Source organism: Stenella coeruleoalba (assembly GCF_951394435.1).
Source record: "Stenella coeruleoalba genome assembly, chromosome: 7".
Taxonomy (NCBI): Eukaryota; Metazoa; Chordata; class Mammalia; order Artiodactyla; family Delphinidae; genus Stenella; species Stenella coeruleoalba.
In genome coordinates this window covers 9,310,206-9,382,294 of record NC_137153.1, presented here as the reverse complement: position 1 = coordinate 9,382,294, position 72,089 = coordinate 9,310,206, and the positions used below count along the sequence as shown (strand labels likewise).

Here is a 72,089-nt window from a genome sequence, read left to right as displayed (position 1 = left end):
GTAAAAAAAAGGTCTCCAGCCAGTACTTCTGTCCTTGGAGAAAGTTTCCCCAGGTCCTTGCCTGCCTCGCATCCACCCTAATATTAGTCAATGAATCTACTTCAAGAGTGGAGTCTCAGTTCCCCACAGCCTCCCAGCCTTCCCGGATAGAAGCCCCTCTGATTTTCCAAGCCAGACGCTCTGGGGGCTTGTCCTCCTGGAGCTGGTCAGACCCGTTGCTCCTCAGGGGAACGTTGCGGTTGTGATACCCTCCTGCTTGTGGATCACTTACTTGGGGCTGTGGGTTCTGACTGGACTGCATCTCTGCCCCTCCATCCCGTCTCCGTGTGGCCCTTCTTCATATCCTCAGTCATAGAAAACCTGTCCTGCTGGTTTTCAGGTTGTCCTCAGAGAGTTGTTCTACGGGTACTTGTGGTTTTGGTGTGCCCATTGGGGGAGTGGGGCTCAGGGTCTTCCAACTCTGCTCTTCTGATCTAGACTCTAGTCTCTAATAAGTTATTTTTAAAGTCTATAAACAACTTTGAAAAGTAGTTATTCTTTTTTTTTTTAATTTATTTTATTTATTTATTTTTGGCTGCTTTGGGTCTTTGCTGCTGTGTGCGGGCTTTCTCTAGTTGCAGCGAGTGGGGGCTACTCTTCATTGCGGTGCGCAGGCTTCTCATTGCGGTGGCTTCTCTTGTTGCAGAGCACGGGCTCTAGGCGCGCAGGCTCAGTAGTTGTGGCTTGAGGACTGTAGAGCACAGGCTCAGTAGTTGTGGTGCACAGGCTTAGTTGCTCCGCGGCACGTGGGATCTTCCCGGAGCAGGGATGGAACCTGTGATCCCTGCATTGGCAGGCGGATTCTCAACCACTGCGCCACCAGGGAAGCCCTGAAAAGTAGTTACTCTTACCAGCTTTGTTTTAAGATGAGAAAACTGAGGCTCAGAAGAACTCACAAGCCGTGGTGTGAACCTAGATCTGTCTGGCTCCAAATCTCCTTTTCCTTTGATTACAAAACACTGACTCACATACAGGGTATTATTTTGTTATTGAATTCCTGCAAAGAGAAAGACATTATTCCAATTTGGGGGCTGAAGAAGCAAGTTAGAGACATTTGAGGTCTTCACAGAGTTAGGAAATTGCCAAGAAAAGATGTGAACTTATTTTGGAAAGGTTTTATAAACTATGTTTTATTTCTTTATACCTTGCTGGATAAGGTTTGCTATTATTTTATTTAGGATTTTGTTTAGGATTTTTCTTTCAGATATTTTGTTTAGGAGTTTTATTTCTATATAAACTAATGACACAGACCTGAAAATTTCCTTTCCTATGTTTGATTTTTTTTTGATTGAAAAGTTTATTTTAGACTCAAAATAAATTGGGGAACATTCTTTCTTTTTTATTTATCTTCTATTTATGAACTGTTTGATGGGATTGGAATAATATGTTCCTTGAATGATGCTTTTTATTTTTTTAATTGGAGAAGAGGATTGGGGTAAATTTTAAATGTTCGTTTATCGGTCTGTTAAAATTTTCTTTTCTTAATAAATTTATTTATTTTATTTATTTTTGGCTGCATTGGGTCTTTGTTGCTGTGCGTGGGCTTTCTCTAGCTGTGGCGAGTCGGGGCTACTCTTCATTGCAGTACATGGGCTTCTCATTGCAGTGGCTTCTCTTGTTGTGGAGCATGGGCTGTACATGCGCGGGCTTCAGTAGTTGTGGCACGTGGGCTCAGTAGTTGTGGCGCCCAGGCTCTAGAGTGCAGGCTCAGTAGTTGTGGCTCACGGGCTTTGTTGCTCCATGGCATGTGGGATCTTCCTGGACCAGGGCTTGAACCCGTGTCCCCTGCATTGGCAGGTGGATTCTTAACCACTGCACCACCAGGGAAGCCCTAAAGTTTTCTATTTCTTATTTAGCTTGGCATATCATACGACAATTTCCACTTTATCTAAATGTTCAAATTTCTTATGATATACCTGTTGATAGTACTTTTTCTAATTTGTAAAATTACCCTAAAGTTTTCTATTTCTTATTTAGCTTGGCATATCGTACGAAAATTTCCACTTTATCTAAATATTCAAATTTCTTATGATATACCTGTTGATAGTACTTTTTCTAATTTGTAAAATTGCTGCCATTTTTGTAGTTCTGATCCCCCTTTTATTCCTAAAATTATTTATTTTTGTTAGCTCTTTTTTTTCCTGAGAAATGATGACAAACTGTGTTGATTTTATTATTTTCAAATAATTAGTTTTGGCTTTATCAATCCTTCTTTTTTACATGGCACTAAAATGTTAATCTTGATAATTTCTTTCTGTCACTTTTTTTTTTTTTTTTTGTGGTACGCGGGGCCTCTCACTGTTGTGGACTCTCCCATTGCGGAGCACAGGCTCCGGAAGTGCAGGCCCAGCGGCCATGGCTCACGGGCCCAGCCGCTCCGCGGCAAGTGGGATCCTCCCAGACCGGGGCATGAACCCGTGTCCCCTGCATTGGCAGGCAGACTCTCAACCACCGTGCCACCAGGGAAGCCCTATCACTTTCTTTAAAAATGTTCTCCTTTTAACTTCTTTAGCTAAGTGTCATGCTTAGCTCAGTAACTTTTATTCTAACTTCTTTTCTAATATAAGCACTTAATGATATAAATTTCTGTCTATTCACAATTTTAGAGGCATTCAGTACATTTTTATGAATATTTTTGGTGTTATTTAAATTCAAGTATTAAAAAAATTTCCCATTAATTCTTTTTGCCCTGCAAAATTAATTAGAAGTGCTCTTATTAACTTGCACATGTAAGACATTTTGTTTTATTTTTCATATTTATCTTCCATTATTGAGTATGTGGTTAGGGAACATAGTGTCTAAGACACTATGAATTTTGTAGACTTACTTTGTTATTTAAGATATTTCAAACATGTTCCTTATTTACTTGAGCAGAATGTATTCTATATTAGGAGTCATAGCAATCAGAGGAAGGTTTTTTAAAAATTTTTATTGGAATATAGTTGATTTACAATGTCGTGTTAGTGTCAGGTGTACAGCAAAGTGAATGAGTTATACATATACATGTATCCACTCTTTTTTAGATTCTTTTCCCGTATCGGTCATTACAGAGTATTGAGTAGAGTTCCCTGTGCTGTACAGCAGGTCCATATTAGTTATCTATTTTATATAGAGTAAGAGAAAGGTTTTTAATTAATATCCTCATTGTTCAAATTTTCCCTGACCTCCTTGATACCTGTAACATGAAAAATAGGAAGAAATATGCTTAGGTCAGTGGTGTAGTATTTCTCTGTCCCATTAAAACCTTGAGGGAGGTTCGTTGGACTTGTTCTCTGCATTTTGTTACTGAACAGAAACTCTCCACTGTGAGGTTTTATGCTCCATCGGACCGGCAGGTTATTTTTGAGCACATACGACGTTTTCATTTCTAGTCCACACTGATCAGGACTTTTGAGTTGATGAAGAAGAATTCTCAGTGGATCTCAAGGCTCCAGTTAATTGTCCCAAGATGTCAGGTGTCCTTGCTGTAATTCTTGTAGACTTTACAAGGTGGAGAGCAGAAGGAGGTGGAGGAAGGTACGTGTAGTGTGCGGGGTGGCTGGGAGAGTCCTGGGAGAGGCTGGTAGGGGCGTGTGCAGACTGCAGCTGGCCCGAGGCAGGTGTGTGCACACACTTGACCTTTGCCTTCAGTGTCCTATAAATGCACTTTCACAGAGGGTGTGGCCGAGGAAATGGGAAGAAGCAGAGAAGCTGTGATACCCTGCTTGCTCTTCGTCTTCTCTCAGCCTCTCCAGGAATCGAAACCTAAGGCAGGAGACTTGGCTGGTGTAGAGAGGGCACTGCCAGGGCCTCGGTCGGAGCAGCAGTGCGCTCTGTTCCAGGTCTTCCCAGGGCCTCCCAGGACACCTGACCCCATCCTGCAGCAGCTGCCGGCTGTTGGGTGTGAGGAGGGAACCACAGATCACAGGTAGGAGGGGGTTTGGTGCCTCATTTACCGATGAGGCGGTGAGAAAAGTGAGCGCATGTGTTTGGGGATTGTTTAAGGAAAGAAGTGACTGCTAATAGCTGAGATAAACTTGAAAGTTAGTCTCGGGGTGGCAGAATGCTGCTGCTTTCAGTCCCAAGACTAAGTCACTTATTTGAAAATAAATTAAGTCCACATGTCCCCTTTGGATTGAATTCATATTTTTTAAACATAGTAAGACTTGGTACCAGCTTGATTATTTTAAAAAACGTGATACACAATTTTGCATTAAGTTTATAGCTTAATGTAACTGACAGACATGGGAAAGACACACGTGTTTGTGTGAGTGTGTGTGTACGTGTGTGTATATGTGTGTGTATCTGTGCGTGTGTGTGTTTGTATCAATGAGGAGCTTGGCAGGACTGATAGAGAAATAATGGCATTAACAAGTGAGAAGTCTACCTTAAATGGTGGTTTGTAAACTTGGATTTAAAAATACTGTCAGCATAGTTTTCTTGACTGTATTTCTATGTTTAATAGCTAAGAATTGCCTTTTACTTTAGGGTAGGGGGTGACTTGTGACTCAGCTAAATTGGGTTTCTCTGCACAGCGAAGTGTACTTGCAACATTTCAGTGAAACTGGAAATCAAGGGCAAAGTCAGTTCTTGTCTGTAGTTGTTCTCCAAGTCCAACAGTGCGGCTCCCTGGAGCAGCTGCGTACCTGCCTGTGACCTCAGCAGCGCTGTTAGCCTCCTGGGAAAGACGGGGCGTGCCATCAGACAGACTCACTGCTTCAGCTTACTCGCAAGCTTTTACAAAACCTCTCCGATCCTCTGATGACTCGTCTCTAAAATGAGAGATAATAACTCCAACAATATGAAATTATTAAGAGGGCTATGGGAGAATGTCTGGAAAAGACTTTTCAAAGAAACTCCTTTTATATTAAAAATACTGATCTATTGTGTGGTAGAATGTAACATTTATATGCATTTTTACTAAAAAAGGTAAAGTTAGAGGTTTCCCCAGATCCTGTGCTGTTGGGTATTTCAGGGAAAGCATGTGAGAAAAAAAATGTCATTTGTGCTCATCATTAAGACAAGCATGATTGTCTAGGAGGATGTGCTTGCAGCTGTTTCTTGGTACAATTGGCCGGTGGGCTTAATCAAATAATGTTGACACGTATTCTGTCTGGGGACCAGGGAAGACCCTGATGCTCTCTGAGCAGCACACCTGGGGCGAGTCCAGGGTGGGGCTACATTCCTCAGAACTGCTGCTGCCCTGTTTCTCCCGAATGCTCCTACCCGGTCTTTATCTGACAAACCCCTTCGAGCTCAAGCTGAAGCATCCTGTCCCCTGAGAAGCCTTATTCACTTCTCCCCGGGCACAGCCCCCTGGTGTTCTGCTCTAAATACTTGGTTTACCAGCTGCAGTGCAGCCCTCATCATGTCATTTCTTAGTCTGCGAACTTGTCTCTCACTTTCTCTAGACTGGGTTCTTCTAGACGCTAGCGGCCTTGAGAATATTGCCTAGAATAATATCTAATATTATATTAAATGCCCAATAAAAGATGATTGAGTGGATTAATGAATGAATGAATGAACATTCGTCAGAGTGAAATTATATCTATGGGCAATTGCATTTGCTGAAAAAAGCCAGAAACAGGAAGGGTTGGAAATGCGGCAGAGTGGTCAACACTTTTACTTCTTCTCACAGTATATTTATGCTTTCATGCTTTGTGGGGGAAATATATTTTTACTGCTATTTTAAAGAAAAGGAAACTGTAGCCCAGAGAGAGCAAATGATTGCCCACTTACTGCATTGGCAGTATCACAGTGATGCATTTTGATGATGTTAAAAAACAAAATTCAACTGAGTAGATCTGAAGGTCTAATTGGCTGTATTCAAAGACTCATGAGTCAGGTACCATCCCATCCAGCAAGTAGAAAGGAGCTCCAAGGAGCTGTGCAAAATGGAAGGTTTTTATAGACGTAAAGGGGCGAGATAAGAGAAGAGCAGATGACCTTATCTTTCTTTGGGCGATGGAAGGGATCTATCAGATGGATTGCCTCACCACTGCTGACCAGGAAATTCCAGACTGACTGGTTTTAGACGACGATTGAGGTACAATAAGTCCCCTACGTATGAACGAGTTCCGTTCCGAGAGCACGTTCGTAAGTCCAATCTGTTGATAAGTCCAACAAAGTTAGCCTAGGTACCCGACTAACACAGTCGGCTGTATAGTACTGTACTGTAATAGGTTTATAATACTTTTCACACAAATAATACATAAAAAACAAACAAAAAATAAAGAAAACATTTTAAATCTTACAGTATAGTACCTTGAAAAGTACAGTAGTCCAGTACAACAGCTGGCATCCAGGGGCTGGCATCGAGGGAACAGGCAAGAAGAGTTACTGACTGGAGGGGGGAGAGGAGGTGGGAGATGGCAGAGCTGAAGGATCGTCAGCAATAGGGGACGGAGGGCCAGCTGCAGTGTCACTCAACGCCTGACGCTGATGGCACAGGCTCTGGTTCCTTGCTGGATTCAATTCTATCCACCCTCTTAAAAAAATGATCCAGTGATGTCTGGGTAGTACTGTACCAGCTACATCACTGCTGCTTTTACGCTTGCTTCCAGACATCCTGGGCTTGAAACAAAGATACTGTACTACTGTGTTCTATACAGTCCTGTACAGTAAAGTACGTGAAAGCACAACCACTTGTACGGGATGCATGCACGTGACAATGTATGCCAGACACGTGAACTAACTTACGTGATTGGATATGCAAGCGCACGTTCGCATCTTTGAAAGTTTGCAGCTTGAAGGTTCGTATGTAAGGGACTTACTGTATATTTGAAACGAGAAGACATGAATGTTCAGTTTAACGGTAATTTGAAAATTTTGTTCTGGGAATTTTACGCATTGCAAGAGATAAAAATATGATAGTAGCATTGGATACGTGAGCAGAGCGAGCAGGGAGCAGGGTAGAGTGATGTAAACCTGGATTCCATCCCAGCCCTGCTACTTAGCACGTAGGTGGCCGTAATCAAATTTCTTTATCTGTCAACTGGGCATCATTCCAGTACCTACTTCAAAGGATTGCTGTGAGGATTGAATTAATGAATATGTGCAGCGGGCTTAGAGCAGTGCTTGGCATATAGGAAACAATACGTGTTAGATCTTATTTTCTTAATTGTCATTATTTACGGACAAAATGACTGGCCCCTGAAAAAGACAAAAGAATCAGCAGAAAAGTAAGTATTCAGATGCAGAATAGATTTAATGAAATGTATAGCTTTCCCATACACTAAAGTGATGAAGAAAATAAAGTGTGATGTAATCTCCCCAATAGTAGAAAATGGGAATTAACAAGATACTGCAGTTCACTTGTTAATCTGGCAAAGATTACAACCAACGGTTATGTTGATAAGATCGTACTTAGATGGATCCTTTACCAATATTCTTTACTATAGTATTTATACTATAAATTTATACTTAGAACTATATTTCCATCCAAGCTTTTAAAAATATCGTGGCCCTGTGTCTCCCAGACTTGGTATCCTGTACTTGGGCTTTAACTAGTTACACATTCCCCTGGTAATTCTGAAGGACCTTCCCAAGGACTTTGCCGCTATGGTAGAGGAACACAATGACAGAATTCAAAAGAATTCTGCTTCCTTCCTCCCAACAATTTCTAAGCTGGCTGACATGAGAAAAGAATACCAGCTGCCTCTCTCAGAAATTGGTAAGGTTGAGAACGTCCACAAACAGACTGTGTAGTCAATAGCGGAAAATAAATGTCAATATTTTGAGATATTCAATAAAATTAAACTTTAGAATATAAGGAGAAAACTCTTGCAAAAAGAACGCTTAGGAAGCGAACATAATCCTTCAGATCTATGCTGTGCAAAAGTTATACTGAAATACATTATTTGGATTTAGCTAAGCCACCATGGATTTGATTTGACACTAAATGCTTAAAGTATTTTTACATTTTCTAGTGTCATTATAAGCTAACAGACCATGCAATTGTCTAAATTTAGTCCAGACTCTCCCCTTTCCTCTTGATGCTATTTGTCTTTTGGTCAATATTGATGCTCTTCACTAGTTAAGCTTTCAAATCTGAATAACTTTGGAAATATAAGAAAAGGACTATTGGCATATTTATGGGGTTCATCAGTATGTTAGTACTTTCTTGAGTACTATGGGGGGGTGCAACAAGGAAGTTGAGGCATTGCCCGTGCCTTTGAGGAAAGGACAGAGTAAAGGAAAAGAACATGACAAAAATATAAGGAAAATGCACTAATCTGTGCCAGATGAAGTAAAGGCTTTGGAAGCAGAGAATACACTCACCGCCCCAGGATGAAAAAAGAAGAGGAGAGACGCCTAAGAGGAAAGGGAGAAGGGGTGGAATTCTCTCCCTCACCTCCAGAAGAAGCAAGGAGGAAAAAATGGAGCAGTAAGGGCTGCTTGGGTTTATTCATATTTCTGGATACATTATTACACTGGAATGTGGAAGGCTTATGAGGAAGAGAGAGAAAAGGGTCGGTTCATTCAATCGTGGAATACGAAATTAGCTAGCAATGAGTCAACTTCATAGGAAAGAATTGATGTGCTTCCAGGAAATTGCCTACATTTGGGACTTAGAGGGGTGAATACATTTATCTTTTTTTGTTTTTCTCTGGGCCAATGTGTGTAGGCATAATAATGCCTCCTCCCCACGAAGGGGTCTGGGTCCTGATCCTGGGACCCTGTGAGCATGTGATGTAGCCAAAAGATAGTCTCTGTGATGCTGTTAGAGAACAAGTTGAGAGGAAGGAGGGGATGCAGGAGGGGTACAGACACAGGGAGACCACGTGAGCCGTGGCAGTAGCTTCTCCTCCCAAGTTCACCTCTCAGGCCTGGGGGGCTCAACCAGAGCCCGTGGAGAGGGAGGTAGGAGTTTCCTCCCTTCTGCTGGGATATGAAGGGGAGAGATAGCCTAAGTGGGCAGCGATGCCAATTTTAACTCTGTTATGGGAAATCTTGCAGTTTTTGTAGCTCCATAGCATTTTTTTTTAATTATTGAAATACAGTGATTTACAATGTTGTGTTAGCACCTTAAAAGCAATTAACTGATAATGAAATACGTTTTAAAGGACAGGCGGATGGTGCCTGAGATCCTCAGATCACTAGGGTCCAATGAAGTGCGTTTTCCGTTTTGTAAATGGTGTTCATCCCTTTTCTGGGTGATAGACACAGAGTTACGCCCCTGGACCAGTCGATGAGGACAAATAACAACACCTCTAACAGATGCCAGAATGAGTTTAGTTTAAGAAGAATGCTTTCCCAGTGATGGTCTGGCAGTATAATTCTTAAATTTTCATCTTAAATATTTTCCTTTCTAAAAATCTTTAATCATTTGCTTAGTAATAATGGTATAAACAAGTCTGATTTGTTTTAAATAATTCGTGTTGAACAGGAGAACAATTTTCAATTCACTTCTTCTTTGATTTTCCACTTCTTTTCTTACTAGACTTTTCAGGTCAAGAATGTGTGGACTCGGAGGTGGTCTGTCGTCTGATGCCTGGGGCAGACGGCAGGACGGCAGTCTCCCCGTTTGTCTGGCTGTCCAACGTAACCAATCAAGATCTGTTTGACATCATTGTGGTAAAAGATGTACGTGAGTGTATGGGTGCAGCTTTCTTTTATCTTGTTTATTCATTTAAGAGAAATAATTTTTATACGATGATAGTAGTAGGAAAGTGTCCACTCTACCAAAGCCATGTTACTCGTATTCCAGAATAAGAATTCCAGCTTTTCACTGAAGTGGAAGAACAAATCTTTTTTTAAAATACCTGAGTGGTTTTAAAATAGAAAATTAAATTAGGTAAGGAAATGTTACATTCTCAGTTAATCATCATGTACGGATTATGCCTTACTGTGGGGATCATTACGCCAGAGGCCCTGGCTGCTCACCTGTGGACCAGAGACCAGCACCACTAGCATCATTAGCATTACCTGCTGGAGATGCCATCCTATAACCACGGAGTTCCGACGCACATCAACATCGGGCACCCCTGTGATAGGCAGTTTGTGTTTGTCCTTATTTTTGTGATCCTTGCACGTAAAGAAGAAGGTGTGTGATATACAGAGTAGAAACAACAAATATATAACGCACACTTTAATTTTTAAGATGAATACATGAGCCACTGTTTCCTGTCACGTGTGATTGGGGGTAATGAGTCTGCCGGCCAGTCCTGCCTGGGGCCCTGGTGACTTATCCACAGCATGTGGAGGAGCAATACATTCCTATTTTAACTTTGGATGGAAAGTTCTAGGAAATATTTCCTCGATCTTTCTCTTTTAATTGAAGTATAGTTGATTTACAATGTTGTGTTAATTACTGCTGTGCAGCAAAGTGATTCAGTTATACATAGATATGCATTCTTTTTTTATATATTCTTATCCATTATGATTTATCATAGGCTACTGAATAGAGTTCTCTGGGCTATATAGTAGGACCTTGTTGTTTATCCATTCTATATATAAAAACTTATATCTACAATCCCAAACTCCCAATCTATCCCTCCTCCACCCCCCTCCCCCTTGGCAACCATAAGTCTGTTCTCTATGTCCGTGCTTCTGTTTCTGTTTCACAGATAGGTTCATTTTTGTCGTACTTTAGATTCCACACATAAGTGATATCATATGGTATTTGTCTTTCTCTGTCTGACTTACTTAGTGTGATAATCTCCAAGTCCATCCATGTTGCTGCAAATGGCATTATTTCATTGTTTTTTATGGCTGAGTAATATTCCACTGTCTATATGTACCACTTCTTCTTTATCCATTCATCGGTCATGGACACTTAGGTTGCTTCCATGTCTTGGCTATTATGACTAGTGCTGCTATGAACATAAGGGTGCATGTACCTTTTCAAATTAGAGTTTTGTCTAGAATGGGATTGCGGGATCATATGGTAGCTCTATTTTTAGTTTTCTGAGGAACCTCCATACTCCTCTCCATAGTGGCTGCACCATCTTCCCACCAACAGTGTAGGAGGGTTTGATGGGCAGTACGTTCTAAATGACTGTGAGGACATCATTGGCCAAAGTCAGTTAATTATATTCTGAATGGCAGTTTAAGAAAAAATAGATGTATATGGAAAGGGGAATGCTATTCCTGTTATATGTAGCTGATACAATGTAAGTTTGTAAAGCCATGAATACTTTTTCAGGAAAAATAGATTCAAAAAATTTTTGTAGCATAATTCTGGGATGATAAAAGTGACTGTGACTTCACATTTCTAGTAAATTAGAGACATTATTTCTATGATTTCAAAGAGTCAATATTTTGAGTATTGATTTTTTTAAACTGATTTTATTTGGTCATTTATATTAAAGTGGAGAAAACCTTAATACACTGTTTGCATGTTTGACAATACTTCATTAAAATATAATGAGTTATTGTTTTAGTGAGCTAGATGTAAAGAACCAGAATGATATTTTATAACAGACTAAGGCATATCTCAAAAGAAAGACACTAACGATCTAAAATCTCTGCATATCCTCAGGCTATGTTACAAACGATTCATGTGGATGCAAAAAATATTCCTCTCCTTTGCTTGAATAAATATGATAAGAGTGGAAGGGGATGCCCTTTGAACAGTTACATATTGAACTTCAACAAACACAGCTCCCAGTCGGCACTGACCAAGGATAACTGGTATGACCTTTTCTGTTTTAACATTCTTTATAGACAGGCGTGTGTGTTTGTGTAATGAATGCTGTTGCATTATGACTTATGAGAATAATTTCAAGATGCAATAATTTGGGTGATTAAGGTGCAATTTATTTCGAACAGTTTAAAAAACACCTTTTCAAATTATGATTGTGGTGAAGCTCACGTATCATAAAATTGACCATTTGAAAGTGAAGAGTTCAGGGACATTTGATGCGTTCATAATGAACAACCACTGCCTCTATCCAGGTATTAAACATTGTCATTGACCCAAGGGGAGTCTGGACCCCTGAAGCAGTGACTCCCCTCCCCTCCCTCAACTCTGGCACCTACTGTTCTGTGTCTATCTGTTCTCCATCTTGTGGATTTAACTAGTCTGGGTGATTAATGAATGGAATCATACAATTATGTGACTTTCTGTGTCTGACTTCTTTCACTAGGATATTTCGAGGTTCGCCCATGTTGGAGTGATAGCAGTACTTGACTCCTTTTTATAGCTGGTTGTTATTGCATTGTTTGTATATATACAATTTGTTTATCCAATGAATGAACATTTGGTTGCTTCAACTTTTGGCTCCTGTGAATAGTGCTGCAGTGAACAAGCATGCACATGTATTTGTTTCAGTGCCTGTTTTCATTTCCTTTGTGTATAAACCTAGGAGTAGAACTGTTGGGTTATGTAGTAACTCCTTGTTCAACGTCTGTGGAACCGCTGAAATGTTCTCCACAGCAACAATTTTACACAACCAACTGTACTGTACAAGGGTTCTACTTTCTCCGCAACCTCACCACACTTGTTATTTTCCTTTTTTATAAAAAGTTATAGCCATTCTAGTGTATGTGAAGTGATCCATATCTCACTGTGGTTTTACTTTACATTTCCCTAAACACTAAACATTTTGAGCTTAATTTTATGTTATGAAAGAGATGTATATAGTCTTTGGAAAAATGTCTATTCAAGTCCTTTGCCCATAACTCTACAAGTCATTGCCCTCCATAACTCTACAATTATGTTGTTTATCTTTTGTTGTTGAGTTGTAGAAGTCCTTTAGATATTCTAATACTAGACTCTTGTCAGATATATGATTTGCAAATATTTTCTCCGACTGTGTAAGTTATCTTTTATTTTCTTGATGATGCCCTTTGATGCACAAAATTTTTAATTTTGAGGAAATCCAACCTACCTAATTCTTCTTTTGTTACTCATCCTTTTGGTGTCATATCCAAGAATTCATTCCCAAATCCAAGGTCATGAAGATTTCTCCCTATGTTTTCTTCTAAGAGCTCTTATATTTAGATTGTTGATCCATTTTGAATAGATTTGGTGTATGGTATGAGATAAGTTTACAACTTCATTCATCTGCATGTGGTTTTACAGTTGCCCCAGAACCATTTGTTGAATTCTTTCTCCACCGAATGGGGTTGGTAACTTGTCAAACCTCAGCTGACAGATATGTGGGTTTATTTTTGAATTCTCAGTCCTATTCCGTTAGTCTGTCTGTCTATTTTCATGCCAGTACCACCCTGTTTTGATAACTATAGCTTGTGAAATGTGTGGGTCTTCCAACTCTCTTTGTGTTCAGTACTGTTTTGGCTATTCAAGGTCCTTTGTAATTCCATATGAATTTGAGGATTGTCTTTTCCACTTCTGCAAACAAGACTGTAGGAATTTGGATAAGGATTGCAATGATCTGTAGATCACTTTGAGTACTATTGGCATCTTAACAATATTAAGTCTTTCAATCCATAAACACAGGATATCTTTCCATTTTTAGGTCGTCCTTAATTTCTTTCTGCAATGTTGTAGCTTTCAGTGTACAAGTTGTTGACCTCCTTTGTTAAATTTATTCCTAGGTATTTTATTCTTATGCATGCTATTGCAGTTGGAACTTTTTCCTTAATATTATTTTCAGAAAGTACCTCGCTTTCATGTAGAAACACAAATGGTTTTTGAGTATTGATCTTGTACTCTATGACTTTGCCAAATTTGTTTATTAGCTCTGATAGTTATTTTGTGGATTCTTCAGCATTTTCTACATATGGGATCATGCCATCTGTGAAAAAAGGAGTTTTACTTGTTCCTTTCCAATTTGAACGCCTTCTTTTTCTTCCTCTTACTTAAGGGCTCTGCCTAGTACTTGCAGTAAAATGTTGATTAGCAATGGTGAAAGCAAACATCCTTGTTTTGTTCCTGATCTTCAGTCTTTTCTCATTGAATCTGACCTTAGCTGTGAGCTTTTCATAAATGTTCTTTATCATGATAAGAGAGTTCCCTTATATTCTTAGTTTGCTGAGTATTTTTATGAAAGGACTTTTTTTTCAAATGCTTATTCTGCACTAACTGAGGTGATCTGGTGGCTTTTTTCTTTTATTCTATTAATGTGGTGTGTTACATTGATTAGTTTTCTCATGTTGAATCATCCATGCATTCTTGGGGTAAATCTCACTGAGTCATAGTGTGTAATCTTTTAAATATACTTTTGGACTCAGTTTGTTGGTACTTTGCTGAGGATTTTTGCATCTATGTTCATAAGAGAAGTTGGTCTTTTCCTGTGATGTCTTAGTCTGGTTTTGGTATTAGGGTAAAATGGGCCTCATAGAATGAGTTAGGAAGCATTCCTTCCTCTTCTGTTTTTTTGCAACAGTTTGAAAAAAATTGGTGTTAATTCTTCTTTAAGTGTTTGGTAGAATTCACTACCAGCTGATCTGGACTTTTGTTAGGAGGGTTTTGATAACTGACTCAGTTTATTTAATTACTATAGGCTTTATTAGATTTTCTATTTTTTTGAATCAGTATTGGTAATATGTATATTTCTAGAAATTCATCCACTTAACGTAGATTATCTAATTTTTTGTTGTAATGATATTTGTTGATAATAACCTCATATAATCCTTTCTTTTTCTGTAGCATCTTTCCCTATGTTTATTTCTGATTTTATTTGCATCTCCTTTCTTCTTTGTCAGTCTAGCTAAAGATTTGGTCAATTTTGTTGATCTTTTCTGAGATCCAACTTTTGTTTCACTGATTCTATTTTTCTATTATTTATTTCATTTTCCACCACACTAATCTTTATTATTTCCTTCCTTCTTCTAGCTTAGGTTTTAGATCACACTTGTTTCTCTAGTTCCTTAAGTGTAAAATTAGGTTGCTGATGTGAGATCTTCCATCTTTTTTAATTTGGACATTAACTGGTATAAATTTCCTTCTGAGCAGCTTCATGTATCCCATAAGTTTTGGTATGCTTTGCTTTTGCTGTCATTTGTCTTTGTTTTCTGATTTACCTGTGATTTCTTCTTTGACTCATTGTCTGTGTGCTGTTTAATTTCCATAGAGTTCTCAATTTTCCTATTTTCCTTCTGTTAATGATTTCTAGCTTTATTCCACTGTGCTCTGAAATGTGTCTGAAAAGACTTTGTGTGACTTCTGTAATTTTAAATGTGTTGAAACTTGTTATGTAGCCTAACTTATGGTCTCTTCTGGAGAACGTTTGATACGCTTACGAAGGGTGTAATCTTCTGCTGTTGTTGGGTGTGGGCTTTGAAATACGTCTGGTTTTTTTCCCCTGTAATTCATTTCTAATCTCATAGTGCTGTGGTCAAAAAAGATACTTGATATGATTTCAGTTTTCTTAAATTTACTGAGGCTTCATTTGTGACCCAAGATGTGATCTATCCTGGAGAATGTTCCGTGCGCACTTGAGAAGAAAGTGTAATCTGCTGTTTTTGGATGGAATGTCCTATAAATATGAAGTAAATCTATCTGGTCTATTGTGTCATCGAAAGCTTCTGTTTCCTTATTTATTTTCATTTAGGATCATCTGTCCATTGGTGTAAGTGAGGTGTGAAAGTCCCCCACTATTATTGTGTTACTGTCGATTTCCTCTTTTATAGCTGTTAGCAGTTGCCTTATGTATTGCGGTGCTCCTGTGTTGGGTGCTTATATATTTATAATTGTTATATCTTCTTCTTGGATTGATCCCTTGATCATTATGTAGTGTCCTTCCTTGTCTCTTGTAACATTCTTTCTTTTAAAGTCTATTTTATCTGTTACGAGTATTGCTACTCCAGCTTTCTTTTGATTTCCATTTGCATGGAATATCTTTTTCCATCCCCTCACTTTCAGTCTGTATGTGTCCCTAGGTCTGAAGTGGGTCTCTTGTAGACAGCATATAGATGGGTCTTGTTTTTGTATCCATTCAGCGAGCCTGTGTCTTTTGATTGGAGCATTTAATCCATTCATGTTTAAGGTAATTATCGATATGTATGTTCCTATGACCATTTTCTTCACTGTTTTAGGTTTCTTTTCGTAGGTCCTTTTCTTCTCTTGTGTTTCCCACTTAGAGAAGTTCCTTTAGCATTTGTGGTAGAGCTGATTTGATGGTGCTGAATTCTCTTAGCTTTTGCTTGTCTGTAAAGCTTTTGATTTCTCCCTTGAATCTGAATGAGATCCTTGCCAGGTAGAGTAATCTTGGTTGTAGGTTCTTCCCTTTCATCACTTTAAGTATATCATTCCACTCCCTTCTGGTTTGTAGAGTTTCTGCTGAGAAATCAGCTGTTAACCTTTTGGGAGTTCCCTTGTATGTTATTTGTCATTTTTCCCTTGCTGCTTTCAATAATTTTTCTTTGTCTTTAATTTTTGCCAATTTGATTAATATGTGTCTCGGCGTGTTTCTCCTTGGGTTTATCCTGTATGGGACTCACTGCACTTCCTGGACTTGGGTGGCTATTTCCTTTCCCATGTTAGGGAAGTTTTCGACTATAATCTCTTCAAATATTTTCTTGGGTTCTTTCTTTCTCTCTTCTCCTTCTGGGACCCCTATAATGCGAATGTTGTTGCGTTTAATGTTGTCCCAGAGGTCTCTTAGGCTGCCTTCATTTCTTTTCATTCTTTTTTCTTTCTTCTGTTCTGCAGCAGTGAATTCCACCATCCTGTCTTCCAGGTCACTTATCCGTTCTTCTGCCTCAGTTATTCTGCTCTTGATTCCTTCTAGCGTAGTTTTCATTTCAGTTATTGTATTGTTCATCTCTGTTTGTTCTTTAATTCTTCTAGGTCTTTGTTAAACATTTCTTGCATCTTCTCGATCTTTGCCTCCATTCTTTTTCAAAGGTCCTGGATCATCTTCACTATCATTATTCTGACTTCTTTTTCTGGGAGGTTGCCTATCTCCACTTCATTTAGTTGTTTTTCTGGGGTTTTATCTGGTTCCTTCATCTGGTACATAGCCCTCTGCCTTTTCATCTTGTCTGACTTTCTGTGAATGTGGTTTTTGTTCCACAGGCTGCAGGATTGTAGTTCTTCTTGCTTCTGCTGTCTGCTCTCTGGTGGATGAGGCTATCTAAGAGGCTTGAGCAAGTTTCCTCATATCTTAGATTAATTTTTAAGCGTATTTTCTGCCAAACTGTAGATGGCTACTGATGACCCAGTTTCAGTATCGAATAGCTGCCATTTAGACTCTAGTTATTTTTGGAAAATCTCTCTCTTCAGAATGCAGCGATTCAGTGAGCACTGAGTTTTCCATGTGCCAAGCATACCTCCTATATACCAGCCACTCCTCTAAGGACTAGTCTAGAGGCACGGAGGAGAAAAGAGCCTTTGCTGTCAGGGAGCTGGCGTTCCAGTGAGGGAGATAATACATGAGGTGAAATTTTGTCAGACAAGTGAATGATGAGCAGGCATCGTCTATGTGACTGCTGGAGCCACTGGACTTGTCTAGTAGGATTCCCTGCTAGTGTTGGAGGGTCTCCTGCAGAGACAGGGGGTGGCTGTGGCTCACTGTGGGGACAAGGACAGTGACAGCAGAGGTTCTGGGAAGTACTCCTTGGCGTGAGCCCTCCCAGAGTCCCCTTTAACTACTATTTTAGAGCTGTCACTTTCTCTCTTAAATTCTGTCAATGTTTTGCCTCATATATTTGGGGGAATCTGTTATTTGGGGTCTATATGTTTATTGTATCTTCTAGATAAGTGTTGTATCTTCTAGATGAATCAACCCTTTTATCCACATATAATGTCTTTTTTGTCTCTTGTAACAGTTTGTACTTAAAGTCTGTTTTTTTCTGATATTATTACAGGCACCCCAGCTCTCTTCTATTTACTATTTGCATGGAGTATCTTTCTCTGTTCTTTCACTTTTCAACATCTTTGTATGCTTGTATCCAAAATTACTCTCTTATAGACAGTAAATTGTTGGATTATGTTTTTTCTTTTTTGGTACGTGGGCCTCTCACTGCTGCGGCCTCTCCCGTTGCAGAGCACAAGCTCCGGATGCGCAGGCTCAGCGGCCATGGCTCACGGGCCCAGCCGCTCCGCGTCATGTGGGATCTTCCCGGACCGGGGCACGAACCCGTGTCCCCCGCATCGGCAGGCGGACTCTTCAACCACTGTGCCACCAGGGAAGCCCTGATTATGTATTTTTTAATTCATTCTGCCAATGTTTTGATTGGAGAATTTACTCCACTTACATTTAACGTAATTACTGATAAGGAAGGACTTACTTTGCCATTTTGATTTTTTTTTTAATAAGTCTTATGCTCTTTTTTGTTTCTCAGGGATAGTTTTTGGCAGTTTTATCTGTCAATGGGTATACTTTCTAGTTTCTCTTTACGCTTCATACATTTTTTTTGAGCACTATACATTTTGAATACAATAATGTGGTAATTCTGGAATTGTCCCCCTTCTCAGGGTTTATGTTTCAAGGGGTCCGCTGTGGCGTTGTTTGGTTTAGTGACTTTTCTAAACTATTTTTATAAAAATCTGTGTATATTTTTCACCATGTATGGCCTCTGAAGTCCTTGTTTCTTTACTTTTTTAATTAAAAAAATATTTATTTATTTTGGCTGTGCTGGGTCTTAGTTGCGGCATGCAGACTTCTTAGTTGTGGCATGCAGACTTCTTAGTTGTGGCATGCGGACTTCTTAGTTGTGGCATGCGTGTGGGATCTAGTTCCCCGACCAGGGATCGAACCCTGGCCCACTTCATGGGGAGCGAGGAGTCTTACCCACTGGACCACCAGGGAAGTCCCTGAAGTCCTTGTTTCCTTAGATTGTATTCAGCTAGTGTTTGGACAGAGATTTCTTTGAACACAAGGGGGAGTGGGAGAGACAGAGAGAGGAAGAAGAGAAAGAAGAAGGAGGAAGAGCAGGAGAAGGAGAAATGGGAAGAAAATGAGAAGAAGTAGGAGAAGGAGAAGGAGAAGAAGGAGAAGGAGAAGAAGAAAAGGAAAGAAAAATCTTCCTTCCGTTCTTTGCAGGTTGGCTCTGTGCTGGGATCTCCTTCAACACTGAAGCCGTTTATGACTCACCCTTCCCCCACGTCCTGCTTGCCCTTATCCTGGAGACCAGCAGTAATGAAGGCTTTGGGTCTTCTCAGGTCTTTTCTAAGCATGTGTCCTGCCCTAGGCATCTGCATGGCTGTCTGAATTCCCTGACGTATGTGGGTTCGCCTAGATTTTCCTCAGAGGTTTTCGTTACTCAGTTGCTTTGTCTTGTCACCTACAAACTGGCACTTGCCATCTACCTCTGCAAGGATCAAATTATGTGCTGCTGCAGCTGCTGACCTTCAGCACGCCCTGAGAGGAGTTCAGGGTGGAGAGCAGAAATGAGGCGCTCTGGGCTCTGGGGAAAACAGGCAGAACAGGTCTTCAGATAGGTATTTTGAGGAGAAGATTTTATGAGCCCAATTCTTGCATGTCCTCGTATCTAGCAAAGCACTAAAATCCTTCATGGTGAACTCTGCTCCTCGTGACCAGCAGTAACCTTCGTGAGACTAGCGGAAACCTTCTGCAAAAAATATGTGCCTGATTGCATGTACTCCCCCTTCACCAAAATCACATCTATACTGACTTTTCCGCCGCCTCTTCAGAGTTGTTTCTCAGAGCTCTCTGAAACGCTGTCTCCCGGGCTCTAGTCCTCATTTTGCCCCAGATAAAACTTAACTCCCAACTCTCACGCTGTGCATTTGTTTCAGTCGACAGTCTCGACTGTCATCTTTCACCCTCGGCAGCTGCCTCGCTATCTCCCACCCTGACTGAGCTCTGAGCTCGGCCAAACAAAGACAAGCCCCTCACCTCAGTCCTTCCTGCAGCTCCCAGACAGGTTAGAACAGACAGATGAACAAGGCTGGCTCTGTTCCCTGGGGAATCGGGGACTGGGAAACAAGGCTGATGCTAAGCTGGAAGGAGGGTGGGGAAAGGGTGAATAAAAATGTCTCAGCGCTTTCCTACTTTTCTAACCTGTTCTTGACTCTGAGTTAAACCTTGACTTATTTTCCACCCTTCTGGCAGCTTTTGCTTGAGTTTTTGATGTTTCTGTGCAGGGATGGGCCCTCCTTCTGCCTGCTCTGCCGTCTTTGGTGACGTCACTCACATTTGGCACTGTTTTAACATGTAAAATAACAACTTTGGTCATAATAATGGGCTACTGTATAAGAGCACTAAAAGTCATGCTTTTTTAGCCAACGATTAGCCTCTTTACTAGTTTGGTCGCTTTAGGGCTACACGGAACAGAGTAAGGCTCTGGATGGAAAGCACAGGGGTATGTCCTGAGGTATCTGCACGTCTGGCTTTATTTTGTCTCTGGAAGGGCCAGCAATTCAGTGGTAATTTATCTTTTCCTTGGCGGTAGATTGAGAACCCATCAAAACAAAATGTATTCCTGTAATGTTACTCTCTTTTTTTCTGTAGGTTAAACATGGGCAGTGCGTTTAAGTTAATCACAGATTTTGTGCCTGTCACTCAGACCATCAGGTAGAGTAAACGCCCCTGCATGTGAAGTTCCTGTAAGCAACTGAACATCTTTAAGTAGGAAAAACCATGATAATAATTGAAACACTTCATCTCGTACAGGATCTCACTAAGTGAATTATGCGATGACAAAGATGACAACGTTGTGTTGGCATTTAAACAACTAAGTGAAGCATTCGACAGAAAACTTGGGGGAAAAGAACGAACCTGACCGTGTCCAATTTTCCTGAGTCCTGTGTGCCTAGGAGACAGAGAAAGCCAGAATGCCACCCTTTGTGTTTCAGCACATGGGTCACTGCCCCTTCCTGCATGACTAAGAGGAGGCTTGCCAACAACCCCTTGTTCCCTGTGACCATCCTCAACACACCCTCCAAATTCTCACGCTTTGTCTCATAAAGGATTAGCTGAACTGCTTTCTCCTGCTGACCAACTGGACACAATACCTGCTAACTTGACGAAATATTAGTCAGGCTTCTCCCATCTGCCCCACAAGTCCCTGAACTTTAATCCACCCTTAGGCTCCTCCTGAAAGCTGCCCGGAGGGGTCCCCAGATCACCTGTCCCTGCCCCAAGCCCAGGTCACTGTAAGGTCAACTGTGCAATCACACCACACACACCCCCATTCCCCCTCACCTGATCATTTCCAGCCTTGTTTACTAACCCCTATAAATTGAAGATCTTTTTCTGCTGACCTTTGAGACCCCCGCACATCCCACGGTCAGAGTGTTTTCCCTTTGCAGTAGGCTTTTCCACTTACTGCAATGGTCTTTTCCAATAAATCTCTTCTTACCTAAGTCCAGATTTGTTTTTGATTCGATTTTCTCGCTGCGCTAAAGACGTACAAGATATTACTTAACTAAAGTATAGATTTCACAATTTATTGAACAGCGTATATAAAGATATCTTAGGGTGGAAAGTTTTTTGTTAGATATCTAAGTTCTCATCAGGAATTCTAACATTTTTCTTCTAAGAGTTTTAGCTTGTGTAATAGCTATGCTAAATGTCTCAAGCAATTACTACTTTGGCTTGAAATGCTAATGATTCTTTTTAAAGGCAGAAATAAAACCCAAGTTAAAATTATACAACATCATACACTGTAGCAGTGAGCTGAACTCTTGAAAGTCGTTTCAGATGTCTAATTATTACATGTTTCTAAATGTCCTGCATTCTTCCCTCAGGCAGACCCCAGGTTCTGAGCACATTTTCCATGTCCCTGAGACCAGTGGGGACACATCTACAGAGACTAGGCTGTGAGCCATTGAGAGCTCTCCACGTGGAATAAAGCACATCGGCCAGCGTCACCAGTACGTCTAGATTTATTGCCTGCGTGTCCACATTAGCCTTGCTCGCCTTCCTTAACCGCTGCTTTCTGTGACCTCATTTGTGTGTCCCCCCTGCGTATCCTGGGAGCTTATCCCTTGGGCTCACCCATCTCTGTCCCTGCTTTTGCTCTTGGCTAGACTGTGGCGTCAAACTGGATTCTCCTCCAAATCTGACTCAGTGAGTACTTTTTCTTTGCTGCTCCTAATTTAGCACATCTTCAGACACAGAAGGGAACAGCCTTGACTAATGGCACAAATCGTAGAGTTACTTCCCAGGTAGGCTTTGATGCTGATGTTAAGGAGTGAAGACAGAGAAGCAGCAAGGACTCTGCTGACGTTGCCTGGGCAAGTGGCTGGCTAGGCACTAACGCCAAGAACAGCAATAGCTAGAGATGTTGCCTTTACCTGAGTGGCTGTCAAATACACAGCACTCACGCACACGCGTGTGCACACACATGCCTATTTTTCCATCTAAGTCTCTTACACAGCTAAGCTTGACAAGTATATATCTGGCGGTATTCTGCTGTTTTATACCTTTATTTTCGTTTAAAGGGGACTGAGATGTTCACTTTGGCTTTACTGCGTTTGTCCAGAGTCTCGAGTGGGGAAGGGGATGGCCATGCACCCCGTTTCCCTCATCTCTCACAGCATGCTGGGACAGCTGTAAGCAGACCCACTCCTTGTAGGGAATTGACGGCTCACATTAAATAACATATGTCAATGCAATAATGTCTTTTATTATTCTGTTACACGCAATCTAACGAATTCCTGATTTAGATACGTGCAAATCCAATCTCATACACTTTTGTCAATAGGTTTTTCTTGAATAACCTATTGATAATCATTATTCTTGGAATAATTTTAAAGAGAGAAAAGAAAATATGATTCTATAGTTTTGTAATAATGCTACTAACAATGCATATTAATCACAGAATCTGTATTTTGACGTGTCTCTGAAGATGAGTGCATCCTCCAAATCCTTTTTATTTAGTAATCGTCAGCATCACCGGCACAGATGGCAAGCAGAGCCTTCTCGTAATGCCCTGAAGCGAAATGCTGAAAGGAAGAAAATGTAATGTATTTGAAATACAATGTCATAGTATTTCTAAAAAGAAGCATAATTCCTCTGAACTATAGAATGAAAGACCATGGGCCGTTAGCATCACAAGAATTATTTATTTTTTTCATCTAAGTATTTAATATGCCCTGAGAACTATTCCCTGGAAGTTACTGAAAAGTAATACCATGGTTATAGTCAATAGAAAGAAGTTTATATAAAGTTGATGGAACCCTAATGTGTTTTTATAAGAAGAATAACTTCCAGTAGAATCAAATCTTCTCCTCAACTTGAAAGAGGTGTCCTCATTTATTGTTGTAAATCAGTGTGGAGTCTGGAAGGCAGATTGGGCAGTATGCCTCAGAGGGCTTAAAAATGTTTATACTCATTAATGCAGAAATTCTACTTCAAGAAATCTGTCCTAAGGAAATAATGATCAATTATTGATGAGCCCAAGATTTATGCTCCAAAATATACACCATAATATTATGTATAATAGTGAAAAAGTAAAAAGCAATAAATAAAAATGTGGGGCAGTTTATGTACTTTAGAACTTTTACAGTGGGATCCATGATTTAATAAAAATATTACTTTAAGTAGTAAAACAGTTTTTAAAAGAAAACATGTACAAAAAATTTTGTTATTGGTTATCTGTGGTGGAGAATTAGGGCCATTTTAATCCTTTTATCATGCTTCCGTAGTTTCTAAGTTTTCAAAAAAAAGATAGTAGTAAATAAAAGGAATTATAAAACTTATCTTTGTTAAAAGTCAACTCTCACATCCATGTTCTCTTACACAAAGTTGTGTAATTATAATTCACTGCCTTAAATGCACATAGTAAAGTTGCATTAATCATATGTGAATATTAGTAGATTTTGAGGTGGCTGTCGTTAATTGCTGTATAGGTATTAGAACTAGTTTATTCATTTAGAAAATGAGTTATGACACGCATTTCTCAATGAGAAATGTTTAGCGCCACTAAAAGTTTAAGGTTTTGAAGGTGGCTGTAAGGAGAGTTTTATCAAAGACGAAGGAGGAAGGTGTCTCTTAAATGCTCCCTTAACCCTTCCTCTTGGAAACCACTTCAGCTCCCTGAGGGCCTACAAGGTCTTCTGGGTTGTGTGATCTCTTCCTCCTTGGGTTGTCAAGTTTCTTCCGTATCTTTCAATAAACTAAAAAGCTATTTTATGCAATTGAAAATTTCAATGGAAACAACGTGGACAAGGTAACAGGACTTAGCTATGTGCAAAATATACATTAAGATACATTCTAGGGCCCTGTGCTTGGGTTAATGCTCTGAGGGTGCCGTCTTGAAGTTCTTTATACTTTTTTGAACGAGGGGTCAAACGTTTTCATTTTCCATGGGGTGCCCCAAGTTACGTAGATGGTCCTACGTACTCTGATAATTCTTTGCTAGGTTTGATCAAAATCCAGGCTCAAGCTTAGGTGTATCAGAATGAAGAAACCACCAGCCTGTTGACTTCTGAGTCATCGCTTCTAGGCATGAGCTTCAAGGGCTCATGGGATGGCAGTGTGCAGAATTTTGCACCCGTGTGATGGGATCTGACTGGCTGCCCCCTCCTATGACAACACAGGAGAGCTGATCTCAGAAAGCTCTTCACCATTAATGGGCTCTTCTGGCGAAATGCTTTCTTGCTGGCGCTAATCATGCTTGGCCAGTTAGCTTGTAGAGCCTCATCACATGATCGTGGGATGATCATCGTGGGTTGCATGACCAACCAATGACTTTTGCTTAAAACACATCAAAGAGGAATAAGTTTTGTCACCGAGGTGAAGGGATTTTTCTCACCTGTTGGTGCACTAAGGCTGCCTGACCTACTCATGTAGATGATCCCAGCCAGAATAGTTAACTTTTTAGATTCCACCGTGAGGTTACTTAAATTACAGCTCTTGTTTCAGTTTCGAAAAGGATCAAATATGGCTGCAAACAAGTCACGAGGAGGAGACTTACTTTGATGTCGTGGAAGAGGGACTTCCCGTATCTCTCTTTGTATCGTTTCCTTATGGTCATCAGGTCTATTTCACTTCTGGCAATGAGAATCCTGATCACGGTTTTATTATGGAAACCAAAGTCCTAAAAGACACAGCCAAGGGGAGAAAAACAATAAGGAAACAGCACCTTAAAGTCAGTCTCTCTAAAATCGATTCATCCTCTTTTCTGTGGCCGCAGGCTCCTGGTCCTGTATCCCTCAAGCCCTGGCATCCCCACCCATGGGCATCGACTCAGACTCCGCCTCCCCTCTGTGACCCACCCCCCCCAGCCCCCCACACTGTACACCCACAGTCAAGTGGTCCATCTACTCTGCTTCTTAAATGCCCTCTAATCTCTATTTCCAGGGTCACAGCCTTGATACTGGCCCTCATCACTTCACCTGATTCTGCAATAATCCTCCCTTTTATTTAAAAAAACGTTTTTTATTGGAGTGTATTTGATTTACAATGTTGTGTTAGCTTCTGCTGTACAGCGAAGTGATTCAGTTATACATGTACATATATATATATATATATCTCCGCTCTTTTTTAGATTCTTTTCCCATATAGCCCATTACAGAGCGTTGAGTAGAGTCCCCTGAGCTATATAGTAGGGCCTTATTAGTTATCCATTTTATACATAGTAGTGTGTATATGTCAGTCCCAATCTCCTAATTTATCCCTCTCCCCTTTCCCCCTGGCGACCATAAGTTTGTTTTCTACATCTGAGACTCTATAATTCTCCCTTTTAAACCTGGTCAGCCTCCCCTCTGTCGCCTGAACACTGCATCTTAAGATGCAAATCTGATCACGTGATCCTTCTAGGTAAAAATTCTTCCTGGGTTGGAAGGTGGGTCCCAACTCTGTTAGATGAACGTCAGCGTTTCTAAGACGGCAATTATATTTTTATTTTATCGTCTGCTTATTGTGGAAAACTGTAAAAGTAAGAATTCCAGGTACTCAAAATATTTGCTGATTTAACCTCCAATACTGAACAATACACAGCCATCCCTTTCTGTGTACTAGGTCCGGAACGAATACCGCTTCACAAAGCAATTTCAACTTGTCTGTTCAAATGGAGTACTGGTGACATCCAGTGGCCAGGAACGAGCAGCTAATTTTTGATGTCTGAATGTTTGGGGTATAGACCTACTAACAAACTTTTCCATAATTTGAAGTGATAAAAATGAATGATCCAACCAACTTCCCATAATTAAGTTGTGTATCATTCTCTTAGAATACACAGGAGAAAAACAGAGATTTTCTTTGGTGAGAGCTGGTGAAAACAGCTTTTGAACAATACTTGACATTGGCAGGAGACCCTTGTATATGAGCACTCTGATTACTGGAATATACACTCCTCTGCTGTACCTGCAAACTGTTCGTGAGTACACATACCTTCCTTTTTGCATTGACACACACAGCAAGGGTAGAATTTTTATTTATTATTAGGATAATTGGCCCTCACTTTGGGCATAATTGGAATCGGAGTAATGTGATTATTTTCCCAAGGTCATTCACAAGTGAAGCTTTACTCTTTTTGTTGGAGAAGGAGATGGTTGATGTCATCCAACATCCTTGCCCAATACAGTTTTAAATACATAGTTAATCAAATCCACCTTTATTCTTGGAAATAGAATCAAAAAGAAGCAGAGGACTGTGAGCTCTGATCTTGATCCTGTGTTCTGAGGACACATGGGTTCTTGTACCTAATAAAAAATACTTGCACATCAATAAAAATAAATAAATAAAATATTCTTGATGATTCACATATTATCCAAGCTTGCTGGCTACCTCTAAGAAGCTGGTGTATGACAATTACTTTGAGGATAAAACACTCCCGTGAAATTATTGTACCACTGAATTGTTTTTAATGATTTTCTTTGAGTTTTCAGGGCTATGACATGTATAGTGATTTGTATGAGACCTTTTCATTTTCTCAATATTTTCGTGCACATTGTGGATGAAATATGCATTGTCTCATGCACATAAGTGTTTGTTTCTTTGAAAATGAATGCACCAAAGATGTGCAGTTGACTATCACCCGAAACTAAAAAACATTCTCACTTAATTACAAAAATAGCGTTAGAGTTTATTGTTGTCTAGATGTCTCATTTTAAGTGTTTTTTAAAATAATACTTTATGTTTAAAAATAACCACTCACCTTTTGTGTTTTTAACGCTCAGGAATGCAGCCATGTCTTTCTGAGAGTTTGTAATGCTTTGACATTTTCTGATTGATGCCGTATGTTGTGTAATTGCCTGAGTATGAGGGGGTGGTCTTCATATGCGGTAAAAGTATTTGGACCTACCAGTTTCTCCAGATGCTAAGAAACGCGAAAGCACATCTCCCTGGGGGGAGAGGCCCCAAGGAATACTTCTTAGGTACCTCTGTTTGATACAGAAAGCAGAGCATTCTCTTTATTTGATGGGTCTCATTTTGGTGTATAATATGTTTCTTCACTGGAGCATATTTTCTCTGAAATTAATATATTTGCATACAAATTCAAATATGGGAATCAATATTTAAATAATTGAAGTAAAACTAGTCCTTTGAGAAAGTAGACATGATTTCTGGAGAAATTTTAAAAATTCGTGGCTCATACTTACATGGATTGCACTGTATAATCTGTAAGCAAAATAGCCGGGTTTGTCTCGAACACAGAGAACTAGGAAAAATCAGAGAGAAAAGAAGAAAGTTTGGGAGTGACAGTACATGTTTTCTTCACAATTTGGGAAACAATGAGAATGCTTTTTTTTTTTTTCCAGTTACAGTCCTGGAAGACTGATACTTTGTGAGTTCTCTGTGGGATCCCTCATTGTACATGGTATTAAAATGTCAACATTTAGAATAGCGGTAAAACCATAACCTTCTTTACAAGGGAAAGGAAGTTAGTATGTACAAGATGAATTTAAAGGTGTGAGATCCCCATTACCTGAGAATTCAAGGTTTCCTAGTGTGAAAGTTGCCAGCTGTTAGGAAGGGTACGGGTTCATGAAAGTTACTAACTTGCCAGTTTAGTGCACTGTATCAGTAGCCGATGCATGTTTCCTCTACAGAGTTAACATTCTGTCTAAATAATTAAATTCAGGGGAAAGTGACTCAATCAAGAGCTTGCTCATGCATCTTTAATTCAGTCAGAGCTAATCAGCCTTCATTGTGCCAAACACATTATTACTCACCAATTGCAACTAGCAGCTCTTGAAAGGATCCATCGTAACATTCATTAATGGCATCTACTATGTCTTGCCCAGAAATAGTTTGAAATTCCTGGAAAACTTCAACAAATCGATATAATTCAAAGGAGATTTTATGAATATTATAAATTAAAAATGCAAACGTGGATTTGATTGCTTATACACAGTTCAGGTAAATAAAGTATGGGGTGGGTGTTGGGTTGCAGTAGGCCATCTTTTAAAATTTTTTAATCGACTTTTGTGTGTTATATATAGTAGAAAAAAAACAAAAAAGTATTTTAAAAAATAAGGGAGACAGGAAGGTACAGCAGTTTGGGGAAAGTTGAACAAAGTAGGACCAGTAAGGCAGCTTCACATAAATCACGACTTCAGTAATAATGGCCTTGGTTCATTACGGACTGTGTTCACCATATTCTTTTTTTTTTTTTTTTTTTTTTTTTTTTGCAGTGTGCGGGCCTCTCACTGCTGTGGCCTCTCCCGTTGTGGAGCACAGGCTCCGGACGCGCAGGCTCAGCGGCCATGGCTCACGGGCCCAGCCGCTCCGCGGCATGTGGGATCTTCCCGGACCGGGGCATGAACCCGTGTCCCCTGCATCGGCAGGCGGACTCTCAACCACTGCGCCACCAGGGAAGCCCTCACCATATTCTTTTTAAGACAACATATGATGCACCTAACAGGAGATAGGTAATATAGGTAAGTTCTCCATCAGAAATAGAGGTGATTTTAAAAAGTTTAGTATTGAAAGGTTATGTGATTCAATTATTGGCAAAATAAAATTCTAGGGGAACTTCATCCTTAGCAATGTTATTAGATGAGGCACGTCTGTATAAACATAACCTGAAAGAGGTACCTTTGAGATAACTGGCTTTCCTCTCTTTATATGTAACACCCCCCTTTCCCAATTACCTACTTGCTTTTTATTCTCTAATCAGGGGATAGCTGTAAAGAACAGAGGGCAGTTACCCAGCCATAGCTGCTGGTAGCTCTTGTTACACAGGATCATTTGCAAAAGCGTTTTGTGCTCCCCTGTCCTCTTCTGGCAGCTCTCCCACAGCACCTGAAACATCACAGGTCGCCAGGTAGCACCGCGGCCCCAGGCTGGTGTGCCCAAGGTCCCGCGGTTGCCCCAGGGCTGGCCCGTTACCATGGCGTCCTGGGCAGCCGTGGCAGGGTCCGTGTACCCTTCTTCCCTGGTTCCCTGTGAAGTAAGCACAGGTTTCCCTCTGTAAGTCCTCTGAATTGACAACTTAGTAGGGTTACCGGGACGCAAATCTTTGAGCCACCAAATACACTGGAGACTCCTAAGAAAGTTCTATCATTAGTCGGAGTTAGTCTACATTTCTTGGGTACTTTATGCAATGCAGGTCTTTTTAAAAATGTGGGCACTTTTCATTTTTTCTTTGTAGCCGAGGTAATCTTTCAAAGGAGTTGACAAGTTTTTCGCTTTTCCAATTCCCTGAGCGGTATCTCTGCCGCCCACCCCTTCAAACAGCACCCACCGCCTGGCCGGCTGGTAGAGACGGGATTTTAACATCGTCAGAAGGAAAAGGCAGAGAGAAAGCGTGAGTTAATGCTCGGTCTCTGACTTGTAACATTTCATATTGGCAACAGTAAAATAACCATGAAATCCAGAATGTGTGCAGTGAGAGTATTTTGTAAATTTGTTTCACTCCAGCCTCTTTATCATATGAAGAAAGCACAGACACGGCCAAGCTGCCCTAAGAGAAGTCCTTTCAAACAGGAGGGAAGGAGAGCTCACTAATGCAGGACCCTCTGGTCCCTGAGAGTTATGAGGACCAGAGGGCAGAAAGAGGTAGAGACGTGTGATGAGACAGTTTATTTAACCTTTCCTTTCCTTTGGGTCCAGATCTGGAGGAAATGCTTTTTTTTTCTTTTTTGACTTTGCTGGAAGAACACAGAGGTCACTGTCTTCTGCTCCTGTTGTCTTTTCGGACTCTGGAAATGAACTCGGTGACAGAGCAAGATAGGGCAGCCGAGGCCCTGAGGACACCTCCCTGCATTCATCTCAGTCCCGAAGCAGCATGAATGGGCCCCAAATCTCTCATCTGCTCCTGATGGAGGAACTTGGCAGCAGAGCCTGACAGGTGGAGTGGTTTATGGCCGCAGCAGGGCAGACCCTTCCAGCAGGCCAGGGCTGTGAGACAGACCGCGCTGGCTGGAGCCCTATGGGGAACACACCTGGGCACTAGTGGGAGTCTTAGGCTCCAGAGGGAGAGCAAGGGTGAGGCCAAACCATCATGAAGGTTACTTGGTTCTGATCAAACTGAGACAGAAAAAGCGATATAAGTTAACCAGCTTAACTGGTCAAGTCTCGTCTTCTCAGTGGGATTTGCCCTGACCAAGCTGTGCAACATCATAACCTACCCGCCATCCCCTCCCCTGCCCTGCCGTATCCTTCATCGCCTAACATGCTGTGAAATGCACCAATTTATTAGATTTCTCCTTAGCTGTCTGCATCCCCCCTATAGAATGAAAGCTTCTTAAGACTGGGGTCTTTATCTCTTTGGATAATTCCCAATTGTCCTTGGCACGTTGTAGGCTTTTGAGAAATATTCACTGAGTCAATACTAAACGAAGGAAGGGAAGTTAAAGAAATACCTTTTAGATGGCAGAATTTAAACACCAGTTAGTAGAAACAGGAAGATTTTCTGGATCATTGAAGTGTTTTTTGTGATTGCCAATCAAACGATGTAGCTAACTAAACACCTACGCATGCAAAGTTTGTGAGAAATATTTAAGAAATTTCTGCAGTTCTGAAATTTTTGTGAGAGATCTGATTTTTGGACATTTAACTTGAAATGGTGCCCATCTGTCTACTTCTTTGTGCAGTTAATTGCCAAAAGCACTTTAAGCAGACTGGTAGATTAAAAAAATGTGTATCAGTTTAATGTGTGATTTAGCTTTTCCCAGCAAGTGGATTTTGTCGTATTAAAAAGCCTAAGACAGTAGACTGGCAGGTGATGTAAATGCCAGAGAAATGGCCTACATGAGAATTGGGGTTAAGGGCAAAATCAAAATGTGAAAGGAAGCAATGAAAGGAATTGAAATCTGGCTGGAAGTATTTGGAGCAAAGTGGCTACAGATGATCCCCAGAGGCCTCAGGGCATGAGTCTGAGGAAGCATTGCCGGAGACTCCCGGCAGCCAAGATGAGGACAGTTCCCATTCTTTCTGTCTGTGGAAACATTTATCATCTGCAGGGTGATTTGCACATATGGATTAATTGATCTCTAAGTGACTAACTTTTCATTATTTGACAGATAATTAGATCTCCTGTAAATCTGGTTTAATAAAAGCACAGGAAGTGCTGTGAGTCAGTTCAGTGATTGGAATTAGTTTTCAAGAAGAACGTGTTCTGGTTGACTGGTTTTCTTATTAGAAATAGCCCTGTTGGAAAATTCTTTATAGATTAAAAGCTCTTTTTTTTCCCAGAAAATATGACAGTAATTTAAACACTTCACGTTTCATGAATACCTTAAAACTTCCAATTCCCTCAATCTCTATTAATTCACAAAAAAGAGGTGTATCTGAATGTTCATGATGTCAAAAAGATGAAAGCCATGGGCGGTGTTTCCCCTGATTCTGGAAGTGAAGCTGCAGAGGGAGGGAGGAGGAAGTGATTTTAATTGCTGAAGAATTTTAGAATATGGGTACTGGGAGGGAATGAAGCAGAATGGGTTCACTTCCTTTAATTTACAGGGTAAATATCTGGAATCTCAAGAAAGCAAAATGATAAACCCAAGGACACACAGCTGACTTAGAGCCAAGAGCAAAAGATACATAGATATATACCTGGTTGTTTTACACAGAGTATCTATCTATCTGTCTGTTATCTATCCGTCATCGATCTACCTGTCTACCTATCTGTCTATCTATCTATGTATCTATCATCTCTCTATGTATATACGTATGTATGTATCTATCATCTACCATCTATCAAACATCTATCTAGAGAGAGAGATAGGGGCAGAGAGAATAAGGATCCCAACTAGAGGGTAGAAGGAGCTTGGTCATGTGACATTGCCAGTTATTTGGCTGGAACTCATCACCTCTTTTTGTAAGATGTCTAGACAGAGTCTCTGAAATGGTGTACACTAGAGACAGTGGTCAGAAGTGATGGACTTCTTCAATTCTCTAGTTAATGTTACATCATTTTCACTCTTGGAAATTTACTGATCCAAAGCCTAAACCAGGAGGTCCAAAATGAAGAGCCATTAATGTAGAAGTCCGACTTCAAAATATTTAAACATCTATGAGAAATTATACATTTTACTAAGCATTACATGGGACTCCTGATCTTGAAATATAAGTTTTTCACTTCCATTTTCAATTTTGAGTTGAGTGCTTTCTTTGAAATATGTATTATCTTATACTCGTAAATTGTGTTTTACATTTTAAGGGGAATATACTATGAAACCTTACAAATACATAATATTTAAGTAAACCTCATTAATTCCCCTTGGCTTCTTATAAAATCTAGGTCTTGCTTCACCATCAATTTTTATATTCTATGTTGAAAGGACGATTTTACTGCTCTGAAGAGCTATTTCAAGGTTAAACACACACACACACACTTAAGTTCCAACTCTAGAAATTGAACTTAAGAATTAATACTTTATCCTGTAAAGTCATAATCCAAATTAGGTGAAACCCAGTGATAAAATAAATTGTGTATTATTTTAAAATATGTGTGTCTATACAAATAATATTATATATACAAATACACATCGTCACATTTATACTCTATCAAAAATAAAGCATTATTGTTTAATTTCAGGAAAAAGGACCTGCAATTGTGCATAAGATAGATAGCTCTATTACATCAAGGGAAAATATCGTTCACTGATTTTTTTCCCCTTGTGATTTATTTTCTCTCAAGTTTAGTTTTCAGAACTGTGTGTTTTTCCCTGAAATATAAGAGCTTTGCTTTATAAAAACACACTGCGATCCTGATTCTTGGCTGTCAGTTACTTTTAGGGGGTTTGTAGCATAACCTTTGACGAGGTGCAGAGATTCTGAGAGGTTATTTGAATACCTGATCATTGGAATTTTACCAGATGGAAATAGAACTGGAGTACAAATAGATGGGGTTGGAGGTGGGAGCAATCACATTTAACAGTGGAGGTGGAGGTATGGTGTCTTGGGGCTGTTTTCCTGTTAGTCTCTCACTCAGCAGACGTGAAACGTCAGGCCAGCCACGGAGCCCATCTGAGTTCCCAGGGACGGGGTGCAGCCATTCGGCTCCCCTGGGGAGCTGACTCTGAGATGGAGACCAGCAGGTACCATGTTATATTTTTTTGCCTTTTTTAAAAAACAATTATTGAAGTATAGTTGATTTACAATGTTGGGTTAGTTTCAGGTGTATAGCAAAGTGATTCAGTTATACATGTACACATATTGAAAAGATACCTGCACCCCTATGTTCATAGCAGCACTGTTTACAATAGCCAGGACATGGAAGCAACCTAAATGTCCATCAGCAGATGAATGGATAAAGATGTGGTCCATATATACAATGGAATACTCCTCAGCCATAAAAAAGAATGAAATAATGCCATTTGCAGCAACATGGATGGACCTAGAGATGATCCTACTGAGTGAAGGAAGTCAGACAGAGAAAGACAAATACCATATAGCGCTTATATGTAGAATCTAAAACATGATACAAATGATCTTATTTACAAAACAGATTCTTGTTATTATGGGATGTGCTGGGGATCAACCATGGATGGGAGAGAAAAGAAGCCAAATTTGGAAGGAGAGGCTGGACTGTGATATAGGCCTAGTGGAATGCGACATAGTCCTAATGAAATATATTTTTTGTCTTCCTAGAAAGCTTATATATTTCTTTAATAAATTGACATAAATTTCTTTTCAGATACTAAGAAAATAAAAACGTGTTTGCTATTAAGATGCAACTCATGGATTTATAATAGGGCTTTTGGTTTTATTAGGGGCAGTACTAATGCCAACACGAATTTCTGACTGGAAACTGTTGTTTTAATTTACATTACGGAGCATCAGTCCTAGAAAACCAAAAGATGAAGACCCTTCTAAATTGAGAGAATGTTTTAATTAATCTTACAACGTTGAAAAGTTAGAAAATATTCAACTGACGTTGCCAAGTGAGATTATTTTTAATATTAATAATGATTATTAAAACCTTTTTTCCTATAATGACTCAACTTCTGTCACAAATTTAAATAAGCTTATTTCTACAACACCTTACACAGAAGTCTCAAGTTGGACGATATCTATTCTCTATTGATGTTCTCATCCCAGAGATTAGGATCTTCAGAATAGGACTTGAGGAATTGATACAGGCAGTTTTATGAACTATGCGGCCGTGCCATGCACATGCAGATTAAACCACAGCAAACCAAATTAAACAAGAAAGCAAATTCTTGATTTTGTTTTTACAAATAGAATTTTTACTTTAATTGAAAGGTCAATAGATTTGCTCAGTACTATGCCATTTTTTTCGGTTGAACAATTTTGAAGAAATCCAACCAGCCCTAGTCACCAATCTCTCCTCTGTCTGGGGCAGCTAATACTTGCTTCCTCTGGAATCTTTCCTTTTGGATTTCTTTATTCCTAATTCAGAACTGACAATAACTTGGGCTCAAAAAAAAAGAGTAAAAAAAATTTTAAATCCTTGTTGCCTGGCAATGAATGGAATTGTTAGTTTGTGTTCTAATCTGGCTGATATATTTATTCATTCTTAAATTATAGAGACTGTTGTGAAGTACAGTATAAAGTTTTTAATCACAATAAACACACATTAAAGAAACCACACCTCCTGTGTTTTATTGGATGTGTTAATCCACCCCGAAGGAGGAAGATAGCAAAATTGCCCAATCAGAAAAGAAGGAAAATGAAGTAGTCACTTAAATTTGCACGCTGCCATTGATATTTTAAAGGAAAAAAATCATTATCAATAGTTATTTTCTCATTTTAACTATTTTCTGTATATAGAGTAGTTCTAGACAGGGTAGAAAGAATTCTTAATTTTTATCTTTCTTGTGTAAAGTAATACAATACTTTAACTTGAGAAATAAAGTTGTTCATTTTTGTAATAAAAACTTTGTAGAATTAAAAAAAAAGAACTCTCTCTAGGTAAAAGTTGGAACCTGCAATTTCAGAAAGAAAAATTAGCATATGGCTGTGGGTCTGTTTTCTGGAGTGGTTGGGAGATTTTCTGTATTTTTTTCCTGAACTGATGTTCCCTTGTTTTCTTTCATTCTATAAGTTCTATAACCTGCCCTGGAACATGGAGTTCCATCCACTGCTCTCCCTGCTAGAAGATGGCTAGTCAACAATCTGAGTGATAACACAGAGGAACCGAAATAGCTTGTCTTGCCTAAATCCAAGCCCCTGTTTCCTGCTGAATCCTCTCCCGTTTCCTGCATCACTTCATCGGGTACTGAGGGTGTGTCTGATTGATTTGGTCAACACAAGCTGAAGGAGAAGACGGAATTACAGAAATAAAGAGATGGTAAGAAGGGAAAACTAGTTTTTATTTTCAGTAATCCAGATTCTCCTCATTTAAAGTCATGCGTGAGGCTCCTGGATCCCTATGTGTATTGTACTCTCATCTGGTGATTCTAACTGTTCACCTGTTGGTGCGGTCCTGGGTCCCTGGGGCCTTAGGCGATGTTCTCATTCTAATTGTAACCGTAGTATTTTAAATCTGTTAACATCCTTGTAATATATAATTATTTATGCATTTATTGATAATTATAATCATTTTACTTATAGCAGATTGTTTTGAGAACAGAGATGGTGTCTTATTCATATTTGTTTGTTTCTATATCCAACCCAAGTTTCTATCATAGTGCCTTCAATTTAGCTGGCATTCAGTACTTGTTATTGTACAGAATTCACTGTTAAACTGGGGTAAACTGGAGTTTTCTGTCCTATTTTTTGAAAACGAAACATACCTATTTTTTTAATCGTGCAAAATGGTGTGAATTTTGGAGTTTCATACCTGGACCAAGTTCACCAGCGTATCTCTGAAGTGTCCCGAGGTCTCTGAGTAAATGTCCTCCTGCAGGTCCTGGTTGTATTCTGGGTACGAGAACGCCCATGTTGGAGGGTTGGTTTATGATAGAACCACGTATCGCTGTGCTTGCCTAGGTCAGCGCTACTTCCCCCGTATGAGTGGAAAGTGAGGAGACATCTAATCTGCTGACATTTCTTTGTCTTTTACCACATTCTACTCACATGAAGCCAATAAACAGTCCACCCAAGTAATTTGACAGCAATGGTAACATAGGCCCAGGTCGGTTTTCTTAAAAAAAAAAAAGTACTATGTCTATTCCAAAACTGAGAAACAACATTGAGAATCATTTTACATTCTGCAATCTTTTTTTTTTTGCGGTACGCGGGCCTCTCATTGCCTGGGCCCCTCCCGTTGCGGAGCACAGGCTCCGGATGCGCAGGCTCAGCGGCCATGGCTCACGGGCCCAGCCGCTCCGTGGCATGTGGGATCTTCCCGGACCGGGGCACGGACCCGTGTCCCCTGCATCGGCAGGCGGACTCTCAACCACTGAGCCACCAGGGAAGCCCGCATTCTACAATCTTTAAAATTCAGAATCCTGCCTTCTCTTTCCTTAGCGCACTGCCCAGCCCAGCTCTCCCCAAGTCTTTGTCCTGTCTTAATATTTTCAGTGAAGGGTTTTACTTCACTCCCCTTGGGAAAGTCTTGTTTTTGTTTGAATGCAATAGAGCTGATTGTCTGTAACATTTTCTTGACAGTTCAATGTCACATAATACACGATGCAATGGAACTTACGGCATTAAGCCTTTTTAAAAATGAAAAGAGTTAACCTTTCTACTTTTAAAATGTGTAAAAACCTGATTCTGAGGTGGATCGCAGTGGTTATGAGGTTTATGTAAATTGAAGTAGTTGCCCATATTTGTAGAATTTGCTGAGCGATCATCGCGCTTTGCTTTGTTCTGTCTTTATACCTGGTCCCTCCTAGGTAAGAGATACGATGCTCCCTGAGCCACTGTGCCAAGTACTTGCTGTCCTAATGTAAACACCCACCTCATAGAAACTAGTAATTATTTTCCTGGAAAGTCCGCTCAACTTGATTGTCTAGGGAATTGTTTCATTTTTAGTACCCTAATCATCGATTCTACCTAGTGAATTAATTAGTCTTGAGTGAGTGGTATTTCACACATGAGTGTCTTAGAAAATTCTTTAAAATACATAAACTGGAATATTTTACATGTTATTTGAAAAATATAAAGTTTATATGAGTGTAAAACATATGTACAAATGTGTATTTCCTTACGCAAATAGTAGGCTTCTCGCATCTGGAAAATTTCTCCGTTTGTTCTTGAAGCTAATATATCAATGAGGCAATTCTCATCAGTGCCTGCTCCCTAGAAGGACAGAGTGAGAGAAATATAAAGGCATCTGTGCTGGAAATAACAGTGCACTCTGTGCAGTAAAGGGATACAGCCTCCCTGGTGTTCTGAGAGGTGGCAGAGGGCAAGGAAATATGTTTGGGTTAAAGACAGGCCCAGTTCAGTCTGCCTCTGCTACTTACTAGCTCTTTGGTCCCAAGAAGATAATATTATCTGAAACTCTGTTTCTTCATAGAGTAAAACAGCATGGGCATTTCTAAATAATGTGGGAAAAGATGTTTAAACAATGCTCATGACACTGATTTTTTTCCTGCTAGAATATCAATTCTTGGGCAAGCTCGAATTTGATCCTGGGTCTCTAATTTTGCACAGATGTTTTAGAGACGTCTCCCTGCCTCTCCCAGGATGTGGACTTCTGCACCGTTTGCCTAAACATTTGGACTGGCTACTTTCTGTAGTCTCTTTCAGCCATAGGCATAAACTCTTCTCTGATGGTGATTTTAAAGACAACACATCTTTTTCAGAAAGCTTCAGAAATCCTTTCCATCCTATGAGACATCGATACAATGTAACAGTGTCATCTAAACAGTAACATAGGACTTACTTCACATCATTTTGCAAGAGGTAGGGATTGACATTATGCAACACTCAATACTCTGTAATAGGCTATATGGGAAACGAATCTAAAAAAACAAATAAAAGTGGAGTGGATGTATGCACACGTATAACTGAGTCACTTTGCTGTACACCTGAAACTAACACAACAGTTTAAATCAACTATACTCCAATAAAATTTTTTTTAAATAGTAAAAACAAAAATCAATACTTTTGAGATTCATATCTACTCACTGAATTTTAATTGAGTAAATTCCACATATGGAATTGTAAAAAAGAATTAGTTGAAATTCATATTTTACATAAGGCTTATTCTGATCTACAAATATGATGGCCAAGATCCAGATTCCTTAATATTTTTTCCGTTTCCCTTTTCCAGTCACACATTGTTCCCAGACCAGGGTAATCAGGTCATTGGCAGGCATTGTATGGGAATGATTGCAGCAGCTCTGCAGGTGTTTCATATCAGCATTTGGAAAGATGTGAAAAGCCGTTTGGCCTCCATCCCTAGCCAACAAACCTCTAACAAATCTGTAGTTAATTTCTTTCCTGTAAGAAAGAATTGCTCTAATCCTTCAGAAGTAACATTTTGCTACATTTGAGCAATAGTTTTTGTAAAGGATTATTTTAGGGTCGCAAAAATAAAGATGTCATCTATAGTTTGTCTCTGACTCAGCATTACTGCTGACTCATTACTTTATGAGCCCAATTTATACCACAGTGTAAAGAGATTCACATGAATTATCATATTTCCTCTTAATGTATGAAGATAACTTGGGAGACACAGATCCAAACAGCCCCGGAAGCTTTCCTTTTGGCAGATTGCACAGAGCGGGGTTAGTGGGTCTGAGTTTGCACAACAGGAGAATCCACTGATCCCGCCGCTGGGCTCTGGAGGTCCCCCCTTTCCTGACACCCCCCCCCCCAGCATTTCTTTTGTTTCTTCTTTGTGCAGAAGTTCCCTCCCCTCCCTGATCACACATAGCAGCATCATAGGGCAGGGCCCGCACTATGGAAATATTTTCTCATCCGACCTCTACCTTCATGGCGTGCCAGAGCTCGTGGGCATCGTAGGAGGGCGGTGGGTACATGAGGCCCACCATGACTTCCTTGAAGTGATTGGAAAGCTTCTCCTTCAGGTCACTAACCAGGTCCTGTGGAGGGAAAAACAAATACCTTCATTATATCGCTTACCAATTTTATGAGAGAAATGGGATAATTGCAGAAAGTCTTCTAGCACGATTTCCTTTTCCACGTCACTTCACATAATAACTAGTCTGGTTTTAGTTCACACGTGCGTACGTGGATTACACGAGATCGTGGACTTGAGGGTTTGAAAATGACTGATGTGATGACGTCTCTGCATGAAACATCATCTGTATGGATATTCTAGTCACGTAAACACAGAGGGATACTCCTTCCCTAATCCCAACCCGACCCCTCTTCTCATCTCATTATGAAAATAAATAAAATTTGAAACCTGAAAGCATGTTACTTGGGAGTGCTTAGTGTTCTTGTGTGGAATTAATGAAAGAAAGTCCTTAAAGAATATATGCATTTTATTTTATCATTATAGCAATGTCTTTTAGCAAAGAGTTTCTGGTTATACTATTGCCAAAAAGCTTGTATAAATGAATTAGGTAGTCTTAGAACTTTCTTCAAATAGTCACATGAATATACTTACTGAAAATATTGAAAATTAAATGCTTAAAAGGAAAAATAAGTGTGCTGGATTTTTGGCCTTGAAATACAGGTACAAGAGCATGAAACTGATCGCTTTAATGTGACTTTCCTTTTACTCATGTAGAATGGATTGTTTAAAAACATATATGTTCAATTTATTTTTTGTAGGGTTACAAAGATATCTGAAAGATACTTAAAATTTACCATTTCTTGCTAAAATGTATAGTGTATATTCAGTTTTATGTTGAAATACACAATATTTTAGTTCTGACTTGGTTCAATAATATAATTCAATAAGGCATAATAAATAAGCTTTGTTACAATAAAAACGAAATAGTCATAATTTTCATTTTATTTAGTATAATCTGGAAGCACGTTTCCTATACTGTGGGTTTTCTTTTTTAACAAATAAAAGCATCATCCACAAGGTGGTAATTGGTAACAGAGAGAATCTATTGAATTTGCGCCCAGGTCAGTGCAATTTGTTTAATGAGCAGTTAATAGGTGTCTGGAGTTGTGGCAGGTGCTTGGAGTAGATAGATATAAGACTTATAAGATCACTTCCTCATGGAGCTGGTAGTCTAGTTAATTCCCTCATTCACCATGGACTGTTTCTAATCCCTTTACCAAATAGTCCTGACGGTGCTATTAGGAGACAGGTGATAGCAATGGATAAAGCTGACGTGAACATCTGAGCTCGTGAAGGCTTTGTTCTCATGCTTCCATGAGCTCAATACATCTTTTTTGAAGGAAAGATGGCAGTGTATTCAATGAGTGTTTATTTCTCTTTCCCAGACATGGTGGTAGGAGCTGGAGAAAAATAACACAGGGTCTCTGTTTTCAAGAGGACCAACATCCCATAAACCCAGACATAGCGTAAGTAAAAATGTGAGCTAATGTTTTCGAAGGCTCTGATCTTCATTTTTCACTTTATAAGATCCTAAAGCAGTAGTTCAAGAGAGATCTAAGAATTCAGATAAGATATCAGAATGGCCTTACAGGATCAGAGGACACAAGACACAGTTACACAAGGAAGGACAAGTAGCATGGAGATAGGAGTTCAGGTGCCATTTGTGATGGTTGATTTTATGTCAGCTTGGATGGGCCATGGCACCCGGATATTTGGTCAAACGTTCTTCTATATGTTTCTGTGAAGGTATTTAAAAAATTTTTTTTTTAAATTGAAGTATAGCTGATTTACAATGTTGTGTTTGTTACTGCGGTACAGCAAAGTGACTCAGTTATACATGTATATGCATTCTTTTTTCCTATTTTTTTCCATTATGGTTTATCCCAGGATATTGAATATAGTTCCCTGTGCTCTACAGTAGGACCTTGTTGTTTATCCATCATATTTATAATAGTTTGCATCTGCTAACCCCAAACTGCCAGCCCATGCCTCCCCCACCCCCCTCCCACTTGGCAACCACAAGTCTGTTCTCTATGTCTGTGAGTCTGTTTCTGTTTAATAGATAATGTCATTTGTGTTGTATTTTAGATTCCACATATAAATGATATCATATGGTGTCTTTCTCTTTCTGACTTACTTCACTTAGTATGACAATCTCTATCATATCATGTTGCTGCAAATGGCATGATTTCATTCTTTTTTTATGGCTGAGCAGTATTCCATTGTATATATGGACCACATCCTGTGAAGGTATTTTTTAGATGATTAACATTTACATCAGTGGACTTTGAGTAAAGCAGATTACTCTCCACCATGTGGGTGGGTCTCATTCAGTCAGCTGAAGACTTTATAAGAAAAGATTGATTTTCCTTCAAGAATTCTACCAGCAGACGGCCTTTGGAACTGAGCGGCTACCCTCTCTGAGGCTCTAGCCTACCGCAGTCTCTGCTGGCCTGCTGTGTGTATTGGGGCTTGCAGGCCTCTGTAATCACGTGAGCTAATTCCTCAAAATTTCTCTCTCTCTACACATCTGTTGACATCGTTCCCAACAGTGAGGACCTTGCATAGTTGGAACAGCATGTGGTTGAGATGTTTCCTTCAATATGGCTCATAATGTGCCTCTCACAGGTGTTTATTCTCCCACTACAACAAAATTAACTTCAAACTAACAATAAAAATATAGCTGGAGAATCCCAAATGTTTGGAAATTTCAAAATGCACTTTTGTATGATCCAAATCTCAAAGAATATATCACAAGGGAGTTAGAAAATACTTTTAATTTAATGAAGGTGAAAATGCAACATGTCAAAATTTGTGAGATGTGGTGAAGATAGTAATTGAAGATACACTTTTAGCTTTAAATATTTATGTTAGAAGAGAAATATACAGTCAATTACCTAATCTTCCACCTCAAAAAATCTAGAAAAAGGAAGAGTAAATTAAGTCCAGGATAAGAAGGAAGGAAATAAGAATAAGATCAGAAATCAATGAAACTGAAAATTAATAAATACTAGAAAATGTGAATGAAATCAAAATGTAATTTTCTGAAAAGATGAGTAATGTTAATAAAATTCGAATTAGACTGACAAGAAAAAAAATACAAAAATATTGGCAAAGTAAGAGTGACATATACAAATACTACAGACATTAAAGGAAAAAAGAATATTATGAACATATTTATAACACTATATATGTAAGTGAAATATAGCTGATTTACAATGTTGTGTTAGTTTCAAGTGTAGAGCAAAGTGATTCAGTTATACATATATATATATTTTAATTTTTTCCAAATTCTTTTCCCTTATAGGTTATTATAAAATATTGAGTAGCGTTCCCTCTGCTATACAGTAGGTCCTTGTTGTTTATCTATTCTATATATAGTAGTGTGTGTCTGTTAACCCCATACTACTAATTTATCCCTCCCTCTCCAACCTTGGCAATCACAAGTCTATTCTCTGGGCTGTCAGTCTGTTTCTGTTTTGTAAATACGTTCATTTGTGTCATATTTTAGATTCCACATATAAGTGATATCATATGATATTTGTCTTTCTGTTTTACTTCACTTAGTGTAATTATTTCTAGGTCCATCCATGTCGCTGGAAATGGCATTATTTCATTCGTTTTCATGGCTGAGTAATATTCCATTGTATATATGTAGCACATCTTTATCCATTCATCTGTCGATGGACATTTAGGTTACTTCCATGTTTTGGCTATTGTAAATAGTGCTGCAGTGAACATTGGGGTGCATGTATCCTTTTGAATTATGCCATCATCAAAAAGTCTACAAATAATAACTGCTGGAGAGGCTGCTCACCACCTATAGGTTGTGTTTATTGCCTTGCTGGTGCATCCCTAGAAGCTGCCTGTGGCTGCATCACAGAAACAGCCAAGCAGAAGCTAAGGCTTGACTTGCTGGAGAGGGTGTGGAGGAAAGGGAACCCTCCTACACTGTCGGTGGGAATGTAAACTGGTGCAGCCACTATGGAGAACAGTATGGAGGTTCCTTAAAAAACAAAAATAGAGTTACCGTATGACCCAGCAAACCAATTCCTCAGCATAGATCTGCAGAAAACCATAATTCAAAGATACACCACTGTATTTTAAAATTTAGTTGAAATGGTTCGATTCCTTGACAGACACAAATTACCAGAATAAACTCAAGGAGAGTTTGAAACTCAGTCGAAATTTCCTTATATTTATTTTGAAAAACTGGATTCACAATTAACCCACACGCTTAATCTCTAGACCCGGGTGAAATCACTTGATACAATCTATGAAACATTTAAGGTGGAAGTAAAATCCACTCTACACAAAATCTTGTAGAAAGCAGCAGATGAAAGAATACTTCTCAATTTATTTTATGTGACTAATACCAAAAAAAAAAAAAACCCAAAACAAACAAAAAATTAAATCCAGCGCAGTGCCTTAAAGGTTTAAATGCAAACAGACCAATGGAATAGACTTTATGTAGAGAGTAAAGGGTCCTGGCAGCTGCTGGAAAGATAGAAATGTTAGAATTATCATCACTTTTGCGAGACTTCCTCTGACCCTCGGGGAAGCTGATCATTTCTTTGCCACCGCTGCTCCACCCTCGCACTTATTACAGTAGATTTAATGATCATATTATATGCATTTATGTCCCCCCAACGTCTATCAGACACGGACTTTCTCACAAATGTCCCCAAATCCATCATCTCGCTCTGGCACAGTGCTGAGTACTCAGATGTGCAGAGTACGTGGTATATAATGTATAAATGAACATGTGAACAAGTGCGAGAATAAAGGAATAAATGTGGGAGGAGAAAGCCCTGAATTTACTGATTAAATGTAAAAGATAAAGGCAATGGCCTGGGCACTGCAAAATCTTCCATTTGATCTTCAGTCACTTTTTGGGTCCGTATCCCTCCCAAACATTCATAACAGCATCTTCCCTTATTTCACCTGTGATCGCCTTGGGCGCTGACCCTGAACACCTGTGCGGTTTCCACTGCTGATAGGGATCAGCGCGGCCGCTAGATGGCGCGGGGGAGCTTTGCTTTGGAGCGCAGGCGTGCGTGCGTCTGTGCGTGCGCGTATGCGTGTGCGTGCGTGCGTGTGTACATGGCTCTAGCAAACTGATTTCATAAGGTAGCTCGAGGAAGTCAGAGAATTTGGGTGGAACAGGCAGTGCCAGGCGTCTTCCCAACCCGTCGCGCCCAGGCCTGGGGGTGGCGTGTGGTTCCGGTCCTGGCCAAGCATCAGCTGTGAGGTGACAGGTAGGTGCCCTTACTTCTGTGTCTGCTTCCCGTCTGTACAGTGAGAATTCTAACAGCACCCACCTCATAGCATTGGCCTTAACAGAATATATTTAACTCAGGTGGACTTCTTAAAATATTTTCTGGGAGGTATGAGGCACTCAAAATATCTTCCCCCCCCAAATATTAGGTAATTTGCTGCAGATTAAAAATGGCTGATACTAGCTGTTTCCTCTCTCCCCTCTTTCTGTCTCTCTGCACCCCAGAAGTTTGCGTGTTACACTGCATTTCTCACACGTTACCAATATCCATTGTCAGTAAATTCTATGGTCTCTAACTTACATCCAGAAACTGACGATTTTGTCCCACTTTTACCGCCATGACCCTGGCTTCGGCACCGTCGTGGCTCCTTACGACAATGCAGCAGCCTCCGAGTGAGTCCCCTTCTGCCCTTACACCTGTCCTCCCCACACACACCTGACAGGTGCTCCTGGAAGAATGCCGATCAGCTAGTCACTCCTCTGCAGAAACACCCTTTGCCACTCCCAACTCCAAGATGAGTTACAGCTACTTCGGTGCAGCTGAGCTCGGGATAAGCAAACATGCAGGTGTTTTATGCGATGGTCAGCAAGGCGCACGATGTCCCCTTGGCCAATCTGTGCCCTCACCTCCTGCCCCTCCTCTCCCTGCTCCCGACCCGCCTCCACCCCCTGGGCTTCCGGTGGCTCCTGGCACAGCAGACCTGCCCCCTCAGGGCCATTGCTTTCTCCTCCCTGTAGCTTGAATGTTCCTTCTCTAGCCCAGCACGTGGCTCGCCCCTTGGACTTCTTCACAGAGCCTGCCATCGTCAGGCTATTTACAGTTACAGTAAGTCCTCTACATACGAACGTTCACGGTGTGAACTTTCAGAGATGCGAATGTGCCCAGAGAAAGGAGAGAGAGAGAAGAAGTAACTGAAGAACCGAAGAGGTTCACGACGCAGGAAACGGCAAGGGGATTTTCTCTATCTGAGGAGGCACTGTTAGTTTCTGAGGCACAGAACCCGAACGTAGAACGGTACACGAAGGTTGCAGCAGCCGTTCAGAATGCAATCCAGTGCTACCGTGTCATCTATGACGAGAAAAAAAGAGCTACTACCCAGACATCACTGGATCGTTCTTTCAAGAGAGTAGATAGAAGTGAATCCAGCAAGGAACCAGAGCCTGCGCCATCAGCGTCAGGCATGTGTGAAACTGCAGCTCGCCCTCCATCCCCTATTGCTGACGATCCTTCAGCTCTGCCATCTCCCACCGCCTCTCCCCCCTCCAGTCAGTAACTCTTCTTGCCTGTTCCCTCGATACCAGCCCCTGGATGCCAGCTGTTGTACTGGACTACTGTACTTTACAAGGGACTGTACTGTAAGATTAAAAAGCTTTTCTCTATTTTTTGTGTTTCTTTGTTTTTTATGTATTCTTTGTGTGAAGAGTATTATAAACCTATGACAGTACATACTATACAGCCGACTGTGTCAGTGGGGTTCCTAGGCTAACTTTGCTGGACTTACGAACAAATCGGACTTGCGAACGCGCTCTGGGAACGGAACTCGTTCGCACGTGGGGGACTTACTGGCCACTTGGTCCGCCAGCACTCCCTGTCCTTCTCACCAGGCTTCATCTTTTCTCCAGAGCACTAGTCCCTTCTAACAGGACACGTTTCACTTCTGTCTCACCAGGTAAAGACCCTGGCAGGACTTTTGGTCTGTTTTATTCATGGCAGTTTCTCCAGCCGTAGCACGGTGCCAGCTACACAGCATTGGTATAAAATAATGAACGAATGGGTCCACTTGTATTTCCTCAGTTGTTTGTTTGGAGGCATTGGCTGCTCAAGGAAAAACAAGCAACGTTCCCCATCTGCACGCACTTTGATTTCATGGAGGGGCTGGAACTCAGGAATTACAGTGCCCTTGCACTGCAAATGGGCAAAGAGTGCTACAGTGGTTTTTCAGGGCATCACAAGAACATATCACTTTCATTTGCGAAGATACATGTTGAATAATATGTTTAAGTAGCTAAACTTTGCAAGTTCAAAGAGGAGCCTTCAAACACATTCTCTAGTTAGAGTCTTAAATTCTCTCTGGGAGGGATAGAAATAGCTTTGCCAATGCAACCTTTGGAGTGTGCCTTTCCCCAGGCCGACTGCCTCTGCTTTCTTGTTTGCCCTACAGGGACGCTATGGACCTCACAGCTTGGCCCTGCATTAGGCTAATGAGTACATGCTGTTCAAGCTGGGCTGCTCTGAGCTCCTGGGGGCTGCAGGTGGGCCACCCACAGCAATTCCGACAGCTCCATTTAAACAAAGTAACATGGCGGTTCCTTTTCCTTTCTTCTTTTTACCTTTATCTAATTGTGTGCACTCAGGGGCAAGACATAGAAGGATGACTAGCACTCTGTCTGATATGCTCAGGGGAGTAGTTTTATATGCTTTTAACTTGTATGCCTTTTCTGTTATCATAAAAAAAATACTTGCTGTTGAAACACTCTGTGATGTAGGCCTGTACAAAGTGTAACTTAGAAGTTGTCTTCATTCTACCCCCACTGGTATTCATTGTGTAAATACTTGGGCAATTTTATATTATAAAAACACTTGTGCAAGCTGCTTTGTCACTGTGCAGTGATAAGTAAATTTTTTAAAAATGTATTTATTTATATTGAAGTAAGTTGATTTATTATATTGTGTTAGTTTCAAGTATACAGCAAAGTGATTCAGTTATAGGTTACTACAGGATGTTGAATATAGTTCCCTGTGTTATACAGTAAACCCTTGTTGTTTATTTTATATATTCAGCGTGTATCTGTTAATCCCAAACTCCTAATTTATCCCTTTCCCCCACTCCCTTTCCCCTTTGGTAACCATAAGTTTGTTTTCTATTCTGTGAGTCTGTTTCTGTTTTTTATATAGATTCATTTGTACTATTTTTTAGATTCCACATGTAAGTGATATCATATGACATTTGTCTTTCTCTGTCTGACTTAACTTCACTTAGTATGGTCACCTCTAGGTCCATCCATGTTGCTGCAAATGACATTATTTCATTCTTTTTTATGGCTGAGTAATATTCCATTGTATATATGTACCACATCTTCTTTATCCATTCCCCTGTTATTGGAAATTTAGGTTATTTCCATGTCCTGGCTATTGTAAACAGTGCTGCAGTGAACATTGGGGTGCATGTATCTTTTCAAATTAAAGTTTTCATGTTTTCCAGATATATGCCCAGGAATGGGATTGCAGGATTATATGGTAACTCTATTTTTAGTTTTTTGAGGAACCTCCATACTGTTTTCCATAGTGGCTGCAACAATTTACATTCCCTTTTCTCCACACTCTCTCCAGCATTTGTTATTTGTAAATTTTTATTGATGGCTATTCTGACTGGTGTGTGGTGATACCTCATTGTGGTTTTTATTTGCATTTCTCTAATAATTAGTGATGTTGAACATCTTTTCATATACATATCGGCCATTTGTATGTCTTCTTTTGAGAAATGTTTATTTAGGTATTCTGCCTATTTTTTGATTGGGTTGGTTTTTTTTTTTGTTTTGTTTTGATATTGAGCTCTATAAGCTGTTTGTATATTTTGGAAATTAAACCCTTGTCTGTTGCATCCTTTGCAAATATTTTCTCCCAGTCCATAGGTTGTCTTTTTGTTTTGTTTGTGATTTCCTTTGCTGCACAAAAGCTTTTAAGGTTGATTAGGTCCCATTTGTTTATTTTTGCTTTTATTTCTTTGCCTTGGGAGATTGATCTAAGAAAATATTGCTAGGATTTATGTCAGAGAATATTTTGCCTATGTTCTCTTCTAGGAGTGTTATGGTACCATGTCTTATATATAAGCTTTACGCCATTTGGAGTTTATTTTTATGTATGGTGTGAGGGAGTGTTCTAACTTCATTGATTTACATGTGGCTGTCCAGCTTTCCCAACACTACTTGTTAAAGAGACTGTCTTTTCTCCACTGTGTATTCTTGCCTCCTTTGTTGAAGATTAATTGACTGTATGTGTGTGGATTTATTTTGGGGCTCTCTCTTCTGTTCCATTGATTCATATATCTGTTTATGTGCCAGTATCACACTGTCTTGATTACTGTAGCTTTGTAGTATTGTCCAAAGTCTGGGAGGCTTATGCCTCCAGTTTTTTTCTTTTTTCTCAGGATTGCTTTGGCAATTCTGGGTCTTCCGTGGTTCCATATAAATTTTAAGATTATTTGTTCTAATTCTGTGAAAAATGTCATGGGTAATTTGATAGGGATCACATTAAATGATAGGGGAGTATGGCCATTTTTTTTTTTTTTTGCGGTAGCCAGGGCTCTCACTGCTGCAGCCTCTCCCGTTGCGGAGCACAGGCTCCGGACGTGCAGGCTTAGCGGCCATGGCTCACAGGCCCAGCTGCTCCGTGGCATGTGGGATCCTCCCAGACTGGGGCACGAACCCGCGTCCCCTGCATTGGCAGGCAGACCCCCAACCACTGCGCCACCAGGGAAGCCCAAGTATGGCATTTTAACAATATAAATTCTTCCAAGAGCATGGGTTATCTTTCCATTTCTTTGAATCATCTTCAGTTTTCTTTATCAACATTTTATAGTTCTCAACATATAGGTCTTTCACCTCCTTGGTTAGGTTTATGCCTAGGTATCTTCTTTATTTTGAAGCAATTTTAAATGGGATTGATTTTTTAATTTTCTCTTTCTGATATTTCATTGTTAGTGTAAAGAAATGCAGCAGATTTCTGTACATTAATTTTGTATCCTGCTACTTTGCTCAATAGTTTTTGTGCAGGGTCTTTACAGTTTTCTATATATAGTATCATGTCATGTGCATATAATGACAGTTTTACCTCTTCCCTTTGAATTTGGATACTTTTTATTTCTTTTTCTTGTCTGATTGCTGTGGCTAGGACTTCCAATATTATGTTGAATAGAAGTGGTGAGAGTGGGCATCTTTGTCTTGCTTCAGAACTTAGTGGGAAGGTTTTCAGCTTTTCACCACTGATTATTATGTTGGTTGTGGGTTTGTCATAAATGGCTTTTATCATCTTGAGACATGTTCCCTCTATACCCATTTTGGTGAGAGTTTTTAATCACAAATGGATGTTTGATTTTATCAAATGCTTTTTTCTGTGTCTATTGAGACTTTGTCCTTTCTTTTCTTAATGTAGTGCATCACATTGATAGATTTGTATGTGTTGAACCATTGTTGTGACCTTGGAATAAGTCCTACTTGTAATATGCTGTTGGATCCAGTTTGCTAATATTTTTGAGGAATTTTTCATCTATATTCATCAAAGATATTGGCCTGTAATTCTATTTTTTTGTAGTGACTTTGTCTGGTTTTGGTATCAGGGTGATGGTGGCTTCATAGAATGACTTTGGGAGTGTTCCCTCCTCTTCAGTCTTTTGGAAGAGTTTGAGAAGGATAGGTATAAGTTCTTTGTATGTTTGGTAGAATTCCCCAGAGGAGCCATCCAGTCCTGGACTTTTGTTTGCAGGGAGTTTTGTTTTTGTTTTGTTTTTTTTAATTGCAGATTCTATTTCACTTCTAGTATCAGTCTGTTCAAATTATCTGTTTTTTATTGGCTCAATTTTGGCAGGTTATATGTTTTTAGAAACTTGCCTATTTCTTCTAGATTGTCCAATGTGCTGGTATATAACTGTTCAAAGTATTTTCTTACAATTTTTTTTGGTATTTCTGTGGTATCAGTTGATATTTTTCCTCTTTCATTTCTTTCTTTTTTTTTTTTTTTTTTTGCGTTATGCGGGCCTCTCACTGCTGTGGCCTCTCCCGTTGCGGAGCACAGGCTTCGGACGCACAGGCTCGGTGACCATGGCTCATGGGCCTAGCCGCTCCGCGGCATGTGGGATCTTCCCAGACCGGGGCACGAACCCATGTCCCCTGCGTCGGCAGGCGGACTCTCAACCACTGTGCCACCAGGGAAGCCCTCTCCTCTTTCATTTCTTATTTTGTTTATTTGGGTTCTCTCTCTTTTCTTCTTGGTGGGCCTGACTAGAGGTTTGTTGATTTTTTCTTTATCCTTTCAAAAAACCAGTTCTTGGTTTTACTGATTTTTTTTCTATGGATTATCTCTATTTATTTCCTCTCTGATCTTTAATATTTCATTCCTTTTGCTAACTTTGGGTTTTGTTTTTTCTTCTTTTTCTAGTTCTTTTAGGTGATAGGTTAAGTTGTTAATTTAAGATTTTTCTTGTTTCTTGAGGAAGGCCTGTATCACTGTGAACTTCTCTCTTGTAACTGCCTTTGCTGCATCCCATAGGTTTTGTAAGGCTGTGTTTTCATTGCCATTTGTCTCGAGGTATTTTCTGATTTCCTCTTTGATTTCATCATTGACCCATTTGTTTTTCAGTAGCGTGTTGTTTAGTCTCCATGTGATAATTTCCCCATTCTTTCTGTGGTTGATTTCTAGTTTTATGCCGTTGTGGTCAGAAAAGAGGCTTGAAATAATTTCTCTCCTCTTAAATTTCTTGAGGCTTGTTTTGTTCCTAGTATGTGATGTATACTAGAGAATGTGTATTCTGGCATTTTTTTGGATGTAGTGTCCTGTAGGTGTCAATTAAGTTAAACTGTTCCATTGTGTCATTTAGGGTCTCTGTTGCTTTACTGATTTTCTGTCTGGAAGATCTGTCCATTGATGTCAGTGGGGTGTTAAAGTCTCCTACTATATTGTATTTTTGTCAGTTTCTCCCTTCATATCTGTTAGCATTTGTTTTATGTATTTAGGTGCTCCTATATTGGGTGCATATATGTTAATGAGTGGAATATCCTTTTGTATTGATCCTCTTTATCGTTATATAGTGTCCTTCGTTGTCTTTCTTTATGGCCTTTGTTTTAAAGTGTATTTTGTCTGACATGAGTATAGCTACCGCTGCTTTCTTGTCATTTCCATTTGCATGAAATATCTGTTCCGACCCCTCACTTGTAATCTGTGTGACTTGTGCCCTAAAGTGAGTCCTTGTAGGCAGCATATTGTAGGTTCTTGTTTTTATCCAATCTGCTACTCTGTGTCTTTTTAACAGAGCGTTTGGCCTATAGACATTTAAAGTAATTTTTGATAAGTATGTATTTATTGCCATTTCAAACCTTGTTTTCCAGTTGATTTTGTGTTTCTCTTTTGTTCCTTTCTTCTTTTTGTTTTTTCTTTTGCGATTTGATGATTTTCTTTTGTATTATGCTTGAGCTCCTTTCTTTTTGGTTTTTGTGAATCTCTTGTATGTGTTTTATTTGTAATTACCCTGATTTTCAAGTATGTTAACCCTTAACCATATCTAATTGCTTTAGACCGATAGTCATATAAGCTCAAACACATTCTAAAAGGTCTACATTTTCTTACTCGCCTTCCCACATTTTGTAATTTTGACATCCTATTTTTATCTTCATGTTTATTCTTTTGCTGTTAATTGTAGTTACAATCACTTTTACAAAAATTTTTGATTGTTTTTAATCTATGTATTGGCCAATTTAAGTGATTTTCAGTCCTTTTATATATTTGCCTTTCCTGTTACGTTTTTCCTTTTCTTATAGATTGTTGTTTCTTTTCTCTTTTGAGAAAACCTTGCAATATTTCTTTTAGGATAGATTTAACATTGCTATATTCTTTTAGCTTTTTCTTGTCTGAGATTCTTTTTCTTTCTGTTCTAAATGATAATCATGCTGGGTAGAGTATCCAAGTTTGCAGATTTTTGCCTTTCAGGACTTTGAATATATATTGCCACTCCCTCTGGCCTGCAAAGTTTCTGCAGAGAGATCAGCTGATAGCCTTATGGGAGTTCCCTTTGTGTTTCTTTTGCTGCCTTTAGAAGCCTCTCTTTGTCTTTCACTTTTGCCATTTCAATTATGATATTCCTTGGTGTGAGTCTTTTTGCATTCATCTTGTTTGGGACCCTCTGTGCTTCATGTTCCTGGATAGCTGTTTCCTTCTTTAGGTTTGGGAAGTTTTTAGCCATAATTTCTTCAAATACATTTTCAATCCCCTTTCTTCTTTTTTCTCCTTCTGGGATCCCTATTTAGCATAGGTTGGTACACTTTATATTATCCCATAGGTCTCGTATGTTGCTTTTTTTATTTGTCTTTTTGTCTGCTGTTCTGATTGGGTGATTTCCATTATTCTGTCTTCCAGATCACTTATTTGTTCTTCTGCATTATTTAGTCCGCTATTCATTGCTTTTAGCTCAGTTTTTGTCTCAGCAATTGAGCTGTCTAATTTTGACTGGCTCCTTTGTATAGTTTCTAGTTGCTTGTTACAGTGATCTGCGTTTCTATCGAAATTTTTCTTAATTCCTTTAGCATTTGTATTACCTCCTTTTTGAACTTGGGAGCTGTTAGACAGGAGTCAAATATATAATAATACGTATTTATGGAACATGCCTAGAATTGTACCTTACTCAGTAGCTAAGAAAATAATTCCCTCTAATCTTGATTATTCACATTAATAAAAATATAGGAATATCAATGATTAACATACAAGAAATCTATAAAGTCTCCCGCAGAAAGGGAAAGCCAGCAGAAGACACACCTTGTCCAGGTGGAAGAAATCATTCTGAACGTGAGCACTGGGGGAGGTCAAGGGGCCCTCACCAAGGTCAGGCAGGGTGACCTGGGGCAGCCAGAGCAGGGAATGAGGGAGAAGGGAAATGTAGGCAGTTTGTGAATGTTCTTTTTAACTATTGGATTCTAAAGTGATGTTTTTCTTTTTCTCCTTTGTTTTTAGAGGCAGAGTGGAATTCTATAAATGCAGTGCCTGTTCTGTGTCAGACCCAGGCAGGACTCTGGAGGGAAGGATGGCGGCCAGTAACCCGGTCCCTGATTTCCAGGAGGTGATGGTCGAGGGGTCAGGAGGTAAGTAAACCTGAACCCCTGGCGGGGAGGAGGACAGCATGACCCCCTGACCTGGGCGCCTGCAGGAGAGGATGGGGCAGCAGCTGGAGAGGATGTGGTGCAACGGTGTCAGGTGTCAGGGATGCGTGTCTAGGGTGGCCTGGCTGTGCAGGTCTGGGCCCTGGAATACACGGAGGACCAGGCGGGCCAGGCAGCCTGCTGTCAGTTTGCAGACCGCAGGGCCTGCCTTTGATGTGGCGGATGAAGCAGGAGGTGGTGAGCCGGCTTGAGGTGCGGAGCAGAGAGGGGCTGGGGGACTCGGTGAGCCTGTGGGCAGGTGGGTTGAATTCGGTGCCCAGATGGGTATTTGTGAGGGGAATTGAGATTAATGCTCAGGGATTAAAGCAAGAAAGTGGAGTTTTAGATTTGGACTCTTTCTGACTTCAATTTGGGGGGTACGCAGGGGAAGGGCTGGGGGGCAGCAGCTCTGGGGGCGAGGGGCATTTCCACATCCATCTGGGTAACACATGGTGAGGGCCCAAATCAGGACAGTGTGAGCCAGGGACACGGGACAGGAAAAGTGACTCTGAGACCTGGTAACTGATGTCTGACGGGGCATTTCAGAGCAGAGAGGCCCCTATCAGCTCGCCTAAGGGTTCCTAAGTTCCCCGGTGCCCAGGGACCTCAGCACAGGGGATCTGACCACTCTGAGACCTTGGGCGTGTGGTAAGTGCTCTACCCTGGAGGATCCGTTGTTCGATGAGTTGTAAGCACCTCATTTCTGAATTATTTGAATCTGTTTTAGGGTAATTTTGTAGAGAGTGATAAAGTAATGCTGTTACCGAAGTTAACCTGATCTATGAAAAGCACAGATGTATGCAAAGTTTTGGGTTAAAAATTTACTGAAAAATGACCTCTCTTATGGCAGTATGCATATCAAAACAATATTGGATTACTAATGCCGCAACTTGTATAGCTTTTACATGCTCTTTCAAAAGAGAACTAGCACTGGTGTCATTGGAACATAAGAAAAGTAACAGTTTTACCTGGAGAAAAAGCAAAACTGGTTTCCAACTACGGCTTAATTCAGCCAATTTCATGAGCAGCGGTGGCTTTTTGGACTCGTCATTCATTCTAAAGCAGAGGTATACCCTTGTTTTGCGTACTGTAGGTGTTGAGACTGAGGTTTGGAGATGGAGTAAGTTTTTAAGGACTAACGTTACAGAAAAAGATTTATGATGGCGTTTCATGGATAAGGCTCAGTTGACAAAGAAATGGCTGTTGCAGGTCCTTTTGGCCTGAAGAGTTTCTGTTCTGAATCTGTGGTGTAAATGCATAACAAAAGAAAGCTTTAATGCCGCTTGCTTTGAAATTGGGGGCGGTGACTTTAAAGCCCTGTGGGTAGTTTGATTGCCCGAAACTATTTTTAAGCGCAAGGGCAGCTGTGGGAAGGAAAGCTAGTGGGGAATTTGCTTGGGTTGAGAGGTGGGTGAGGACCTCTGGAGAAATGCAGGAAAAGATCTTATTTGGGGGCCTTGGATTTTCAGCCCCTTGTGCACCTTCCCTAGAGCCTGACGCAGGGGTGTTTTCAGCCTAACTGGACCAGTGGTGGTGTCGGGCTACCAGAACTTTCACTTCATGAAGCTGAGCAATTTCTGAGAAAGGGCTGGTGGGATCACAGGCACATTGATGTGTCTCTTTCCGACATCCTGTGCAACACATTTGAGGCAGAAGAACCGTTTCTGATGTTTGGTGAAGTCGGGAGCCTTTGTAATCAGAGGCTGAAAAGGCTAACGGTACCAGTTCTGAGGCTTCTCAGGAATTTCCTTGGAAAGGGGTGGGGAGGGAGTGACTCACCCGGCCGAAGGTGCTCAGGTAGGCCTCCGCGATCACCAGCCTCTGCGCGTTGCAGCGCTGGGTCAGGATGTCGATCAGCAGGTCCTTGTCGCAGCCTGGAAAAGGGGCGTATTTGGAGAGTCGTGAGACTGCTACCCTGCAGGTAGGAAGAACTCAGTGTCCAGGGATCAAAGGCAGCATGCAAGCTTGTCCCCGTGTTGCTTCCAGCAGGCAGGGAACGATTCCAACTCAGATGGAGGTCACAGGGCAGCCCCTGACATGGCGAGGGACCTCCCGTCTCTCCTCTTGATGCTACAACTACAGATTTTCCTTCAAAAGGATTCAATAAAAATACAGAGGAGTGAAGAATGTGGTCTTTCTTCTACCACCCCTCCTACCCCACCAACAAAAGGCTTTCCTGGACGCCAAGCTGATTCCTGTTTGAATTGGCCACGTGTCTTTCTTACTGTACGGTTTGATATGACTTACAACAAATGTACATTAAGACAAAAGTAACTGCTGTGGTGCTGATGTCAGCAGGTGAGAGGATCCCGGTCATTGTCTCCTTTGGAGAAAGAATCCCACAAAGAGACATTGTAAAGCAGGCACAGAGTTCATTGGAAGCACAGTATGAGAAAAAAGAAGCGATTTATTTAGAGCAGAAGCAAAGCACAGATACACACCCAGAGAAGAGTGCAGGAGTCCTGAATGAGGAGAGTGGATTTAAATCACTTATTCGGGACAGTTCTTCCAGGTCTCTGTTCTCCTCTGGCCAATTATCTCCCTTCTTCTCCCACATCTGACCTGTCTCAGGGCCCTCCCGGTATGTGTGCACATCTTTTTGCCAAGATGGATTCCAGCGCTGAGGCTGACGGGAGGTCTGACAACACATATTATGGGGTAGTGCCCCCTCCCTTTTTGACCCCCTGAGGAGCCTCTCTGTGCATGTGCGCTTGGAGAGGTTTCCCTGACCTCAGGAGATGTGATAGTCATGGTCATCTCACCTCTTCAGCAGAGCTCAGCTCCTGCCATTAACTTTGTCCTTGGAGTGTCAGGGGAAAACAGAGCTCCAGTTGAGTCCACTTGACAAACCCCAGCTGCTCAGCCCAGGGAAGCATCTGCCTCATACCTCAGTCCAGACCCCAACAGAAGGAAGAGTCCTGGGGAAGGGGCTGTGAGGGGGGGACCATGCCCCTGCCCAGGGGTGGGCGGCCCCTCCCCATAACAGAGGCTCTGCTCCTGGGCTCTGAGGCCCCGCTTCCTCCTGCACCAACCCATGAACCTGAAAAAACGCCTGAATGCACAGCTGCTTCAGGGAAATTTAGCTGCAATGTTAGTGGTGGTAGAGTAACCAAGAAGGTGTTAGCATCCCCTCAGCTTGACCAAAATCCAGACAAACTTCTCCTGATTAGAAGCCTTTGACCTCTTTCCTTCCTCCTTTCTTTCTTTCTCTTTCTTCCTTCCTTCCTTCCTTCCTTCCTTCCTTTCTTTCTTTCCTTCCTTCCTTCCTTCTTTCTTTTCTTTCTTCCTTCCTTCCTTCCTTCCTTCTTTTTTTCTGAGAGCATTTACTTCAGAAAACTTGCAGTTGTAAATTCTTTCTTTTCCCCTCAAGACATAAATCTTGTCCCAACCACCTGCCAGTTTTAATGCCCAGAAATGCCTTTCTCAAGGACTTGGGATGCATCCCTTTGAAATACAATCGCCAGGAAAGATAGAGCCACTGCCTCCCAGCCTCTGTGGCAGGCAGGACCCTGAGTACCCATGAGCAGCCTCAGAAGTCCTCATTGTGTTGACCAAGGCCCCCGCCCCTGTGACCTCTAGAACATCCCAGGGCTCAGACCTCGCCTGCCTTTTGTTTCAGAGGAGCTGAGTTCAGTCTCTCTCCTCTTTCATAAAGGCTTCCCTGCCTGTTGAATTCTGTGTGGTATACTTTCCCTTTGACAAATGATGGAGATGAGGAGAAGAATGAGTTGAAAGTGCTAGGATGTTAAGCAGATCATCTTTTTGGAAGTTAAAGCCATCCTGGATGTGTTCGGCTCATGGGAGTGTGATGAGCTGCATGTGAAAACGTCCAGTGAATGAGGGCACAGGACTGGATATACACGGATGACCGTGCCTGGAAGAACCCAAAGGGGGAGCGAGGTATTTATGCAGGGGAGAGAAATGGAGCTGCAGAATGGAGGGAGGGAGGCAGAGGATCAGCTCCAGAGCCTGGGATTTCGGGTTTGGGAGCAAAGGCAGCCTGTAGAGAAAGGCACAGAGCATCAGGTTCACGGGGCCCCAGGTTCAGCGCTGGAGCCAAGGGACATTAGGTGGTTCTGAAGGGATCTGCTGACTGCGTGATGGGCGGTCCAGAGGAACGTATTTTTAATAATAAACAGAAGGTTTTTCAATTGGATCCATTGTTGATTTTGCTGTCGTCACACCTTCGTAATTTTTGTAGCCTTCTGGTTTTCGTTGTTGTTCTGTCGGGATTATCCACAACCTACCTCTCTGAATTACTCTCCATTTTTCAAAGTTCATAGCAACTCTGGCTCATTTATCCTTCTAGAGATATTTCAGAGTAATATCATATGGATCTCAAAAATATTATTAAAATTTCAATTAAAATAACTGTAAACTTAGGAATCGATTTAGAGAAATTATATTTCTGTCACTAACATGATGAATCTGTTGAATTAATTATGTGTTTTTCTTTTCTAAAAGACTTCGTAAAGATTTGTAGAGTTTTTACAAATAACAAGAAACCTGATTTTGTTGAAATTATTCATATTTGCATTTCTATTGATATTTCAAGCTATATTATTTTTGCTTTGTTTCTTAACACATAATTGCTTAATGAAGTAAATGATGTCAAATTTTATGTTGACTTTGTATCCAGAAAAATTATTGAACTCTCACAGTTTTTAATAATGCTTTTGCTTGATTACCTTGGATTTTGAGATATATTAATAATGTCCTCTGCAATTTCAGAGAATTTTGATTTGTTTTTTAGAATCATCGTATCTATTTCTCTTTCTTGTCCTGTTATATTAGGGGCAGGAATTTCTAGATAATTCCTATCCGACGGTTTAACAGAAAAATCTGACATGATGAACCGTAGCAGTCTTATAGGTTTTTATGATGTACAGTTGATTCTTGTTATTAGTGAAAGATTTCTACAAAGTCACAGTCTTATAGCAGTCTTATAGGTTTTTATGATGTACAGTTGATTCTTGTTATTAGTGAAAGGTTTCTACAAAGTCACCGTGAGCATGAATTAGTAAATGCTGAACGACTGCTTCTAGGGGAAATATAGGAAAACTCAGCCGCTAGGAATAGAGGGAAACTCCCTCCACTTCTGTAAAGAAGGTCTACACACACCCTACGGCTCACATCATATTGGTGGTCAGTGAGGGCTGGGGCAGGTGAGGACGCCTAGTCTAAGTAGCACCCAGTGTTTCACAAAGATTCATTTTGTCCTGGACGCAGCTTTAGCGTGAGTTAGGCATATAGGTTAAAAATAGTTCCCCTTCCCAGGATCTCATAGGCATGATCTGGAAATTATATATATTAACTGAGACAAAAGAAACGCAGTTGTTCTAAGAGTGCGTGGGTAGGGAAGTAGCTTGTCGCAGTTAGGACTTGGCAAGTGGACTGCACTGTTAGACATCGTTACCTGAGAGGTACTGCTTTTCCTTGGTGAATTGTTATACAACTTAAGACAATTTTTGTTAAAACTACTCATTTCCATTTGCGTCAGAGAATATTTTTGCTTTCTGATTTTTCTATGTAAGACACAGTAGCCAAGTCAAAAACCAACAAGTGAGACTACATTAAACTCAAAAGCTTCTGCAGAGCAAGAGAAACAATCAACAAAGTGAAAAGGCAACCTATAGAATGGGAGAAAATACTTGCAAATCATATACCTGATAAGGAGTTGATAGCTGCAATGTATCAGGAGCTCATACAACTCAATAGTAAAAAAAATAATAATCTGATTGAAAAACATGGGCAAAGGACCTGAATAGACATTTTTCCCAAGAAGGTGTACAGATGGCCAAGAAGTACACGAAAAGCTGCTCAACATCACTAATCATCAGGGAAATGCAAATCAAAACCACAGTGAGATATCACCTCTCACCTGTCAGAACGGCCATCATCTGAAAGACAAGAGATAAAAAGTGTTGGCAAGGATGTGGAGAAAGGGGAACCCTCCTGCACTGTTGGTGGGCATGTAAATTGGTGCAACCACTATGGAAAACGTTACGGAGGTTCCTCAAAAAATTAAAAATAGAGCTACCATGTGATCCAGTAGTTCCACTCCTGGGTATTTATCCACAGGAAATGAAATTGCTATCTTGCAGAGTTATCTCCACCCCCATGCTCATTACAGCATTATTCACAATCGCTGAGACATGGAAACCACTTAGGTGTCCCATCGACAAAGGAATGAACAAAGAAAATATGATACACACAATGGAATATTACTCAGCCACAGAAAGAAGGAAATCCTGCCATTTGTGACAACATGGATGAATCTTGAAGGCGTTACGCGAAGTGAAATAAGACAGAGAAATGCAGATACTGTATGATCTCACATACATGGAATCCACAATCGCTGAATTCATAGAAACAACCAGGGGCTGGGGAATGGAGGAAAGGGGGAGGTGACAGTCAAAGTGTACAGACTTCCAGTTATAAGAGGAGTAAGTTCTGGGGATCTAACATCCGTCATGGTGACTACAGTTAACAATACTGTATTGCATACTTGAAAGTGGCTAAGAGAGTAGAGGGTAAATGTTCTCACCATAACAATAATGACAAAAATGGTAATTCTGTGAGAACAAGGATGTGTAAACTAACCTTATTGTGTTGACCATTTAGCAAAATATACGTCTTTGAAATCATCACATGGTACACTTTAAACTTACACAATGTTACAGGTCATTTGTGTCTCGGCAAAGCTGGAAAAACCCCACAGTAGCCGAGGAAAACATTTGCAATTGTCGTTTTCGATTGCCCTTTGCCAGGGGCATCAGGATGGATAGACTTTCACAGCATCTTGAGCTGTGTTCTTGCTTTGTCGTACTAGAGCAGAGGTGTGCTGTCAAACCCCAAACCTCCTGAAATTCTTCAGCTAAAACACTGACGAGCAAAAACCTACAAGGGTCAAAATGAATCCAAATTCTGACCCTAAAATTGCGATGACAGGAAAATTGAAACTGGCACAAAGAAGAATTTTCAGTGAATAGATTGCTCTGATTTATAGTTTTAAAGCAAAAATTATTCTCCTGAAGAAAAAGTTAATCCATAACTGTTCGTTGCCCTGTCTCCAGATTTTTCTAGCGATGATTAATATTTTTAAAGGCATAAGCATTGCGGACTCTTAATGTTGACTTTAGAGCACATTCAAAGTCCTTTATTGTTTTCCTCCAGGGTCCTGCTAGTGGACACACACACACACACACACACACACACACACACACACACACAGACAGTATAGCTTGTGTAAAGATGACCTTGTCTTCAAAGCTGAGAGCTTGCTTTCTCATGAAAGGCTTTTTATGTTTCATGCAAATGTTTCCTTTCTGTTGTCAGTGTTCGTCTTCGTGCTCACCAGAAGTCTCCTTAGGACAGGTTGGATGTTTAACAGCTCCATATCATATCTTAAAGATTAAATCTTTTTTAAAAGAACTCAACAACTTCCCACTTCTCTCCACATTTCTTTCCTGAACTCTAGTTCATTCACTGGACATGCACTTACAAGCACCTGACCCAGCCTCCCACCCTGGGAGCTCAGAGGCCAGTCAGCAGGTGACGGGGGTGGGGGGAGGGGACAGGCCTGGTGGAGGTGGGGTCAGAGGCAGGACCTTGCAGAAGCAGGTGCTGGGCTTGGGACGACTGATGAGTTTGGAGGGCAAAGAAGGGTTCAAAGAGGAAGGCTCAATTGAAGGGGTTCCTGAAGGAAGAGAATTTGAATTCCAAGTAGATGGGAGAAGAATATAGCCTTCCAGGCAGGGGGATTACTGGGCCAATTTGCAGGGATGTGGAAAAGCAGATCCCCCGGGGGAGCAGCAGGAAGTCTGACTTGGCTGGATGTGGGAGTCTCAAAGGAAACAGGCTAGAAAACAAACAAGGGCGAAAAAAGGATGTTTATCCCAGATTAAGTTTTTTGGTTTGGAATTTCATTTAGTTGTTAGGCATTTAAGCATCTAAGGCGAAAACATGTCAAGGTCAGATCTGCAATTGCGAGAGGCAATTCTGTTGATCTTTTCTATTATTTTCTTGTTCTACTTTTTTGCCCAGCTTTTTGTTTGAATCAGTGTTTGCTTTCTGTTAGACATCAGCTGTTTACACCCATATTACAGTCTTAAGACAAGGTAAAGCACAGGAAAAAAATGATCAAGAAAGGTGCTAGAAATCACCAGGCTTACCAAATCCCTGGAGTGCTTCCCCCAGCATTTGGGCATCCATCATGGGGTTGAAATTGGGAGCTGGGAAGATGGTTCCCTGCACCTGGTGGGGAGAGTCAGAGAGAAAGGGATTGCAGTAATGCACACCAAAGGTTTCAACATTTTTTTAGATAAATAAAAACAAAAGTACATTCTGTATGTTTGAATTACTCTAAGACATACACACGGGTCTATTAAACAAATGTGTTAATCGTATGTCAATTGCAGAGACTTAATTGTGTTCTTCTAGTCTATTGGCTTCTCCTGCACTGGCATCTATTGTTCATCTAGGAAACGGAGAAACTAGAACTAATAGTAGAAGAGTGTAAGAATCAAATAAATACATGTCTTCTTAGTAAACAGTAAGCATTTTCTTAGGAATTGGAGACTATTTTATAGAAACTGAAAAGAGATGAATTGTGGGGATTCATCCCATTTAAATGAGTTATAAGTGGCAGTTAACCACCACAGCTTTTTTTTTTTAACAATTCAGAGGCCCTGAAATCATATTAGAGGAAATTGAAACATTTGAATTTGGATTAGGGATTCATGATGAAGACAGGGCAGAGATTTTTGGCAAAGCCTCTGCAGCTACAGAGGAAGACGTGAACTCCTGATAATTCTCTGTTTCAGTTCTCATTCATGCTAATAATAAAATGGCAGAAGACATAGGTGAGGCTTTGAGTCGCTTATTTGAGACAGAGCCAGCAGGACTGGGCTCTGTAGGATGACACTCAGACCACCAAAGTGTATTAAGAAGGGGAGCTCTCCCCTGTTTGTCGTGAGTTTGCCCAGAAACATTGGGAAAAATGTCTTCCTGTAGAAAACAGGTCTCCAGGCCTTCAGCGGGCAGGTTCACCGAGCTCTTTTGCAGCAGGTGAAGTTTTCCAGGGCCCATCATCTAACAGCAGAAAATTAATTAATTGATGAGCAAAAGACTGGACCGAACTTCTAGTCCAAGAAATATGCATATACCGATGCCAAAATATTTATGAAAAGATTTTTGGGGGATTAAGAAAACTGTTCACTTGAGTTAAAACTAAGAATTCAATTCCATTTGTATTCTGCTTGACTGATGTTGATAAACAGGAAGCTGCCTGTTTGAAGTAGACTGGAAACCATAGAGTAGTTGTAATATGGACATATTTTCGTACGTAGAAGTACAACCAAGGTAGTGAAACATTCTTCTTAAATCCTAGACGGACAGACATATGTAATTAAAATATGAACACAGTTTGCATCTTATGATGCCCGTGCCTGAGTTTACAAACCAATGTCCAATTTGCTTCTAATAGTTCAAGCTTCTTGGCAATGATCCAGAAACTAAGTTCTCTTGAGTCAACCCATGATTCTAGAAGCTATTTATTAGGAGACATCATGAATTTTATCTCCCTTATTCACTAGCCAGTCCCATTGGCTGAGATTCTATCAGGAAAACAGACTATGATTCTTCTTATATTTACTAAATTAAGTTCAGAGATCAGATTCTAAAATTAATTTCCTGATTGAGTTCTCCTCACCTCAGTCATTTTGTTTTGAATCTTATAACCCTAGAGAAATTTAAGATTTAAACTTTTGAAAGAAGAGCCATGCCTTTAAATGTAAAATTTCTTTTCTGCTATTTGTCACTGCCTTTTACTAAATCCTTTTTGTCTGTGTAGCTTTTTCTGTTTTTTTTTTTTCATTGGAAATATTAAAGGTTTTTTGAGGCATGGGAAAGAGGTAACTTTAGTTCCCTGTTTCAGGAGTTAGAAGGCTTGTTTGGACAAGTCTGGAGGGGCAGTAGCATTCATGCCTGGTGACCTTAGTCTTGCTGTGTGCTCTCAACCAAAGGACTGTTGTAAAGTATAAAAGAGAAAATGTATTTGAAAACAATGGGACATATTGTTAAATAAGTGTAAGTTACCTAGGCAATTTCAGCACTGAATGTGGAAATGTCCATCACAAAACAGAACATTTCATTCCTGGCCGGGCTAGGATCCCCCAGTTTTCTACTGGAGTATGTGCTACAAAATGAAACTGTTTATCTTTTGCACAAAAGAAACAAATGAAAGATAGAAAAAAGAAAGAAAAAAGCTCTGAAAGTTATACATAAAGTTGGAACTGCCTATAGTGATTTATCAGACACGATTTGTATGTGAAATAAGAGTCCACAGTTTTTTTAATCCTTATATAGACTACTAGTACAATGTATTTTTACAGTGTAGTGCAAAAATTATTATTCATTTATTTATTACAGTTCCAATATCCTTAGTCACTTAAAATTATCTCCTTATCAATTGGCCTTAAACGAATACACTAAAAATGTTTTTTTTAAGAAAACATTGTGAATGTTTAGTAATTCAGGAAATAGTTTTATAGTACTTGTCATTCATGCCCATTTATATAGCGTATTAAATCATTGTATTCATTTTATGTCAATTATACTTCAGTTAAGCTCAAGTGAGCAGTACTATTCCATGTAAGACACGTACTTAGTGTTCCTTTTACTTATTTTCTCATTGGGATGCTGACTTTGTCTTTTAATGGTCATATTTTTCCAGTTTCATTGGGGTATAATTGACATAGAACATTGTGCAAGTTTAAGGTACACAGTGTGACCTGATCCACGTGTACACTGTGAAGTGATCCCCACGGTAAGGTGGGTTAACACACCCCTCACCTTGCACGTCCCTTTTTTCTGATGAGGACATTTGAGACCTATGCTCCTAGCAGCTTTCCTGTATACAAGACAGTGTTGAAAACTGGATGTGATGAACTGGGAGATTGGGATTGACATATATACACTAATATGTATAAAATGGATACCTAATGAGAACGTGCTGTATCAAAACATAAATAAAATTAAATTAAAAAAAAAAGAAAACTGGAGTCACCGTGCTGTACATGACATCCCAGGACTTGTTCACCTCAAAACCGGGAGTCTGTACCTCTGACCAACATCGTCCCTGACAATCACCATCCGTCAGGGGCCATTTTGACTGAACTGACCAGTTAAGCTAAGGAAACAGTTCAGTTACCAGTTTTAACTTTGTCCCCTGAATTAAACAAGTATTTGAAAAAATTAATTGATTGATTAATTGCTTTGGGCCTTAAAACTTTTTTCAAGTGATTACAGTGTACCTGTAGGTATGTGTTCCTCTATTTTCTTTGGACTGTTTTCCAATATTTGTGCTCGGCCGCATTCTGTGCATCCTCACACCCAACACCAGGCTCCCTGATGACGTCAGTCTACACTGAGAGCTTCTTAAACTTCCCTACCACTCACTGACCTTTTATTTTTCATTAGTGTCTTGCATTTTTCTATTTGATACAGTTCTTTTTTTTTTTTTTTTCGCGGTACGCGGGCCTCTCACTATTGTGGACTCTCCCGCGGTGGAACGCAGGTTCCAGACGCGCAGGCCCAGCGGCCATGGCTCACGGGCCCAGCCGCTCCGCGGCATGTGGGATCCTCCCAGACTGGGACACGAACCCATGTCCCCCGCATCGGCAGGCGGACCCCCAACCACTGCGCCACCAGGGAAGCCCCTCTTTTTTTTTTATTATTGAAGTACCATTGATTTACAATGTTGTGTTGATTTCTGCCGTACAGCAAAGTGACTCAGTTATACATATATATACATTCTTTTTTATATCCTTTTCCATTATGATTCATCTCAGGATATTGAATAGAGTTCCCTGTGCTCTACAGTAGGACCTTGTTGTTTATCCATCCTGTATGTACCAGTTTGCGTCTGCTAATCCCAAACCCTGAGTCCATCCCTCCCCCACCTCGCCTCCCCCTTGGCAACCACAAGTCTGTTCTCTGTGTCTGTGAGTCGGGTTTTATTTCGTAGATAAGTTCATTTGTTGATACAGTTCTTAAAGTTGGGGCTTTGCCTATGTCAAGTACAGTATTGTTTTATAATTTGCTGCCATACAAGTAGTTGTTCTGTGGCTTCATTCCTTATCCTTCTAGTTATATTTTACGTCCCTTGTCTGCAGAGGGTACCTCAAAACTATGCGTGATTTTCTGTGCAGTGAGACATCTTTTTAAAATGTTCTCATTCACTGGTGATGTCACTTAAGTTAAATGATTGCTTTAAAAAAATTCATTAATGAGATTTTTGGCCAAATGACCTGGCTTTATATATAATTAATATGATAAACTTTGTTTGTTTTTTTTTTACAAATACAGAATGTACATGAATTAATCAGATTCTTGAAGTCATTATACTGATCATATTTATTGTTTGTATCAGGAAAACTGAAGAGAGACAAACAGATCAGACAAATGAGAATTGTCCTGGAGAAGAGGGTGTGGGGTGGGAGACGGGCCTAGTTAATGGGGCACGTCTGGCTTGACAGTGACTCGGGTGGGAAGCAAAGATAGAGGTGAGCTGTCACGTGATTACCAAGGGACATGGAGTGTTTTTTTAAGCAAGAGAGTGAAATAATCTGATTGGAGTTCCACTCTACAGCCACTTAAAGAAAGAAACCAAAAGAAGTGATAGAGGTTGTAGGCATGGCTAATTCAGAACCTCTAGCAGGTATAATGCACAGCTGAACTGAAGCAGACTGTGTGTTCTTGATGAATGCAGTTTTGCTTGTTGACCGAGAGTAAGTTAACTTACTAATTTTTGAGGTGTATTTTAAGTTAACCCAGTCACGTTAGTTTAACCTTCTGAAAGAGTAAGAGACTGTCGTGTCAGGTATTTCTCAGCGTGTATACCTTTTAAAGCAAAGTCCTTTTTTTTTTTTTTTTTTTTTTTTGCGGTACGCGGGCCTCTCACTGTTGTGGCCTCTCCCGTTGTGGAGCACAGGCTCCGGACGCGCAGGCTCAGCGGCCATGGCTCACGGACCCAGCCGCTCCGCGGCATGTGGGATCTTCCCGGACCGGGGCACGAAGCCGTGTCCCCTGCATCGGCAGGCGGACTCTCAACCACTGCGCCACCAGGGAAGCCCGCAAAGTCCTTTTTAATGTACGTGTTCCTAATTTGTTCACATCTTAGAGCAGAATGGAAATTTTGAAAAAGTGGACACTTTCCAATGTGACATGAAAATAATGTGTATATGGTAAAATTATTTTTTTTTACCTTGAAAATGGTCACATTTAGAAATAGTATCACTTGTCGCAGGCAAAGTAAGTCCCAGTGTCTGTCATTTCCATTTGAACTCTCACCACAAGGTGATCAAAATATAATCTTTGCTTCTAGTCATTTGCGAATTTAGCTTTTGACAGAGGAATAAAAAACACTCCCTTTTTACATGACAGAATAAACTGTGTCATGAACTCACTGTGCAGGAGATCATGAGTGATTTGAAGATTTAAAATTGGTTCCAGAATCTACCCCCTGAGCAAATAATGAACGGAGTTCTTTAACTGACAGAATTTCACAATTATTGTCTGGAACTGAATACAGACTGGAAAAGTCACATATAGACGGCTCATGAAGTTGATAAACACATGTTCATCATCTCATATCAGTAGGTACATGGATAATGCGTATTTCACTCATTCATAGTGACCCAGGGGCCCGGGGTCCATAAACCCATGTTGCTTCTTATTCAACACCCGCATTGTAGTCCTTTCTCTCATCTGGCTTTTAAGTCACCCTCATCCCGACCACCTGAGAACCTAAAGAGTTTGGACTTTGAAATGTCAGCTGGACTGACTGGGCACCTGCCAGCATGTGGGTTTCAGCGAATAATTCAGCTTTGTTTCGGTGTAACGGAGATTCTTAGATTTCTAGTGAACTGAGGGTTTTTGGAGCCCTCTGAGGAAATCCTACAGAAGTCCTGGGCCTCCGTTACCATAGGGCACATACTCACCTTTGGAGCACTGGCCCCTGGATCTCCAAACGCCCTGAACCCCACTCTCCTTTGACTTCTGTCTGACAAGAGCTTCCTGAACGGTTTCAGTGGCTTCAGCATGACCAGCCCTAGGGGTTGAGTAACCAGTGTGTTAACCCACCCTCTCTCATCTTCCACGAGTGTGTCCTTTAGTCCAGTCCCGTCCGTCCTCTCCCCACAATACCTTCCACGGGGCCCCCTTGTCTTAACCTCTGCTACTGCCCCCTTTACCCCTTCCCCCGGGTCGCACCCAACGAGCTGTTCCCTCAGCCAGAATGGTCCTTCCCAAGATCAGACACGTCCTGTGTCCTTCTCTGCCTAAGTCCTTCCTGCCCAGAGCAGTGCTTCTCTGTTTTCTGCTCTGGCCCACGGGGTGGTTGATTTTCACATGAAAGAAACATCCCCGGGAGCACCTAGGTTTACAAACACATCCCAGTGTGCTAGCCTTGAGGACACTGCAGTGTCGTCCACTCAACAGAGTATATAGTCGTAGGTCGGGGTGAGAATATCATATATTGGGCAAAACGTGAGTGTATAGAATAGAAAAAGACGTTCGAGCTTTGACTCGTTGGTCTTGATGGGAGTATTTTCAGTGTTTGCGGCAACTCGTTCCCATGACTGAGAACAGATGACTGGGGGACTCAATCGGATGTTTTAACAGTGTGAACAGTGCTTTTCAGGACTGGTCCCTGACCGTCTGCATGAGTTCGTGTCTTACTTTTTTGCCCTGAACCTCTTGGCTCCTATACACGACACACAACCCACACCCCAGCCCTGAGTGACTCTGGCCTTGTCCCTTCTGTTTGGATTCTTCTCCACCCGTGCCCATCTCCACACACACTCGCATCCTCTGACTCCACCGTGAACATCTGTTCAGGATTTAACTGATGGCTCCAGGGCCCTCTGTGCAGGGAGTCCTTCCTGACACCCCCCCCCCCCCCCCCGCCACCTGCCGCCCCAGGAATTGTCTACCCTCTTCCTGGTGCCAGAGCTTCAGGACATCCTGCTCAAGTGCCAGGAGCACAGCAGAAAATATCCATTCCTAGTTCTACCAGGTTTCCAAGAGTAGTAAGTCTCATTAACTGGGCGTCCTTTGTTTTGTGGAAAACGGACCTGAATGTGAGTGGTTGTGCAAATTGAGAGATTGGACTGTTCTCGTGAATGAAGGAAGACTATTTGGATTTCCAGGAAACAGTGTGGGAAGAGGTAGGGTACGACAAGTAACACGAATGGATGGTGATGCAGAATTACTCTCATTCCAGCCAAACTCTGGACTCAACTCAAATCCCACCTGTTACGTGGGGTCTTTCCAGGTTTCATCGAGTATTACCTATGGTTTACTTTGCACCTCTGTTGACCACGGCCTCGCATTTTTTGCATTTGCCTTTTCCTCTAAATTTTCAATTTCTGAAGGGCAGGGACACTTCTTCTCTTGCTTTCCAAAGCATTTAGGGCAGCACCTTAGGTAGAAAGTGGGCTCTAAGAATGTTTATAAAATACCAAATAGAAAAATACACAGACTCAGAGACATCTGCTTTCATCCAGCAGCTTAAAAATTCATTATTCATACATGCAGGCTGTGCTCTGGGCGTTTTCACCTGCATTTCCTGGGTAATCACCTCAGCGGTCTTGTGAAGCTGGTGATACTAAGCTTATTTCACAGATGAGGAGATTCTGAGGCTAAGTTGTCTGAAGCCATGCGGGTCGTGTGTCGTGAAGCTGACGCTCAAATCCAGATCTAACTCCCTGGCTGGAGCTTTTCCCTTAGAGCTGAAACTGATGTAAAATAACATGTACGATTGAGGCCCTTTATTCATCTTTGCAACTGAAAAATACCTCTATTTGCAAAGGATCTTGTGGGTAAAACCAAAACTCTAAAAGCATAAGTTCTTCTTATACCAATTCTAAGAGAAAAAGAAAGAGGCGTGTGTGTGTGTGTGTGTGTGTGTGTGTGTGTGTGTGTGTGAAGGAGGGATTGAGGAAATTAGAGAAAGACAGCCAAAAATAGATTCCCATTAGCTGGGTCACCAAAGTGCATTTAAGAACAGAATTAGAATTAGACAATATTTAACTTCAGTAGAACCCCAGTATAGATCCCCCTGTTATCATGAACTCCCGTTGTTTTCTGTCTCTTTTGGTGACTGCTATGGACGAGAACGGCGCCAGGCAGAGTAGACACCCTGGCCCAGCACCTGGCAGGGCAGTTGGCACGTCCATCTCCAGCCCCAGATCCAGGACACCCAGACCATGTCCTCGAGCAGGCAGGAGGCCGGCTGTCCAGCTCGTATGTCCCTGGCCAGTCCCTCTGAGTGTCTGAGCTGCTGCCTGCACGTCCCCACCCCTCCCTAGTGGTGGGGCTTTTGGGCACACAGAGTGGCAGCCCCCGGGGTTCTGCCAGCCTGCTGCCGGCCACGGGGAGTGGGGCTGGCATGGGACGTGGCAGGGGGCCAGGCACAGTGTTGGTGGGGATGGCTTTCTCTTGATGGTATTTTGCAGGAGGGAAGGAATTAGGGTTGTCCCATGATGGGTCACCAGCCACTGAGAAGGGACAGCATACATGAATAAAAAGAAATGGAAACATCGCTTACAGTGAGTGAGAGAATGATTGATCTTTATTCCCTGTGTTCCCCTGGCCTCAGATAAGAATCTTTAGGGAGGAAGAGTAACTGGGAGAAGAATTTTTGTGAACTTAATTTGAGTCGTAAAGGACAGGATGACTGCAGCTTACATCTGGGTTACACTTGCAAAGGAAATATGTATCTATCATATAATCAAAATAAAGCTTAATGATCTGATGTCTGCCACAGCTACTGATATTAAGATAGGCTGAGTCATATTTTCAGATTGATGCAGAAGTGTTTATGACTACGGACCAATTACTAAATTAGTTGCTGTAAAATCTTTACAGCTTAGTAGATGGATGTCAAGGAGTTTAAGAAAAGCATGGAGGAACCTGGATTCACCCACACAGCCTCTTATGATTACCATCCAAGAGCGTCTTCATTCACGTGACTGTATGTTTTGAGGAAACAGTTGTGAAGGAAGGTACTGTAAACTTTATCTTAGTAATATGTAGTAGAAGGCTACAAAACTTAACCTCATTAGAGTAAAATCGATGGTATCAAATGACTGCTTACTCTTAAGGCTCAAGATATTCGAATCCTAAACCCTGGAATCTGCGAATGTTACCTCACCTGCCAAAGGGGACTTTGCAGGTGTGATTAAGTGAAGGATTTTGAGATGGAGAGATTATCCTGGATTAACCTGGGAGGCTGTGAATATAATCCCACCTGCCCTTATGAGAGGTGGGCAGAGGGAGATTTGACTACAGGACAAGAAGGTGACAGGAAGTCGAAAGCAAGATGCCACAGTACTGGCTGTGAAGATGAAGGAAGGACACATGGTCCAGGGACGTGGACGACTGCTGGCAGCTTGAAAAGCCGAAGAGGCCATCCTTCCCAGAGCCTCCAGGGGGAGCCAGCCCTGCTGACAGCCCCACTTTTGCCTGGTAAAACTGTTTTCAGATTCCTGACCTCCAGAACTGTAAGAGAGTACATTTGTTTTAAGCCACTACCTTGTGGTAATTTGTTACAGCAGCAACAGAAAATTAACAGTCTCCATGGAATCCTTGTTTCCACGCGTCCTCCCATCCTAAACGCTTACATCACAAACTTGGTCATTCCCAGTCAGGCCCACACCCCCTCATCAAAGGATACACTTAAACCAAACCCCCCAATTCTCATAAATATCCTGCTGTTCCCCCTCCACTCTGAGATGCTCTTAAGATCATCAAGGTAGACCTTCCCCTTAGATGTGCTTCATCCTCGGAGGGTTTTTGGTGCTGTTTTGGGGAAGTTAGCATTTGATAAGATATAATGAGGAAATTTGAAGTAACATTCTGTCTGGATAAATAAAAGGCAATGGGTTATTACTATTCTATAAGTAAATCAAGAAAGTCACTGAAGTTACCAGAAAGAATATGTTTCATAGTGTAAAAGATCATAGAAGAGTTTCATGTGACTGATGCCCCCTAAGGAGGATTGTAAGGAGCTTATTGCTACTTGATAATTGTGTCCGGGGTCTTTCAGAATAAACAGGAAAAAGACTTGGCGATGAGATTATAAATTATGGAAGAAACAATAAAATATGGAGACATAATTTAGGACACAATGTGTATACAGCTGGGAGAGAGCAGAACAATGGAAGAAAAACAATAATAAAAGAAAAAGTAGAAAAACTTCAGGCAATGAAAGAATCACATTCTTGTGATGTGATGAAAAGGGACCATCCGTATTGGGGAATATTAATGAAAAAATCAACGCTTAAGAGACAACGTATTCAAGTTTGCTTACAAGGGAAATAATCAAACTGGGATCCGAATCCTCTTCCACAAAATTCAATGTTAGAAGGCATTTGATCAGTCTTTCCAGAATTCAGAGGAAACAATTTAGGATTCAAAAGTTTTAAACCCAGCAAACTGTAATTTAAAAGAAACGGCAAAAGCAAAAGATACCACCTACATACCCTTTTCAGATCATGATAAGAATGATTCAGCCCAGTGAAGCTGAATCAGCGCAAGGAAGTCAAGTAAAGAACAGAAGTAGTTCAATACTATTAGTACCTCAATCCACTAGTCAGCACCCACTGAGTTTCCAGTATGTCCCCCAAATCGTGTTAATTTACACTACTGGACTCCAAGGAATTGAACAATCAAAAATACACACAAGCCAGGTTGGTACTATTGCTGCGAGGTTTAGAGAGGTCAATTTCTGTTCGTAGATCACATACTTAGTGAGCGATGGTGCCCAGAT

At 40.7% G+C, this 72,089-nt stretch overlaps 1 protein-coding gene and 1 long non-coding RNA gene across 2 annotated transcripts; one reads left to right on the top strand and one right to left on the bottom strand.

Moving 5' to 3' along the window:
* Window positions 1-22,714: 22,714 nt before the first annotated feature.
* LOC307189567 (annexin A10-like) lies at window positions 22,715-67,359 on the bottom strand (the record flags this gene model as incomplete). Its single annotated transcript, XM_079927750.1, has 12 exons — window positions 22,715-22,783; window positions 24,757-24,879; window positions 27,386-27,444; window positions 27,959-28,054; window positions 28,937-29,030; window positions 29,118-29,171; window positions 35,980-36,059; window positions 37,292-37,382; window positions 39,023-39,136; window positions 55,034-55,128; window positions 61,429-61,510; window positions 67,258-67,359. The coding sequence occupies 12 exons, from the start codon at window positions 67,357-67,359 to the stop codon at window positions 22,715-22,717; spliced, it is 1,059 nt and encodes a 352-aa protein (XP_079783876.1).
* On the top strand, window positions 29,951-35,477 carry LOC307188667. Its single transcript, XR_013829039.1, has 3 exons — window positions 29,951-30,078; window positions 33,169-33,271; window positions 35,242-35,477. It is a non-coding gene; the product is annotated as an uncharacterized lncRNA (long non-coding RNA).
* Window positions 67,360-72,089: the final 4,730 nt, after the last annotated feature.